At 50.3% G+C, this 67,877-nt stretch overlaps 6 protein-coding genes across 7 annotated transcripts; all 6 read left to right on the plus strand.

The window, feature by feature from the left end:
* Positions 1-48: 48 nt before the first annotated feature.
* Positions 49-2,334, plus strand: LOC120682959 (pirin-like protein At1g50590). Of its 2 annotated transcripts, XM_039964976.1 has the most exons (5): positions 49-376; positions 476-525; positions 619-686; positions 1,365-1,531; positions 1,636-2,334. In XM_039964976.1, the coding sequence occupies exons 1-5, from the start codon at positions 288-290 to the stop codon at positions 2,144-2,146; spliced, it is 885 nt and encodes a 294-aa protein (XP_039820910.1). In that variant the 5' UTR covers positions 49-287; the 3' UTR covers positions 2,147-2,334. The 2 variants fall into 2 exon arrangements, with proteins under 2 accessions (XP_039820910.1, XP_039820905.1); XM_039964971.1 differs by having other exon boundaries at positions 101-376; positions 476-686.
* Positions 2,335-18,721: 16,387 nt separating this feature from the next.
* Positions 18,722-21,805, plus strand: LOC120682976 (tonoplast dicarboxylate transporter-like). Its single transcript, XM_039964984.1, has 6 exons — positions 18,722-19,252; positions 19,372-19,861; positions 20,107-20,150; positions 20,274-20,369; positions 20,473-20,983; positions 21,076-21,805. The coding sequence occupies exons 1-6, from the start codon at positions 18,815-18,817 to the stop codon at positions 21,099-21,101; spliced, it is 1,605 nt and encodes a 534-aa protein (XP_039820918.1). The 5' UTR covers positions 18,722-18,814; the 3' UTR covers positions 21,102-21,805.
* A 9,434-nt stretch (positions 21,806-31,239) lies between these two features.
* Positions 31,240-35,500, plus strand: LOC120682983 (zinc finger protein WIP2-like). The gene is made up of 2 exons (XM_039964994.1): positions 31,240-32,169; positions 34,570-35,500. Exons 1-2 carry the CDS (start codon positions 31,381-31,383, stop codon positions 35,020-35,022), a joined length of 1,242 nt encoding a protein of 413 aa, XP_039820928.1. The 5' UTR covers positions 31,240-31,380; the 3' UTR covers positions 35,023-35,500.
* Positions 35,501-39,091: 3,591 nt separating this feature from the next.
* Positions 39,092-41,244, plus strand: LOC120682997. Its single transcript, XM_039965013.1, has 2 exons — positions 39,092-39,445; positions 39,635-41,244. Exons 1-2 carry the CDS (start codon positions 39,181-39,183, stop codon positions 39,862-39,864), a joined length of 495 nt encoding a protein of 164 aa, XP_039820947.1. The 5' UTR covers positions 39,092-39,180; the 3' UTR covers positions 39,865-41,244.
* LOC120682990 lies at positions 39,985-41,235 on the plus strand. The gene has a single exon (XM_039965003.1). It carries the CDS (start codon positions 40,009-40,011, stop codon positions 40,780-40,782), a length of 774 nt encoding a protein of 257 aa, XP_039820937.1. The 5' UTR covers positions 39,985-40,008; the 3' UTR covers positions 40,783-41,235.
* A 17,459-nt stretch (positions 41,245-58,703) lies between the features above and the next one.
* LOC120683006 (zinc finger A20 and AN1 domain-containing stress-associated protein 1-like) lies at positions 58,704-59,849 on the plus strand. Its single transcript, XM_039965023.1, has one exon. The coding sequence runs from the start codon at positions 59,015-59,017 to the stop codon at positions 59,504-59,506; it is 492 nt and encodes a 163-aa protein (XP_039820957.1). The 5' UTR covers positions 58,704-59,014; the 3' UTR covers positions 59,507-59,849.
* Positions 59,850-67,877: the final 8,028 nt, after the last annotated feature.

The following is a 67,877-nucleotide window of genomic DNA, read 5'->3' on the forward strand; positions in this document are numbered from 1 at the left end:
TGTTTTTGTATTATTCTCGCGCACAGACAGGAGGAGGAGAGCGCGGCCGAGAAAACCAGCGAGGCGAGCTGTCGCTTTTGACCTCGGGGCGTAACGGAATCGAGCCGGGTTCGCGCGCCGCTGCTGCTGGTCCCCTCTATAAGAAGAGGCGGCAAAGGCAACGGCGAAGCCATCGTCGTCCGTCGTACTCGCCCACAAGGTACTTAACACGGGTCGGCGGCCGGCGGTTGGAGGAGCCGAGGAGGTTGGAGGCCGGCTTGGAGCAGCAGCAGCAGCAGCAGCCGGCAATGGAGAAGCCCCGGCAGGTGGTGCGCAAGTTCCTGGCGCGGCCGCAGCACGAGGGCGTCGGCGCCGTCGTCCGCCGCAGCATCGGCAGGTGAGCCGCCGTCCCTGCCTGCCTGCCTGCCTTGTGGTGTTTCCTGGCTTCGTTTTTGCTGATTTTGGGGTCGGGCTCGATCGCTGCTTGTGCGTGCAGGTTTGAGCTGAGGTACTTCGACCCGTTCCTAGTCCTCGACGAGTTCTCCGGTGAGCTTTCGATCCGTTCCTTTTCTGAATGGGCATCGCTCGCATGCCCCATTCCGGTTCAACTAACCGATTGCCTGTCCGAATTCCGCGCAGTTTCTGCTCCGGCGGGGTTCCCCGACCACCCGCACAGAGGATTCGAGACCGTCACCTACATGCTCGAGGTACGCTCACAATTGCATTTCCAGTTTTCCACCGTCCGTTTCCGTTAGAGTAAACCTGACGAGCCGCCATGGGTTCCTGGCATCCTCCGCAGCTAGCTAGCATTCCTTTTCTGCTCGATTCCCATTGTGCTGTAGTTGTAAAGAGGAAAGGGGGCAGCGTCTATAGCTTGACGACCAAACACAAACAGGGCTGCTGCAGGCCGCGAACCGCGTGGCGCCAATTGTCAACGGCGCCAGCGGACACTAGCATAGCAGCGCGCGGCTCTGAAAGTTTCTTCCCCTGCACTCGAAGAATCCGTCCCCGACAGGCCCCGGTTCCGGTGGCCTGGCCACCCTGCGTCCGTCAACCACCCTCCCCCCCCCCCCCCCCCCCCCCCCCCCCCGCGTCGCTCTACTTTTCCGCGCTTAAGGGATCGACACCCCACCAGAAAATCATCATGGAAAATTGGAAACAGAACGATATCATTCCCCTGTTAGACACTTAAACCAATGGTGTAAAAAGAATCATAGGTCAGTTGGTAGCCGTAGCTCTGAGCGACTGAGCCTCTGACCAGAAAGGGAGGACTGGATGAATGAACTCGTGGATCATAACAGGGTCGGGAGAAAGAGAGTAGTGGTAGCTGTGAGTTTGTGAGTTCTGATCTGACTTTCTCCTTGGCCTTGGAACGCCGCTTCCAGGGCGCCGTGACGCACGAGGACTTCGAGGGCCACCGCGGCACGATCAAGGCCGGCGACGTGCAGTGGATGACGGCCGGCCGCGGCATCGTGCACTCCGAGATGCCCGCCGGCCCCGGCACGTCCAGGGGCCTGCAGCTCTGGGTCAACCTCTCCTCCGCCAACAAAATGTAAAAGCCCCCCCCCCCCCCCCCCCCCCTCCCTCGATGCCTGTTTAACACGTGGGTGCCTGGCAGCTGTGGCTGACACTCGAATGAAAACGACGCTCGTGCAGGGTCGAGCCCGGGTACCAGGAGATCCAGAGCAAGGACATCGCGTGCACGACCGCCGACGGCGTCACGGTGCGCGTGATCGCGGGGCACGCCATGGGGGCGCGGTCGCCGGTGCGCACGCGGACGCCGACCATGTACCTCGACTTCACCGTGCGCCCGCGCGCCGCGGCGCGGCAGCCCGTGCCCGCGTCGTGGAACGCCTTCGCGTACGTGCTCGAGGGCGAGGGCGTGTTCGGGTCCGAGCGGTGCGCGCCCGCGGGCGCGCACCACCTGCTCCTCCTCGGGCCGGGCGACGGCGTCGAGGTGTGGAACAAGTCGGACGGCAGGCCGCTCCGGTTCCTGCTCATCGCCGGCGTGCCCATCGGGGAGCCCGTGGCGCAGCTGGGCCCGTTCGTCATGAACACCGAGGAGGAGATCGACATGACCGTCGACGACTTCGAGCGCTACGCCAACGGGTTCGAGAAGGCCAGGCACTGGAAATCGCAGGCCATGGTAGCGCTTGGGGTAGAGTAGGGCGGAACAAAAAGAGCAGAGTACACAGCCAAGAGAAGGAAAAAATCAGCACATTATTTTCGTTTTTTTCCCTATTTCGTACTATAGTTGCTCAGATTTGTTTTTTTCCCTTTTCCCCAACATCGGGGTCTCTCTGTGTACATAACTGGTATAAATTAAGTTCATCAATATCGGAATTTTATATTTCATCAGCATCAACAAAATGAAGTGGATACTACTACAGTATTTCTTCTGAAATTCGACCCTTGTTACTTTGGGCCGAAACTTTTAGCTGTTGGGCTTAAAAGGAAAGGAAACCAGAGCAACTTCACGAGCTTACCAAAAATATTTCCCCCAAAACTATGTATTGTGGGCTCTTTCTAAAAAAGAGTTCCCAAAAACATATCAACCCACAACAGATTGCTAATATATAGTCTCTCAATATTTCAAAACAGACCACATTATTATAATTGGGCCCATTATATGGTCCAAACATACTGCTCTATTTTCAAAGCCCAAGTCATCAACAGAACTACTGCTACGCCAGATTGGGCCCCGTCGATATTCGACCCAACTGACACAAACCTACCAACGAATATGCAGCCATGGAATATCTACAGCAAACTTTTTTTTTAAGGGATTTCTATATCAAACTACTTAAGCGTTGACGGCGAACACGATGTCGCTGGATATAGTGTCATCGACTAGCGAAAGGGAAGGTGTAAATTTGACTTATAACCCGTAAAAGTAAAACGCCCTCTTCTCCTCCTAAGCGCAGGATCCAACTCCCAAGTGGTTTGACTATCCAGCTTATCATCTGCTTCTCCTGGCAAGCAAATTGAAATACTACTAGTACAAATTACATACGTCACTGCTTCCTGACATTCCGAAATATAGTTTATTTGATTTTTTAGGTTTACAACTTTTACTGCAATGCATAGTAAATATTATAAATAAAAAATCAAAACGATCTGCGTCTCGTAACTGGGAAGTATCGGAACTCAAGTGTACTCCGCCGAGGCCGGAAGCCTGGATCCTGGAACGCTGCCAGAACACGGCTTCACGGCCGCGCCGCCCCGCCGCCGCCAGCGTGGTGGGCTGGCGGGCAGCCGACTGACCCACGGCCTCCTCCAGCAGCCAGGAGATATTTCGAGTTGCTAGGTCTACGTGACATTCGCGGCTCGCACGGAAGTACGGATCACACGAATGGGATGTGGTGTGACACCGAATGGAACGTTCTCATCATATTTCCTTCAGGCCTTTTTCAACAAAAGAGGTTTTGTTTAGAAACATAAAGTTTTGGGTACAAAGCACTGTAGCACTTTCGTTTGTATTTAATAATTATTATTCCGTCATAGGTTAATTAGGCTCAAAAGATTCGTCTCGCAAATTATAGACAAAATGTATAATTAATTATTTTGTTTAGCTACATTTAATACTTCATACCTGTATTAAAATATTCGATGTGACAGAAAATCTTATAAAGTTTCAAAAAAAATTTATTTAAAAAACCGGCAGAAGCACTACCAAATCATTTAATGAGGAGAAGCAGAGTCTTACAAAAATCCAAAAAAATATTACATAAAACAGAAAACATACAGACTCATAAAAAATAAGAAAAACATAGGAACTATGTGACGCTCGGGGCTCTCAAGGCCGCTTGTCGCAGGCCCAACTCCTCTAGAATGCAGCCAAAAACCAATGGAGCTGTCATCGATCTCCCTTCAAAAACTCTTCTATTCTGTTCCTTCCAAATGTTCCATGCCGTGTACATGAGCAGGGCTGCTACATGTCTCCGCTGCTCTTGAGGTATCAGCTGCAAGAAAGACATCCACCATGCTTCGATATCAACTCCTCTTTCCGGTGTTTTCACTACACCATTAGACCAACCTTGTATTACAAACCAAACTTCTTATGCAAACACACAATAAAGACAAAGGTGAGCTGCGGTCTCTGGTTCCTGGTCACACAAAGGACAGTTTGGATCACACGGTCAAGCCCTCTTGATAAGTTTGTCTGCGGTGAGAATTTTAGACTGAACCAAAAGCCAGGCAAAGAACTTGTGCTTTTCCTCAGCATGAGCTTTCCAGATGTAGCTGGCCTTGAAACTACAATAGGAACCATTAAACTGTGCCAAATAGGCGGACTTGGAAGAATAGGAGCCATTAGCTGTCCACCGCTAAAAGAGTTGATCTTCTTGATCATTCAAAGAAACTTGCTGCACCAAATCCTAAAATATCACAAACTCGACCATCTCTTCGACCGAACTCATGCGCCAAGCCCCCTAGTTCAGGACTGGTCTTGTAACTCTTCGTTTACTTTTCTATTCTTCCTCCAAGTCAGCTTGTAGAGCCTTGGCGCGATGTCTATTGGCGCCCTGCCATTAAGCTAAGAAGACTTCTAGAAATATGCTTTGTTACCGGCACCAATAATAACTACCGTGCTTGTTCTGAAGAGTTGACGATCAACTGAGTCCCAAGGCACCTCAGTGCCCACCCAAGGTCGGTCTGGTTCGGCCCATTCTAACCAAAGCCATCTCAAACGCAAGGCCCTGCTGAACAACTCCAAGTGCAGAATACCAAGCCCACCAAATTTTTTTGGGCAGCTTGTTTTGGTCCACCATACCAAGCAATGTCACCATTTGCATCCGCAACCCTTTTCCATAAGAAACTTCGTCGAACTCTATCAATCTGTTTTAAGGCCTACTTTTTCAAAGCGAAAATCGATAGAAAATGCACCGGGATGGAGGTTAAAACTGCATTCACCAATCATAATCTACCGCCTTGTTCAAAAATCTAGCTTTCATTTTGAAGGAAACTATAAAAAAGGCCAGAGTCAGCTGGTAGCTCGTGGTTACAGTACATCCCGATGGCACTGTAGCACACAGTAGGAGATCGTGGACTAGCGTGTGAGAGGAAGGACATCGGAAAGCGTGCGAACTGATCGCTCCGCAGCGCGCTAGCGCGCCATATTTGGCACAATTTATTCATTAAGCCCCGTTTAGTTTGCAAAAAGCTGGCGAAAAATTAATGTAGCACGTTTTGTTGTTATTTGATAAATAATGTCCAATCATGAATTAATTAGGCTTAAAAGATTCATCTTGTGCTAATCAGTTAGACTGTGTAATTAGTTATTTTTTTAACTACATTTAATGCTTCATGCATGTGTCAAAAGATTTGATGTGACGAAAACTGTAAGAAAAATTTGAGAACTAAACGGGGCCTAAAAAACTTATGAGCCGGCGTAAGAGTCACTCGTCGGACACGGCCTACAAAATTTACGGAAATCTATTCCGAACCCCCTCGGCAGAGGGCTGGACAGACAGAATGCCCTGCACCTGCCTAGCGCCCGCAACGTCTCAGCAGCGGCGAATATAATGGGGGCTAGGGGGCTCTAGCGCACCCCCCCCCAAACCTCCCACCCCCACCGTCTACCATCTGGGACACCATGGAGCTCCTCTGGAGCCCCACTAAGATTTTTTTCTCCATCAATGGAGGAAGGGGTGCTCAGAACTTTAGGAGCTTCAACCTCCATATACTTTAAGGAAATTTGTCCACCGCACTCTGTGAAAATGTGATTTTGTATAACACACATCGTCAAATTCAATTTAGTATCCAGCATATTGTGAAAGAGTGTTTTGGTCTGCTGCACACCACACTGAATAAATTAAATATTTTGCAGCTCAAAGGACATAAAAAGACCACTTTACCCTTTGGATCCACCTGTCATCTGCATCTCCTTCCTTCCTCCCTCCCTCCCTCCCTCAGTCCCTCCCCTTCCACCGCGCCATGTCGTCCTCGCGCGGCCGCACCACCCTGTGCCCCGCCCGCGGCGGTCTTGCACCGGTCTGCGCCGCCACGGGCCACCTCTCCGAGCGTAACCTCGGGCCACCTCGGGGTGCAGGAACACCTCGCTTTCCCGGCCATGATCCGACCACTCACCCTCCTAGGCCACTAACCCATTTAAACCAAGCAAGCAGCCACTAGCTAGCTTCAAACCGCATCAACGACACACACAACAGCTCCAGGAATCAAGCGCGAACAAAGCTCCATGGATTCGTGGCCGCAGCAGCTAGCTCCGTGCAGATCCTGTCCATGGCCGTCGGCAGCGTGGGCGGTGGTCTCGGGGCGTCGGCCGCCGCCGCCGCAGGGACGGAGACGGCGACGGCCATCGAGGACCTCCCCGCGGACATCCTGGCGCTCGTGCTCCGCCGCCTCGACAGCGCGTCGCTGGCCGCCGTCGGGTGCGCGTGCTCCGGCCTGCGCTCTGCCTCGACATGTGGCCCTCCGTCCGCGGCGTTGCATCGTTCTGCGGCGGCGGGCACCGGGCGCTGTTCGCCGACGCCTTCCTGTTCCCGGCGGTGGCAGGGCACGGGGCGGGGCGGCCGTGGGAGGATGACATGGCGCGGTGGAAGGGGAGCGACCGAGGGAGGGAAGAAGGAGATACATATGACAGATGGGTTCAAGGGTAAAGTGGTTTTTTTTTCATCATTTGAGCTGCAAAATGTTTAGTTTATTCAGTGTGGTGTGCAGCAGACTAAAGCACTCTTTCACAGTGTGCTGGATACTAAATCGAATTTGACGATGTGTGCTGTACAAAATCATATTTTCACAGTGTGTTGTGGACAAATTTTCCTATACTTTATTTCTGGATCCGCCCCTGCATGTCACTGACATGGCGAGGCAGCTGGTGCGGCGCGTTTTGGCCCGGTGGGCTTGTGGCGTGGTCCGCGCCACTTGTATGTGTGAAGCGAGGGCGGGACAGCCGCGCCACTCATCCGGCGAGGATGGAACATTCACCGTACTCCGTACTCATGGAAATTGGAAACCGGCCGGCCGCCGGATGCCGCCGTCGCGCCGTCGGGAGCACGAAGCATCGCCCCGGCCTCCAGTCCAACTTGACGTCGTGCAGTAGGCGCAATGCAAGTATGCAACGAATCAACCACTGAGTCAGTGACACGACCAAGTCAGGACGATAATGATGTGTACGAGCTGTCGATACGGATCAGTGCTTGATACTTCCAACAAGTCGGTGCCCCTGAGCCGTCACTCAATAACAACGTTCTCGGCGGCGCCTGACACGCGCAACAACAATCCCCGAGCCACACAACTGGGCAGAACACGCTCGCAAAGCAACCGAGGATAACACGAGACTGCCTTGCTGCTGCGACGACCAGGAAAACGCAGTACACACGTCCGGGGCCGCGGCACGACGAGCTCGCCCCGTCAACTCGTCAAGGGCATTCCCCACGCAGCTGCGCCTCGCCACAACGGGCCGGCCGCGCACATGGACGGACCACGCCAAGTCCAAATCGCGCTCCGCACGCCCCCCCCCCCCCCCCCCCCCTCTGCCGCGCGCCGGCTGCATCTCGGGGAGACGGGGAGGCGCCGCCTGCTGCGTCCGGGGCTCCGGGCGCCGTCGGCCCGTCGCCGCCGCGCATTGATCTGATCACAGCGCCCGTCGGAGATTTTGAAAAGCCGTGCCGGGGCCCGGGTAACGTCGACCTCGACCAGTCCCGGATAAGGAATATAAGGCCGGACTCCTGTCGTCGTGACGCAGGGGGGCCGCGCGGGGGCAGGTCGCCTCGTGCACCAACGGCCACTCTTCGGCCCGCCAAGGGCTGCGCGAGCGAGGAGGCGAGAGGCCGCCGGACACGTCGGCGTCGGCTGCGGGCCTTATCCGCTTTTCTGGCCGGGGGACCGTGCTTATCTGGACGCCAAGTCGGCGGCGAGGAGCCAAGCCTCGCGGTGCTCCTCCTGGTGGCAACTGGCAATGCGTACTAGCCGGGAACGTGAAAAAAAAAAAGAAATCCGCTCACGGATCATGCAAATGGAGCCTGCAGTCGGGTGGATCCCGCCCGGCATGACTGCACGTCGACGTGACGCGCCACAGTTGAACGTTCCACTCAGACCCTTGGCCCTTCCAGTCTTTTTTTTAGAAACTTCTTTTTGTAGCCATTTTTCTTTTGCATACGTGTAATTGGCGGGGTAAGCTCACACCCAGCCCCGTAATGCTTTTCGATTACTTTTGTAACAGTCTTCAGCGAGCCGTCTTCAGCGAGTGATGCCGTCTGCCTCTTCAGCGGCCTCATCACCGAGTTCACCTCCGACGCCACCACCACCACGCTGGTGCTGCCGCTGCTCGCCGAGCTGAGCAAGTCCATCAGCGTGCACCCGCTGCTTCTCATGGTCCCCGGCACCGTCGGCTCGCAGCTGTCATACCTACTGCCCACCGCGACGCTGGGGAACGTCGTCAGGTTCGGCACCGGGTACATCACCATCAAGAACATGGTGCTCACCGGAATCCCGATCAAACTCGCCGGCATTGCAGCCCTCACGATACTGCTGCCAACGTTAGGTAAGTTAACCTGGTGACACCTGCATTGATCCATCGTGTAGCTGGAAGGTACAAACATTGTGTACTTAGAGCATCTCCAAGAGTGTCCTAAAAAATTATTCCCCAAAACTATATATTGGGGGCTCATCGCTCATAAAATTTCTCCAAAAACATATCAACCCACAACAGATTACTAATAACCAGTCCTCAATATCTCAAAACAGGCCACATTGTCCTCCACCTTGCTGTTGACCTTGCATGTCGCCGCCGGCCAGGCCATGGTCTTGACCTCGGAACCTCCAGAAAATTCCGTTGCCGCTAGGCCATTGGGGGATGTGGCTGCCGGAGGATAGGACCTGCCGCATCCTCTGGCCGCGGAGCCAAGCTTGCCCCCGCGCGACTGGAAACAGTGGACCGCATCGCCTGCATCTGAGGCTTCTCACGCCGCTGCCGTCTCCAACGCCGCCACGCCACCGCTGCAACCTCCAACGCGGACGCCGCCAAAAGCAGATAAAGCGCGAGAATGGATGTCTAGAGCGCGGGAACGAAGGATCCAGTGGCGATTGGGGGCAGCAGAACCTGCGAAAATTTGCGCGGCGAGACATCAGGAATTCGCGTCGCCGAAATATTGGGGAAGATTTGTGTCGTCTGTTGGACTCTGTTTTTTTTTCACTTTTCTTCCCAAAAAAGATTTTAGGGGTGAGATACACGTTCTTTTGGAGTTGCTCTTATACTCCTTTAATTGTGATCAGCTTCGGAGCTAAGATTCCTATAAGAATTGACTGTGTGCGGTTGAAGAGGCAGGAAATTTTCCCTTTTCTAAAAAAAAACTTATGCTCCTTTAATTTGTGTTGCAGGTTCTCTGGTTTTTGGCATGGATTCAGGGGTGTAGCCTTGCAGGAACGTGAACAGCATACAGTTGTCACAGTTAGGCCTATTTTGAAACGCAGGTCTTTTCTCCAAATTAATCCTGCGGGAGTCGGTCTGATTCCTACAAAATTCAATTCATCATATGTTCATTTTGGAACATTACTGTCGGCGGCCGTAGGCTGTCTAGAAGAGTAGAAGTGCATAGTCTCTGCAAGAAGCCTGTACAGTACCTCAGTGCCAGTGCCTCGTGAAGAGTATGGGGTCGTATGTATTCTTTGCTTCAGTTCCGAGGACTTTGAAAGTTAGAGGACACAGTTGTACGCATATGGTTTCATATGTATAGATGAAATTAATTTTTAGGTTATCTCTTCTGTAATTTGAAGCTGCTACAACCTTTGATCTTTCTACCGAGGGGGCGTCCCGTTTCCAAACAAAAAAAATTTGGGTGTCACGTCAATGTTTGACCAGATGTTAGGATGGCTTTTCGAACACTAATTAAAAAACTAATTTCAGAACTCACTTGGAAACCGCGAGATGAATCTTTTGAGGCCTTTGACCGCATCATTAGCACATGTGGGGTTACTGTAGCACTTATGGCTAATCATGTACTAATTAGGCTCAAAAGATTCGTCTCGTCGTGTACATCCAAACTGTGTAATTAGTTTTGTTATTTAATTACATTTAGTGCTTCATACATGTGTTCAAAGGGGAGGTGAAAATTTTTGATAACTAAACGGGCTTTGAGTACCTACTGCTCCCAATAAATAAAATATTAGCAAGATGGGGAGTAGCTTGCGGGACAATCCAGGGGCCGTTTAATTACCAAAAATTTTCACCTCCCCTTTAAACACATGTATGAAGCATTAAATGTAATTAAATAATAAAATTAATTACACAGTTTGGATGTACATGACGTGACGAATCTTTTAAGCCTAATTAGTGCATGATTAGCCATAAGTGCTACAGTAACCCACATGTGCTAATGATGCGGTCAAAGGCCTCAAAAGATTTGTCTCGTGGTTTCCAAGTGAGTTCTGAAATTAGTTTTTTAATTAGTGTCCGAAAAACTCTCCCGACATCTGGTCAAATTATTGACGTGATATCCAAAATTTTTTTGTTTGGAACTAAACGGCCCGCCAAGCAATGCCTTTTTATCAGTTCGAACTTTTCCGTCATGCAGTGTCAGCTTGCCCGTTGCAGAAATGGCATGAAGCTTATCCTGAATAACAGTGTCAGCTTCCTTTCCAGGTGTCAGCAAGTAAGGCACAAAAGTGTTGCAGCTAATATAGAGCATTGGGTCACAACTACAAGAAGTGTCCTCAAAATGCACTTCACGATGCTGCTGACGTCGGTCCTTCCGGAAATCCCAGAGATGGAGCACCTCCTACGTTCAGACGACCATCGGCGAGAATTGCTCGTGGAAGGCACTCGGTGTCATGATCCACCAGTGTGCAGTTTGTACCTATATACTAATCGTGCGTGGAGTTTGTATCGAACATATCTGTAATATATAGTAATTGTGCGTCCAGTCTGTATGGAACATATCTGTAATGTATAAATATCGTGCGTCCAGTTTGTATCGAACCAATCTGTAATATGTAGTAATCATGCGTCCAGTTTGTATGTAACATATCTGCAATTTATAAATATCGTGCGTCCAGTTTGTATCGAACATATATGTAATATGTAGTAATCGTGCGTACAGTTTGTATCGAACCTATCTGTAATGTATAAATATCGTGCGTCCAGTTTGTATGAAACATATATGTACCTATGTGTTCTCAAATATTTTTGAATATAGGTATGGAGATGGACTCCTTTCCAGACCCAGTTATCGAATCGAGCCACAGGTCTTTCTTTGCAGCAGTTGAGCACCGAGCCCTAGAGGTGGTACGTCCTCGTCCACCTGGGGAGGCGATCTCTATACACCACGATTGGGTTGACAGGTATGTAATGAAATATTATTATTTATCACTTATGTATTCGTCGGTATTCCTTTGTTTCGACAATTTTGTTTATTGCAGGTTATGTGAGTCCGGTCTACTGACTCTGGGCCGTCTTGTCGAGGGTGGGCTTGTTCAGCTCGACCGATCCCTCCTGACGGCGCTCGTTGACAGATGGAGGCTGGAGACACACGCGTTCCACCTCCCGTGTGGGGAGATGACTCCTACGCTGCAGGACGTGGCCTACCTCCTCGGCCTCCCTATCGTCGGGGAGGCTGTAGGTCAGCGTGTGGTGGTGGCCTCGTGGAAGGATGACCTGGAGGCTCGTTTTGCCCTGGTTGACCGCGTGGAAGAAGCAGGTCCGATCAACCCGCACCCGCGAGCAGCAGGTCCTTCGAAGACCTGGTTCTTACAGTTTACAGTATGTATTCATTGCATATTTAAGTTTAATTGTTACAATTCACATGTTGTATTGTCAGTTGAAACCATTAATCTTAATTGTTTATGCAGCCTACCCTGTTGGCTGCGGATGCCGACGAGTACAGTGTGACCAGATCGCTGGAGGCGTACCTACTTTGGTTGTTTGGTTACATCATGTTCAACAACACTCATGGCAACTCGGTCGATAGGATTCTCTTTCCGTATGCACGGGAGATTGCGGATGGGGACGAGGACGTACCGCCCTACAGCTGGGGTGAGGCGGTACTTGCAGCCCCTTACCGTGGACTCTGCGGCGGCTACAGGAAGACACATGGGAACGCTATCCTGGCGGGGTGCCCACTACTGCTGCAACTTTGGTCGTACGAGAGGCTAGCCGTTAGTCGGCCCATCGTCAGCCACGAGCCTTACCACGAGGCCATGTACGGCGACGAGGAGGACGACAGGCCCACTATGGGAACTCTCTGGATCTGGCGTCAGGTACGTTCGCAACAAATCTAATTTTGTGATTCATTGTTACACGATGCATTAGCGCACTTTTAATTTTACTTATTCATACTGCAGAGGTCCTGGGCGCATGCGCAGTTTAGACGCGCATATCCTGAGTTTGTTTCGGAGCTCGACATGCTGACGCCCGAGGACGTTGTCTGGGAGCATTACAGCCCAGAGGCTGTGGCTACCCGTGCACCAGCAGGCCTGTCTTTGCACTGCTCCGCGAATGCGAGCCTGTGGCTTATTACAGCCGTCCTGGTTTACGACATCGCGGTTGAGGCATATTACCCCTGGAGAGTCAGGAGACAGTTTGGGCAGCGCCAGGAGTTTCCGGTGCCCACTGCGTTGGAGCGTGTCAGTCGCCAGGACTACATATAATTATGAATGAATCTAACGATTCTGCGTGGTCCACTATTGTAGGTTGTAAAGGAGTGGCTTGTCGTGCTCTGCTGATTGGCTCACCAAGATGCAGCCGTGGGTGGACCAATGAGAACAGGCAGACGAGCACTTGGTCCATCCAATAGGACCACACACAGACAGCTCCTTTAGGGCTTACCTCACCTCGTACTTACCCCGGACTCGGGCTCGTCTGGTTTATGTTGACACTCACCCGCAGGCACACCAGGCGAGGCCTCAGGATGACTATGCCCGACACCACGTGGAGGCACTAGCTGGCGCGGTGAGTCTCTTGATCATATTTGTATATATATATTAATATTCATAAGATAATTCATGTGTTACTAACTGTTCCTTTACTCAATGGATACAGTTTCGCCTTTGCAACATGATGGAGACGGACTGCTCGACTTACCTGACGAGGGTACGTGCCGGATCCCCAATGACCCAGTTTGAGCAGACAGAGGCATGGTCGAGGCAGCGTGACCAGTTGCGTTCAGTACTGCACAATTTGGGAAGCCGTGTGCAGTATGAAGACAGCCACGGGTCGTCCCAGGCCTCGTCGTCATTCCCGTGTCCGGCGACATGCACCGGCCGACGTCTCAGTACTACACAATTGCAGGTAACGTAGATATCTATTTAAAATTAGATCAAGTGTTGCTATATATTTACTAATATAAAAAACAGGATACGATCCAACTACTGCGTTCGGCCATACTGGAATGTTTAGAGGGGCACCACCAGTTGGCGGACCGTATCCAGGGATGGTACCGGGGCCACAGATACCGGCCTACACAGGTTAGTTTATGTTTCGTATTTCGGTTTCTACATGTCATGACGAAAGACACGAGCGTACGCTAACATCCGTATTTTATGCATAGGATTCTACCCCGATGCGGGCGGCGGACCTTCTTGCTCCTTTCGACCTGGTACAAAACACTCTCTCAATACACTCACTAATTTACCACGTAACATATGTTGGTTTACGTTTATATGTTACGCAGGGTTTGTTTCGAGTACGTTCGTTCCAGATAACGAGGGCGTCACCTTAGAGGAACTCGACAGCTAGGAGGAGCACCACTTGGGATCTCTCGGCAGCAGACACCGCAGCCCTCTTTGCGTCCTGAGCGACAGGTGAGGTCTCCGGATCGTCACACCTACTCCGAGGGCCATGCTTGTGCCCAGCAGAGGGCTAAGAGGGTCCGACGCCCTAGGGGTAGTTAGATATATCCGATGTTTGTATCTCTGATGTTTATTTATAATGAGATATTTGTGGACCGCTTATTTGTACACTTCAACATTCGCCTCTGATCACTCTCGTATTTTCCATTACATACGATAGATGGTATGTTTATACTTCGATGTTCCATTACGACTAAGTACGATTCAAACTCGTCATTATGTACATGGCCAGTGAATGCAAATTAGGTACGAGACATACATACAAGTACAATACAACATTAACAATACTAAATGCGAATACATTTTAAACCGATGAACATCATATGTTATAGATCATGGCATGAAATCATCTAGGTCGTCATCCCAGTTGACAGATGGTGGTGCTGCAGGTGGTGTAGTATGGCTCGACGAACCTCTTGTCTTTTCCTTTCTCTCTTTTCTGGATCTACGTTCATGTACAAGGGGAAGAACATCATGTGTTGGAGGCCATGGTTTGGGGGCATGAAGTCATCCATATCGTCATCCCAGTTAACACAAGTTTGTGCTGCAGGTGGTGCAACATGACTTGATGAACCTTTTGCATTTCCCTTTGTCTCTTTTCTGGTTCTAGGTTCATGTAAAGGGGGAGGAACATCATGTATTGGAGGCCATGGTTTGGGGGGCATGAAGTCATTCATGTCGTCATCCCAGTTAACACAAGTTGGTGCTTGAGGTGCTGCAGCATGACTCGACGAACCTCCGGTCATTTGTTCTTGCGCAGGCCAAGTACTATCACCCGAAGATCTTATCCACCTCCTTCGTCTAGTTTGCGGCATAAGTCCACCGAAGATACATACTAATTTACGGAAATTTAGTATCGATTTGTTAATCAACTCCGTGTCCTCGGGATAATCCTAATATATAATTAAACAACAATGTTACTGTTTCATAAATATGGATTCCAAATGACGGACGGGATTAGTACTGAATGAGAGTTACCTTAATGTGCATCTCATACACCTCTGGCCGCATCCATATCTTACAAGAACTTTGTAAGAATCCAATGATATTATGATGATTCGCTAGTTCACATACTCTCATGTATATCGTCCGACGTTCTAGCAGGTGTCCATTTACATCTTGCGTTGTAATACCTCGAAATAATGTGAAATCTTTAAACTCTACTACTTTGGACAACACCATCTCTATTGTACCATCCGCTATCGGATCCAACTTCTTACTGATAACAAGATGGGTCATGATATCAAGTATTATACTAGATTTTTCTTCGGTCCATGAAAATCCTCCACAATTAGAGGCAGCCATTGCCTTATGCTGCAATATCAATAAGATACTGTCATAATTCTATTCTAATTCATAATTAATTTAAAAACAAGTCTGTAATAATACTGAAATTGTAATACTAACGAGTGTTCTAAAGTACCAAATCTAATTCAGCTAATCCGCTACTTAAATTAAATTGTTATACAATATCAATGGATTCATACGGAAGTTACCGGTAGATCACAAGTGCGCAATTCGGCAGAGCTTCGCCACTTTTCTTCTCCTCACCTCTCTCTTTTTTCTGAATTTTTAATGCAATTTTTGGGCTCAATTGAGAAGGGAATGGAGGCATGGAGGCCAGTGCTTATATAGGGTGGGAGACCCCCTGTCGCCCGTGGGGGGCGACAGGCCACTGTCGCTCGTTGGGGGGGCGACAGGACCCCCTCCCTCCACACACACCCCCGGTCAGGGACCTCTTTGCAAATTAAAAAAATTACATTAAGGTTTTGTCGCCCGTTGCTTAGGCGACAGGACCCCTGTTGCCCCTGAGGCGGGCGACCGGGGGCCATTTTCGAAATTTTTCAAAATGGTCATATATTTTTGAAATTTTTATTTATTTTTAATATAAAAAAGAAAAAGACGCTCGTCCCGGTGCCCGCCGTCTCGGCGTCCCTCGGTGGAGCCCCTGGGCAGGCCGTGTCGGGTCGCTCCGGGACCCAGTCGCGCGAGTGGGGACCCCTCCCTCTCGAGTCTCGCCGGTCAACGGGTGATCATCCACGGCCGCCCCGCGAGTAGCTGCCGTGCGCGGCACCGCCGATTCTTTGACTCCTAGCGGCCGCCAACCTCCTCACCCGTCTTCGCTGTCGCGGCGGAGCCCTGGGCAGGCCGCATCGGGGGCCTGGCCTCCCCTCCCGCCGCCGCCTGGGATGGTTGCACCGGCCGACGTCGACGGTAACCAACCGGGACGACGCCCCCGTCGCGTCGAGCTGTCACGTACGTCGCGCAACGTCCACCAGATTGTTTTTGTGTTTCTCGCTGTGCGGACATTCGTGCAGGGGGATGCAGCCCACCTGTCGTGTTTGCTCGCACGAAATTCCTGCAGAAAAATCTACGAGCACCACACAAGTGGCGACGCATGGAACGTTCGTGTCGATATCTTAATGAGATTCCTGTCTGAGCCTGTGGCGAGAGAGAGAGGTGATTCACCTCGTGCCGTCCTGTCCTAGGAAGCACGAAGGATCGATCCGTCGACCAGCTGGAGATTGAGTCCCGGAAGCGGACCGGCAGACGCTTTCGATTTGACGTCATGCGGTAGGCAAGCAATGAGGCGTGCAAGGCCGCCGCCTCTCGGCTCCACTCGGCAACTTGTTGCTGCCGTGTGTGGAATGGATGGCCGAACAGAGTCGGGCTTAGGTCGTGTTTAGATGTTTTGAAAAAAAATTACGATGGAATCTTACTAATTTAAAATATTAAATGAAGTCTATTTACAAAATTTTTTTATAGATGGGTTGTAAATCGCGAGACGAATCTAATGATGCTAATTAATCTATAATTAATTAATAATTAGCAGATGGTTGCTGTAGCATTACTGTTGCAAATCATGGATTAAGTAGACTCATTAGATTCGTCTCGCGATTTACAGCCCATCTATAAAAAAAATTATAAATAGATTTCATTTAGTACTCCATGTATGTGTCGAAACATTAGATGTGATGTTTTTTCGAGTTTACGGAATTTATGGGGTGAGAAAGTAACGTCTGCCGTCGGGGCAATGCAATCATACGACGCCCACGACACTGGTATGCGGATTAGACTTGGCATTTGATATTTCCGCTTCAGCGCGCGCGAGCCACCACGCAACACACACACGTACGCTTCTCGCCGCCCTGCCGACACGTGCACAAATTGAAAGTGTTACCATCTCAGGCGCACGAGCTAGCACAGAAACATAATCGAAGAGACCCAGGATTTGGGCACTGCTTCCTCCCAACGACCGAGCATCATAGCGTCCAGGGACACGGCAGAGCGCCGGTTGCATCTCCGCAGGGGCGCACCGGCGGCCGGGCGCGCGCGCGACCGCGACGCCCCACCAGACGCCGGCGCTGCGCCGCATCGACGAGCCTCAACCGGGGTTTTATTTCCCAACCGGAAACCGGTTACCGCCGCCCTCCGGTACCGGTTTACCGGACCGGTTAGGCCGGTAACCGGTGGAAACCGGTTAAATTCAAATCCAAATTCAAATAAATTCAAATTTTCCCGTGCAACCGGTTCCGACAGGTTTACCGACCGGTTTGACCGGTTTACCGGCCGGTTTTACCGGTTTACCGGTCGGTTTGACCGGTTTGAAATTCAAAAGCTCCCGTGCAAACGGTTTACCGGCCGGTTTTACCGGTTTACCGACCGGTTTGACCGGTTTACCGGCCGGTTTGACCGGTTTGATCGGTGGGCTTTCATGGGCCGGCCCATTTTTTTTCTTTTTCTTTTTTGATTTAACTTTAAATTCCCACAAACTATGCTAAATGAATGAATTTTTGAGAAAATTTGACACCATTAGATTCATCACACCTTGAAGTATTTTTAGGAATTTTTTAGGAATTTTTCATTTTTTGAATTTAAATTTAAAATTTGAATTTTGGCCGGTTGGGTACCGGCCGGAACCGGAACCAGACCGGTAACACTTTCAAAGGCGTCCGCCCGTCTGTCACCTCCTCCCGCCGGTCGCCCGCCCGCCGCCGGAACCAGAATGGCATTGGCCTGGCCGCGCCCGTCGCCGTCCCAGGCGGACCCTTGAAAGCTCGCCGTCCCGAATAAGTATCCGGCGTGCGTGGAGATACCCGCACAGGATGCGGGCAAAAGTCCAGGGAATGTCGACATGACCGCTTCCCGTTGGTGGCCCCGGCGGCGGGCCGCGCGCCGGCAACCCAGCTCTTCGGCCCGTCAAGGGCTGGGATTCGCTCGCGCGGCGGGGGCGAGTGGCCGGCGGACACGTCGGCGTTGACGGCACGAGTCTTATCTCGTGTGGGGCCGCGCTTATCTGGACGCCAAATCGGCGCCAAAATTGTTGTAGTCACCAGGTTGGACGCGGCGTGGGAGCCCGAGGAAAGCGCCTGCCACCAGCTATCGGATCGGTTCTATGCGCCAGTGAGTGTTAGAAAATTTTGACAGCTAATTACGGTGTTAAATAAAGTCAGTTTACAAAACTAATTTCAAAACCCTGTGCTAAGAATTATGAAAAATCTAATGAGGCATCTGACGTGTGATGAGAATGGTTACTGTAGCATCACTGTAGCCAATAATTGATTAATTACTATCATTAGATGCGTCGCGGAAAGTTATATCCATCACTAAAAAGGTTTTGCAAATAAACTTTATTTAGCACTTCATGCATGTAAAATTCTTTTCTCGACTTGTGTGCGCTAACGAGAACCCAACAAGTCCCGAATGAGCCTCCCCCAGCTGAGCATTATCTGACGTGGCACGTCGCGGAGCACGGTTCTCTCAGAACCTTCTGTCTCGATCAACGACTCGAATCATTGTTCCTTTTCTTTTGGAGAAAAAAAAAATTGTAGCCGTTTCTCCTCCTACGTGTAAAAGGCCAGATGAACTCACGGCCGTAACACCTTTTCTGCTGTTTTCTTTGTGTTCCGCCTAGCCTATAAAACCAGGGGACAAACATTCCGGGTGCCACACCTCAAGGCTCAAGCACAGGCCGACACGCTCGATTTCGTCCGTTGTGAATTGTGATTGTGATTCCTTGGACAGTTAGACCATGGATCCGCGACGCGCCTGCTGGGAGAGCTCGTCGGAGGACGTCACGAGGGCGCTGCTGCCGGTGCACGACGACAGGCCGACGAGGGCCCGGTGCTGCTCGGGGCTCGGGGCGGTGCTCGCCGGCAGGTACCTGGCCGTCGCGTCGGGGCCGGCGGCGTGCGCGCTGATCTGCGGGCTGGTGGACCTTGGCGGGCACCCCGCGGCGCGCAACATGCTCGGCGTCCTGGCGTGGGTGTTCCTGTGGTGGATCACGGACGCCGTGCCGCTCGCCGTCGCGTCCATGGCGCCGCTGTTCCTCTTCCCGGCGTTCGGCATCTCCTCCTCCGACGCCGTCGCCAAGGCCTACATGGACGACGTCATCTCCCTCGTCCTCGGCAGCTTCATCCTCGCGCTCGCCATCGAGCACTACAGCATCCACCGCCGCCTCGCCCTCAACGTACGTACGCCGCCTCCGCCGATCACCACCACCAATCGTTTGACACCATGCCTGCAACTCTGCATCCGGACCAGCAAGAAAAGACGCTAACGCTGTTTCGATTTCGATCCGACAAGCAGATCACGGCGCTGTTCTGCGGGGACCCGGTGAAGCCGCACCTGCTGCTGCTGGGCATCTGCGGCACGACCATGTTCATCAGCATGTGGATCCACAACACGCCGTGCACGGTGATGATGATGCCGGTGACGACGGGGATCCTGCAGCGGCTCCCGCGCGGCGAGCTGGAGGGCGGCTCGGATGCCCGCGAGGCCCAGCGGTTCTCCAAGGCGGTGGTGCTCGGCGTCGTGTACGCGTCGGCGATCGGCGGGATGGCCACGCTGACGGGCACGGGTGTGAACATCATCCTGGTGGGGATGTGGTCGAGCTACTTCCCCGAGCAGCGCCCAATCACCTTCAGCTCGTGGATGTCCTTCGGGCTCCCCATGTCACTGGTCCTGTTCGTGGCGCTCTGGGCCACGCTCTGCCTCATGTACTGCTCCAAGAACACCGGGAGGGCGCTCTCCGCTTACCTCGACAGGAGCCACCTCCGAAGGGAGCTCAGCTTGCTGGGTAGGTTTTTTTTGGCTTCCTCAATGGCTAGCATGTTCTTATCGATCTGGTCAACGCCCAATGGTCAGCGCTCCTTTTGGTACTCCGTATTTGCCAGCCAATTTCCAAGTGAAGGCTGGAATATTCTGAAATTAGACACGTTCTACTTTTGAGTATTTCGTTGACAGTTACAGAAGCATTATTGTAGCCTGATGATTGCCTTCCGATTTTCTGACGGGGTCTGCATCTTGATTGATTTATGACAGGTCCGATGGCATTTGCAGAGAAGATGGTTTTGGCCGTGTTTGGGGTAAGCTGTGTTTAACTTTCTCTGTCCCAATTCTGTTCTGGCCAATTTCTTTCTGAACCTGTAAAATCTAATATTGGTTTCTGCAAGAGAACTCAAAGGATTAATAATGGCTGATTCTTGCAGGGTCTCATTGTTCTATGGATTACCAGGAGTCTGACAAACGACATCCCTGGGTGGGCAGTCCTATTCGACGGCAAAGTTGGGGATGGAACGGTCACTGTAAGTAGCACAAAAGACCCACTCCCTTCGATTATTTTTTTCAGAGGCAGTTTGCAGGATGAGCTCACCAGGCAGCAACTTGCAAAACAATGCATGTGAGCAGATCATGATGGCGACGCTGCTGTTCATCATCCCGAGCGGCAAGAACGACGGCGAGAAGCTCATGGACTGGGGCAAGTGCCGGAAGCTGCAGTGGCACATCATCCTGCTCCTCGGCGCGGGCTTCGCCATCGCCGACGGGTTCAAGGCGAGCGGCCTCACGGACATCCTCTCGTCTGGGCTGGGCTTCCTGAAGGGCGCGCCGGCGCTGGCTGTCGCGCCTGCGGTCTGCCTCTTCAGCGGCCTCATCACCGAGTTCACCTCCGACGACGCCACCACCACGCTGGTGCTGCCGCTGCTGGCCGAGCTGGGCAAGTCCATCGGCGTGCACCCGCTGCTGCTCATGGTCCCCGGCGCGATCGGCGCGCAGTTGTCATTCCTGCTGCCCACCGGGTCGCCCGGGAACGTCGTCGGCTTCGGCACCGGGTACATCACCATCAAGGACATGGTGCTCACCGGAATGCCGCTGAAAGTCGTCGGCGTCGCGTCTCTGACGATCCTTCTGCCGACACTGGGTAATCATCTGAACTCTCTCGCACTGCACGACGACGGTTTCAGACGGTATAACTTACCAACTCACTCCTTCATGTCTCTTGGTGTGGTGCAGGTTCTCTGGTTTTTGGCATGGCTTAGAAGTTTTGGAACATTCAGTTTTCAGAACCAGGTCCTAGTAGCCTTCCCAAGCTGTACAGTGCATCAGTTGCGGCATGCGTTGCCCCATGAAGACGGGCTCGTTACGTTGTTCATTATCCATGAGTTAGGATAGATCTTTATCTTTTCAAATTGAAAAGAGTTAGGATAGATATTTGTAGTGAATGAATAGATATGCATTAATGCACCTATGGGATTTGTATCATATAGCATCTTTTTGTGATTTTCAATTAAATGGAATTTTCCTGAACCTTGGTCTTGGAAGATTGCATTTTGTCTCTTCGTCACCTGTTATCGCAGCAGCAGCAGCAGCTTTTGGTCCTTCATCGGCCTTGATCTCGCGTCTCTGCCCGCAGCCTTGGGTGTGGACCAGCTCTAGATGAAAAACCCTTTCCAGGAAAGCAATTCCAGAGTCAATATGGTTCTAATGCAAAGATCATTCGGCAGGAAGATGAAACAAATCTGATGATCTTCAGAAGATGTAGTGAAGATCTTTCCCTCTGGGGAAATAGGTGCTCATCCTCAGCAGATAGGATGAAGCTTGTAGCTTGGAGTAACTTTAGTCCTGTGTAAATTAGTTGTAAACCTTCCCTCGATCCCACTTGTTCTCGTAAGCCTCTTGTGCTCCTTCTAATTTATACTCTGTAAATTTGTCACCATAATGCAATAAAGTTTAGGCAACCCTACAACCAGGTTGGCGTAGGTTGGCGTAGTTTTCATAAAAAAAGATTGCATTTTGTTTTGTACACCCCATGTCAAAAAAGGAATAATAGAGGTGTGGTGCTTGGCGAACCTAATGATTGCTCGCGCGCGCGCTCTCTCTCTCATTATTTTCAAATAAAAAATTAAAGATCAGCAGGACATCGCAGGATGATCCGAGCATACCTTTTCAATTGAATTGGAACCTTTCCGCGTCAGCCTACTGATGCCAGAAATGGCATGAAGCTTATCCTGCATAGCATTAAGCAAGTGAGCGTCATCGACCACACTAATCTTATCCGATACTACAACAACAACATAGCCTTTTTTCCCAAACAAGTTGGGGTAGGCTGACTAATCTTTTCAACTAATCTTATCCGATCCGTGCGTCAAACATACTAGCTGACTAAGGTTGGATATAAAACCCCGAATGCTCTGTCCTCCATCTCGAGTGTGGTGTGGAAAGAGCTGAGCTGGCATATTCGGCCAGAAAGAAAAGGGAAGGAACCAGTCACAAAAAAAAAAGGAACCTGAAGAGAGGCCGATCTGGACGGCTCGGTGCTCCGGAGGGAGTCCAGCCCATGAACCGCTTGGCAGTGGCCATTAGGCCCATCCAGTCTGTGAGACCATATTGGGCCTCTGGGCCGTTGCGCGAAGCTGCACACATTTGTGTCTTCCGTTAATTTCCAGTGTCGGAGTTTCCCATTCCGTTATGTTGCTGGGACGGGAATGGGCGTCGTGTGCTGGAGTATGCCGTCTCCTGGACCGGTTGCCGCGCATGGGCGCATGGGACAGACTGACTTTCCCTGTACCGAACCGAACAGGACGGAAGGGAAGAACCGGCCGACGGGCCGAGAGATTTTTGTTCACCCGACCAGCTCGATCGATCGAGCGCTCACCATCATGCAGACGACACGCCCACACCCGCTCGCCGCCGCCAGAGGCGGCCCATGCCGTTCGATCGACGCTCCCGTTCTGTGTCATCCCCCCCCCCCCTGCTCAGTAGTCCCCGCCCCGCCGCCGGAACAGTGCGCAGTGCGGGCGGGCCATGTGCACATCCATGCATTCATGCGGCGCGATGGAAGCAGCAGATGTTTATTACGGAGTATAATGCGAAAAATTTATTCTTACTCTCTGTTCGCTGCAACCAGCCAACAGTATTTTTCTCTCACACCAAATCAGCGCCAATCACCAGCCACCAGTCAGCCAACAATATTTTTCTCTCATAACAAATTAGTACCAGTCACCAGCTGCAGCTAGCCTGCGCGAGCTATCACAGAAGAAGAGGGTGGCGGCCGGGGCTGTAGTGTCCGCTAGAGGGGGAGGGGGTGGGCGGCGGCTTGACAGCCGGTGGGCTAGCTAGGAACCGAGCAGGGAGCTCGGATCGAATCGGAGGTGATTAGCGGCGGCGGAGACGTCGGAGGCGGGGAAGACGCCGCGCCGGAGCTTGAGCGATCGGAAGCGTTCCCGTACGTTGCATATGCTAGGAAACATTCGCGCGATATCTATCCTTGCCGTCGGTGGCGACGCGGCCGGCGTGCTCGCTCGGGCGCTCGATCGATGATGGAGACTCGTATATAATGGTGGCGCGTCGTCGTCACGCAAGCACCTGCTCCTAATACGTCGAGGGCACGGTACTGTAGCAGAGGCCGATGACGATCGATCGAGCGAGGGAGCCAGCCCGGCACAAAGATAGAGCATGCGTGCCGTGCTACCGCGGGTACCGTTGCGGCCTCAACCCGGATGGGAACGCAGCGTAGCACGGTATACCTCTTCTTTCCCTGCGGGCTGCTGACTGGACTGCCCCCCAGTTTTTTTTTTCTCTTCTCTTCTGTATCCTGTTGAAGAGAAGAACCTGATTCATTGCATACTTCTTCTACTTAACCCGTCAGGGACCTCCGGGCGGCGTTGAATATGTGGCTGGTGATGGTGTCTGCACGGAGTATCTGCAGTGTACCAGTACCAGAAGGGCCCGTGATGGAGTTTGCTTTGCTGCAAACGGAATGTTTGTGGAAGAAAGGGCGCGCGGCTTAGCTAGCACGACTGTGATGGGCCGCGCCGGGCGGCTACACCTAGCTTCTGGGTGTCCAGTGCCTGCAAATATGCAACGAACACATGTGACTATGCGAATATGTGGCAGAGAGCGAGTCCATGTCCCAATCCCATGACGTGGTGTTTTAGCCCCAAAACCTTAAGGTTTGCAACTAGCTAGCTGCTCTAATAATAATTTGTAGGACAGCTACCAAATGGTCACCTGCCAATTCATAGGCAAAAACCTTGATCCTTGATGGAACAGTGTCGATTTTGGACCGCAGCAATGCTGCAGTAGTAGCAATAATTTGGCTCTTGTAATTTTATGTCTCGGCACTAATTTACACTAGTAGCACCCTCGCCATGCTTTTTGCCCTTTTTAATACTCTGATGACTCGCATCTTAACTCGGAGAGAGGTCATGTCCTGGCCACTCGAGAAACCCAATAGCTAATCAAACAAAGCAGCCACATCCAAATTGATTCAATTCACATGAGCAACCGCTTGTATTACCTCGCGGCTGCCTGCTGGTAGCTGAGCCCCAGAGAGAGATAGTGAGAGGGGCGCCCTGTCCTGTACAGTAGGTTGGAGGTGGGGGATGTGATGGGACCGATCGACGACGGGACAGCGTGTCCGCAATTAAATGCATGCATGCATCCGGTCTGCTCCCAAGTAAATTCCCCATATGTCACTGAGAAATATAACTCATCCCTTATGTGTCATTGAAAAATAGAATAACTCATCACTTATGTGTCATTGAAAAATAGAATATCCCTTCAATACTATTGTTTTAAATTTTTCATCTCCTCTATGCCATTGCCGTCAAAAAACACTAACGGATGGATATTTTTTCATCCCTTATGTGCCATCGTTTTTAATTTTTTCATCTCCTATATGCCATTACCGTCACTGAGTTTTTGACGGCAATGGCATAGAGGAGATGAAAATTTTAAAACAATGGCATTGAAGAGATGTTCTAATTTTCAATGATACATAGAAGATAAGTTACATCTCTCAGTGGCATAGTCAATTTACTCCCCCGAGCCGTCGCTCCTTCCGTGGCAATGCCAAGGCAGCCACAGCCAGGGCAGGCCGAGGCCAACCACATCGCTGTTGCACGCATCACACCGCCACGCCTTGTTCTCTCTGGCCACTATTTCCCATTCAATGCCCGCACTGCTGGAGAGTAATTGCTTATACCTTGAACCCACTCTGTCGGCCTCGGATCCTCTACCCCCAACCTGCTTGCCACCACACATGCTCTCAAATTTTCATGAAGACAATACTACTGCTACATGTTTAGTCCATGCATATGCACGCATGGTCCCGGGCGGCGACATTAATACCGGAGAAGAAATCAGCAGCACTGCATTAGGATAAGTGCTCGCCGGCGGCGAGGCTGGACGGCTGCGCGGAACCAGCTCTGCTGGCTGCCGCCGGCTGCACGCTGCCGTGTAAAACACGTGGCTATCTAGACGGTCGATGAGCTTTTGAACCATAATAGACGCCGCCGGAAGGATCGGAGAAGCAAGAGAGCGCACGCACATCGCCATCGCAGGGTTAAGCTGGCCGGCGACGTGAGCTATAGCTAGAACCGAGCCATGAATGCTCGATTGATCACGCGACCTCCTTTTGGTTGGGGGCGGCGGGCCCGCGCTCGACCCCGGACACGTCGGCTAGGGTTAGGACCGCGCTGGGTCGATCCTTGTCGCCGATCTGCTGCCGCCTCTGACCTCCACCCCGGCTCAATTACCCCTTAAATCCCCGCCGGATAGGTACAGTGATCATCGCGCCAACTGCTCTGATTCATTGGAGCCGCGGACGATTGGATGCTGTCCGCCTGGGCCACCTACTTGCTCTACTCGCTCCACGCCGTAGAAGAGTAGGTCGACCAACAAGCTCCCTCACTCTGCATTCATCCATCAAAATCTACTGTTCCATAACCCGCATCCCCGCAAAGAACTAGGTTAGCCGAGTTGCTTTAGCCGAAACCTTTCTATAACTGGTTCTTTATTAACATTGAGACGGATCGGAGCTTGTCATTGGACGATTGAATTCGACGCACAAGTTTGTCTCAAAATTGACGTTTGAGTTAGGACAAATTTAAAACAACTTTTGAATCCAATTCAGACATGGAGTATTTGAAACCAACAAAAACGCTTTACTAAAATCAATTCATAAATCACCAACTCCTATGTTTTGCTTAATTGCATAGTCAACAACTTCTAATGAAAAAAATATTGAAACACTACACTACTGCTTCCTTAGAAACACAATTAAGGTTTAAAAGCATACTAAATGTTCGACACTTAATTGCATATAGTCAGCAAATGGCATGCAGGCATGAATGAATAACCAACTCCTCCGTTGTCCCTGGAACTCTCTGAAGATAACTAACTCAGCCTATGTACTCCAAGATTAAGATGTACACTACTTCTAATTGGGAACTAATGAGTGCAGAATTATTTAAAGAACAGAACTGTACTACCAAGTGCCCTTCCTACTTGCAGACCAAATAAATGGATGATGGCTTGTTCAAAGATTCCCCAGGCCTAATCACCATCAGCCTACAGGAATTGCATGGACCATCTAATTAATAAATCAAAACAGTGGCTTGCAGCTGGTAAAGGCCGCCTCTGCAGGTACTGTGCACGCTTTGAATGCCGATTTTGAATTAATACATACAATTATTGGCCCCATTGTTTTCTCTCAGGTATTAATTATGTACTCCTATATGTTCTTTTTTGCTCAAGGCAAATGTAGAGTATGCATAGTATTTGTACATGGATGCAGCAAAAAGATAAGTACTATTCCATTCACGTTACAATATAGCTACTTCACTCTAGGTTTTTATGTAAACTTTTTTCAACTTTACAAAAATTAATAAATACTGATAGTGTTAAAATGATGGTCATAGAATCATCCAACTATTGTAACATTCTCTATTTGCAATAAATTATTTTAGAGATATTTTTAGTTAGTCAAGATTAGAAAAGGTTGACTTAGGACAAACCTCCTAATAGCTATATTCTGAACATGGCTCTCAGAATTCAGTAATAGCTAGTTAGCTGGATAAAGTTGTGATTACAGGGAGTAACTATCCATGGCGACTAGAAGTATAGAAGCACGGAGCGAGCCAGACTACGTCTGTCTGGTTGAATCTATATCTATACATATTTCTAAAGCAGGTAAGATTTCCATCTAAATTTTTGGTTTGGTCCGTCGTCTTTGTGTCATTGATAGGTCGACCTTAGTCCATCCCGTACGCAAGTCGGGCCAGCCCTCCATCCACGACTCGATCATGCATCCTTACAAATTAACGCACGCGCAATTATACATATTCGATATTTATATTAATTTTATCCGTAGCAACACTCAGATATAATGGCCTAGTTATTATATATTCCTCTACGTGAAACGAAATGCCACTGCGTTTAACACACGCGCACACACACAAGGCCCGGCCATCCTTTTTGACACACAGGCTCAAGCTAGCTAGCTACCTGGCTCCCAACTTAATTCACCACGGCGGGAGCGCTAATTAAGATTGTGCCCGTCTAGGTATAGCCTAGAAAATTAACAGTTCCTTAATTTATGTACCGGCACATTTGTTTCTTCCAGGCCGATCGCGCTTAATTATTTCAGCATGTGTGGCCACCGAACCACCTTCTATATATACACTGTCATGTGAGTACGTGACCACATCCGTCATTTACTACGACTAGGATGCATGGTCCAAGTTTATTTGCTGTGATGAATTACTTCTCCGCTGCTTTTCCTAGCTCATAATCCGGCCGGTTTCCGTCGGTCTCTATACGTCGTTCATCGAAGCTCCCGGTTCGGTCGGGTGTCCTTCTCCTCCTTCCACCCGCATAGCCGCCGGCGCCGGGGTCGATGGGGACTGGGGCAGGCACCATGGCCTGGGTGGAACCTGATGACGGTCCAACCAGAGTACCGGATCCGACCTGACCATGACAATGAACGAGCATAGCCGGTGCCAGGTGCATGCCGTTCAAAACATGCACCAAGCCTCTGCGACCTGTACGTGCCTCCCCAGGCAAGCTAAGGTTAGTCTAAATGAGGAGTGTCATCGTACAATTATCAAGACTGTAAATTAGATAACCGAGTCGGAAAAATATCAGGATGATGACATTCCACTCATATCTCATAACACTTCTTCTTCTCTCTCTTCTGCTTTATCAGTAAATTTAATGCTCATAATACTCCGATGACACTCTCACTGAATCGAGATGGGTTGCGCTGGCATAGTCTGCATGAGCCGCGTCCTTCTCTGCGGCCAGGGAGATGCGGCAGCCCGTATTCCGCCGCAACTTTCCTGCAGGCTTTGCGGCAAGCCCGCATTGTCCCGCCAGCACTGCACCTCACCTCTAAACTTGGTGTGGAGCTGACACCAAGGGCCTGTTTGCTTCGTGCCCTGCCAGGCAACACCGTCGCCAGGCATGCATCGCAATCCCAGGCGACTGAAATCGGACGCCTGGGAGCGCGGCCTGCGCCAGGCGTCTTTTCCAGTGTGGAAAGCAAACAGGCCTCAAGTGCCTGAGATTTGCCTGAGCAAATGGATCACAACGCGGCGAGCGCTTGAAACGTAGCCACTAGATCAGGACTGAACACGAACTGCGCGACATACATGCTCCCATCATGTTTCAGCGTATCATCAGCGATTGGGAGGCCGATTGCCCTGCTGAAGGATGACGGTCTTCTCCTAACCCAAGAAGTTTTTTTTTGAGTTATAAACCCAAGAAGTTTCACTGCCGCCGCAAAGGAGAGCATGCCTGCGTTGCGGGCTCGCGGCGCCGCTGGTTAGGGCGGGCAGAACAGAACCGCGTGGGCCGCTCAGATATGAGGATCTGCGGCGCGGGTTGTGCGGGTTGGCGGCACTGCCTCCCATCCCATTCCAAGCGATCTCATCTGCCGGAGCAAAACATCACGTACTCCTAGGCTTCCTAGCTAGCTTTTGCATGGATCAGATGATGGATTATTGCTCTAGCTAGCTTGGAACAAATTAAACAACAACTAGGGCCGCACGCTGCTAGATCTCTTTGTCCTGCTTTTCTTTTTACAGTCCGTTTTTCCAGTCACACCGCACGTTTTTTTGGAGGCCAGAGGCTGGGTTAGACTTCAGATTCAGATTCATTAGAACCTGGCACCTCATGGTCTGAGATTTGGCATTGAAACCAGTCGGGCTATCCACCCGCCCCCACTCACAGCACGTGTTGCTAATTAGACTTATTAATTCTTACCCGTTGTCTGTTGTCTCCGTGTGGCCTGGCTAGGCCCCTTGCCCGACTCGCAAAGACAGGTGTTGCTGTAGCATTGCTCCTTTTTTGAACTCCTAAAATTATGTACTATACCTCCTACAATTAAGAGCCCGTGTAAGGGCGTGCTGTGATGGTCTAGTGAACCAAAAGGAGATCCACCGGTGACATCTAAAATTTGGTTCAGGATTTCACGAGGATGGGAATTTATCCTTTTGGAAACTATTATAGTAATAATAACTAGTACTCACTCTGTTACAAGTTATAGCTCATTTGACTTTTTGACGTCAAGTTTAACCGGTCATTTTATCAATACAAGTTCTTCAAAAATAATTTAAATTTAACTACGTTTGCATAATTTTTTTGAATAAGACGAGTGGTCAAACTCAAGCTTAAAAAGTCAAATGACCTATAATTTGGAGTAGAGCGAGTATTGTGATGCACGGCACGACTATTCCCAGTAAACTCATGCTGCCAAAAATAAAACAGCAGCCTACGCACGACAAATATCTAGAGAGCTGCTTACACACAAAGCTAAATAAAATAGGATAATCAGGACGGAATTTCGACTCATACGAACATTTTGTCCATAAAAACAAAGAAACTAGTGCCGCAGGGACATACCAAAAGTCCAGCTAGTTGTAGTACAAGTTGTTGTATTAGGCCCCATGTACGTGGACTTGTAATGTGTATCATGTGAATGACACTACACTTCGCTTGGCCGCTCCTAGCAGCTTATTTTGTGATATTTTCGTCCTTATTGGTCACTGGATACACAGTGCACACTTTAGTTGTCGGTGTCCTGATTACAACACGGCAAATAGCACCCTAGCTCCTTAATCCGTGACTGGTGGACCCTCTCGCCTGAGAAAACGAGATGGCAAGTGGCACTACACGCTGATGTGTACATGGATCAGCTGCGCCGTGACCTGCCGCGCAGACAACGAAGAAATTGAGTAAACAGAACCCCAGCTTCACCATCAATCTTTTTAACAACTGGACCAAATATTGACAGTACATATAGATGTACCATATATTGTACCTGGATATAGAGATGTTTTTTTCATCTCAAAACAGGTACTGCATTTAATTTCCTGAAAAATGGACTCCACGGTACCACATACGTACTCCCTCTATTTTTATTTACATGTCATATATTAAGTTTATTTTAAATCAAACTTGGCAAATTTTAATCAAACTTATAGAAAAAATAGCATTTACAATACAAATTTATTTCATTGAATCCACCATGAAGTATATATTGATAGTGCATATGTTGGATAGTATAGTTGTTGTTTTATTTTTCTATATACTTGATAAAATCTAATTAAAATTGACTTAACCCTAATACGACATGTAGATAGAAATGGAGGGAGTATATCCTCCATCAATTACCCTTGTTTCACAAGTCTGCATGAGAGGAAATTTCTTGAAACTATAATAATGTTTAGAAAGGTCGCTTCCTTTTCGGAAACGACCATGTGAGACAATAATAATGTTCAAATAATTGGTTGTTATCTATGGAAAACTAAGAAAACTTCATGGACGAATCATGATTTCCAGAATGCTCAACAAATGTTGTCATCAAGATTATAACAAGCGCAACATCAAAAGGTATATATCAATTTTTTTATGAAACAAAAGTGCATCACTTTTACATACCTATTTGGAGTACATGGATTTGAGTACAGATATATCTGTAGCAATTTAACGCGGAACAGCTGAATTCTTGAACGGATTCCCTGCAAGAGCCGGGAAACTTCCTGCTGTAAATGAAGCTTCTGTGTCTGAAAAGGAATTTGATCTCCTTTGAGATTCGACTAGATCGGCCGCCAGAAACAGCCCCAGCAGCTAGCCCAAATCCACCTAAGATTCCCACAGGCATGATGAGTGAATGTGCATACTGCACACAGATCGCGCCATGTCTGAATGGAACACACACACAGTCCTTTCCCAGAAGAAGCAAATCGGCAATGCAAGAACATTCAGAGTCACACTTTTCCCTCTTCCAGCCCAGGCATGCGCTCGACATGGAGGGAGAGGTTGCACGGTGAATCCTCCACGCGCACGCGCGCGCGCGCGCCCCCACCCACCCTATAATAACCCCTTGCCAACCACCTCGCCGCGCGCACCACCACACAAGCGTGTCTACTACTGTGGCCGGAGCTAGTAGCTAGCCACCGATCGAGGAGCTAGGCGCAAGCTACCCCCAACCTCGAGCTACTACCAGAAGGCAGCTGCTGTGCGGCTGGCGCCATGGAGAACCCCTACACGAGCTTCTTCAAGAGCCACCCGCACCACCACCGCCACTACTACCACCCCGCCGCGCCGCCGCCGGCGCCCGCGGCGACGCCCGCCGCCTACTCCTCGTCCCTGCCCTTCTTCGCCGCGCATCTGCACCAGCCACCAACCCACACGCCGCCCGCCCCGCCCTCGCCCCCGCTCCGGGAAGCCCTGCCGCTCCTCTCGCTGGCCCCGGCCGCCGCCTCATCGCGCGGTATCACGCGAGAGCAGCAGGGGCAGCGCGGCCGGGCAGCGGCGGATTCTGACGAGGACGGGGACGAGGAGGAAGAGGAGGAGGAGGGCGGCGGCCCGGCCGCGAGCAGTAACGTCCGCCACGGACAGCAGCGCGTGGGAGGCGGCGGGCTCTTCGCCGACCTGAACGCCAAGGCCGCGGGCGACCGGATGGGCGTGGAGTCCGGCGCTGGTTCCGGCTCCGCGGCGGGCGACGTGACCGTGGCGCTGCGCATCGGCTTGCCGACGACCAGCGCCGGCTCGGCCGACCTCATCGGCGCCCGCAGGCGGCATCAGGACGGCGGCGCCGAGGAGGAGGACGACGACGAAGGGAGGAATGACAGGGAGAACGGCGGCGGGGAGGAGGAAGGGGAGGCCGTGGCGGCCCCGCTAGGGTTCACGTCGACGCCGATCGGGCGGCTGAACAAGGGGCAGTACTGGATCCCGACGCCGTCGCAGATCCTGATCGGGCCGACGCAGTTCTCCTGCCCCGTCTGCTTCAAGACCTTCAACCGATACAACAACATGCAGGTGAGCCGATCGAGACACGCGCTCGCCGATTCAGTGCTCACTTTATCAGTTCTCTCTTGCCTGCACCATTCATCCAACACACCTGCACCAGCATGCATTTCTCCTCTATTTTTTTTGTTGGATTTTAAATTGAGCTACCAACAAATCCAGCGGTTTTTCCCAAAGGCAATCACGATTCATAAGCTGAAATTTTTCCTTTTGGCCCATTAATTCATCTCGTTGGTGATCATAAATCACGCTTGATTGCACTTTTCATACACTCAGACTTTTTCTTTTGTCTGTTTAGGACGAAAAATAGTTTGGGGTTGCTAGTTTCCTCGGCAACCTGAACATGCATATAGATGTCGTCGATCCCAATAATTGGAATTACCTAACATTAAATGATGTGGCAGTAGGTTAAATAAAGTTTCTACAGTTGGGAAGCCGGTCGCAAAATGAGCACGATCGAACAAACCCACAAACCGCTTGGTGCTTTTAAATAGCCGCGGTTCTTTTGTCGGGACAAAGTGGAGCAAGGGTCTGATCTTACCTTAAGCGTTCTAGCTGTTGTGCCAAGGAATCTCTGAAACTATTATATTGCGACGATCATATCAGTGAGTTCAAGGATGCTGCTATCACTATCAGTCCGTAGATTATAGCTATGATCTGATCTTGGAATACTCTGATGCAAATTATAGGTGGCTACACAAATCTTCTCTTTCTTTCTTTCTTTGTTCGAAGTAGCATGGATGCACACATCCTGTTTTTGTTTTCCTTTGGACACATCAAAGCAAATAATACTGCTGAAGCAGCAAACAGTTCTTCCATGGAGTAGCTAGCTAGCTGCTCATGTGAAAGAGCAGAAGGTGGGAGAGTTCAAGTGTAGTGGCTCGCCAGATTTCATGCACGTGCTCATGTCTGGTCTGGCCGGCCGGCCTGCCCCTGACCGGCGATGAAGCTCAGAAGGCGAGGCGAGGCCGGCCGCAGCGGCCGCCTTTTCGTGTGATTGAACAAGACAGGCATGGCCAGGAGAAGCCATGAAGCATGCATGCGACTTTTGTGCTTTTCCGGGAGTTCGCCTTTCCTTTGGGAATGCATGCGGGCAGCCACTCAGCAGGCAATGCAAGCGGCGCTGCGTGGAGGTCATCTCTCTCTCTCTCTCTCTCTCTCTCTCTCTCTCTCTCTCTCTCTGGGTTTGTGGCACACGTCGGATGGAGCTTGGTCATCAGATAGCGTGTGTCTGATCTGCGAAAGTCGCTGCTGGAGCGTGCACGCCGTGGCCGCTGCCTGATCTTCCAGACCACTACCATTTCCAGTTTTCCACCACTCATCTATCTTCGATCATGTAGCCCATATGAGCTTTTTTTTTATCTTCAGAGACAGGATGATCGATCGATCAAGGATATATAGCACTGGAGGGACACACACATTTCTTGGTATTTTTCTCGGTTGCATTATTCCTTTTCACTGGAATCTACGTAATTAGCATTGACTTGGGATAGATTCGCTGGCTGCCTCCTTCACGCCTCCCGAGAACTGCAAGAGATGTGCAGTGCTCGTTGCTGTAGCTTAGCTATGCCGTCCCTGCCACGCTCACTGTGTGCAGACGCAATCAGCCTCGTACACGGTACGCCCACTCTCTCTAGGCCCGTTGAAACGCAAATTTTTTTTCAAAAGAATCTTGCTAATTTGGAGTATTAAATGAAGTCTATTTATAAAATTTTTTACATGAATGAGCTGTAAATCGCGAGACGAATCTAATGATGCTAATTAATCCATGATTAATCCATAATTAGTGGATGGTTACTGTAGCATTACTGTTGCAAATCATAGATTAAGTAGGCTCATTAGATTCATCTCGCGATTTACAGCCCATCCATGTAAAAATTTTTATAAATAGACTTTATTTAGTACTTCATGTATGTGTCGAAATATTCGATGTGATGTTTTTTTTTGCGTTTACGAGTTTATGGGGTAGGAACTGGCACAACACACACAAGCAATGCAATGGTCTCTAGCTATAGCTAGTCTCTGGAAGCTAGCTACTAGTACACTGCAGGCCTCGCTTTCAAAAGCTTGGTGTGCCAGGCCTCTGCGCTCATGCGGCTTCTCCGGTTTCACCACTGACCGGCATGCTGACCGCTGCAAGGAAAAAAAAAGGTATTGGAGCTACTAGGAGAGAATACTGTTTGAAGTTTGAGAGTGAGCCTGCAGTCTTCTCTGATTATATATATATATATATATATATATATGCTCCGTATCTTGAATTATACTATATATGTAAGACGTATAGTAACAGTTGTAGTTGATTTCACCTCATGAATGATGCATGATCACATGAACACTATATGTATAGATTCAATGCTAGATATACTACCTGATAAAACTGATGATCAAGCTAGCTATACATCGTGCGTGCAGATGCACATGTGGGGCCATGGGTCGCAGTACCGCAAGGGCCCCGAGTCGCTGCGCGGCATCCAGCCGACGGCGATGCTGCGGCTGCCGTGCTACTGCTGCGCGGTGGGGTGCCGCAACAACATCGACCACCCGCGCGCCAAGCCGCTCAAGGACTTCCGCACGCTGCAGACCCACTACAAGCGCAAGCACGGCCTCAAGCCCTTCCTCTGCCGCCGCTGCGGCAAGGCCTTCGCCGTCAAGGGCGACTGGCGCACGCACGAGAAGAACTGCGGCAGGCTCTGGTACTGCCTCTGCGGCTCCGAGTTCAAGCACAAGCGCTCGCTCAAGGACCACGCCCGCGCCTTCGGCCACGGCCACGGCTTCGTCGCCGGCGCCGGCTGCGGTGGCGGCGATGACGACGACGGCGCCATCTCCGACGTCGACCATGACGGCGCAGCCGCGGCGTCCAGATGATCCATCGATCGGTCGAGCTCCGATAGATCCTAGCCGGCCGGCAGATCGATCTTATACATACAACAGTACTGTATGATCGATGAGCCCACCGGTGCGTGTACTTGCCAAAAAAAACAATGTGCTGTACTGTAAGAGATGATCGAGCTGTTCTTTTATATTTTCGTTGCCGCCGCCGCCGCTGCTGCTATTATATATGTCCTCTTTATCATCTTTTAATTGTTAGGACTTGCTTGCATTGCTAGGGCATAAGTACGGTACGGCCCATGTGTGGTCATATTGTAGTCTTCTTGTTCTCTATCCTAGTGATAGTTGGAGGCTCGACTAGGGAACTAGCTAGCTAGTACATTTCGATCGATCACGGGCATGTGTCAAGAACTAGCTAGCAGCCTGTGCTGCCAAATCTTGTGTGCATTTCATCCAGTTGCAAGAACATCAGCTGACGCACAACACCCTTATACACAATTTTCCTTCATAGTTATTATTTTTGTATATGCTACATTTTAGAAGTTCATTTTACTACCCAAGTAGCCAACTATTCTAGTTGTCCACTAGAACTAGATTTGAACAAATCTTGAAATGTCTGTTAGTTTTTTTTATCTCAGACCCACCCAACGGTTGGGTCAACCCCAAATCTCGCGCCCTGACAGGGGCGCTCAGTCAACTCGTGATACCCCCGGTCGCACAGCGCCAAATAAATGCAACAGTGGGGGCCGGAGGCACGCATACCAAAGTTTACCTTGCCCTCTAAACCCACCAACATTTCGCGATCCGATCTGCGAGGGCGCTGAAGTGACAGAAAGCGCCGTCAACCTCGCCGTCCCGCCGCCTCTGCATCACCACTCTGGCGTCCCTCATCCACGACTCCGGCCGACCACCACGACGCCTCCCCTGCGCAATGATCTCGACGCCCCTCATCACGCCTTCCACCGCTACACCTAGTTTGCCGTCGACTTCGTCCACCGCACCGACTCCATGGCCAACAACGCCGAAGCCTCTGGTCTGTGCATCTCCCCCCCCTCTAGTTCTTGTACACTAGGACCAAAGCACTCTCTTTGTACTCGATTCATGCAAGTTAATAGAGTCGTACCCACTGATCTATGCCTAGACGATCCGTTAGATGTAACAATGTCACCCCCCCCCCCAAAAAAAGACTTATAAAAATGAAGATATGGAACTGCATGGAGATAGTTATAAAAATTGCAAATTTTTATTTATAAATTAGATTAGTACTATTCATTTATCACCCTCATAATGCAAAAGTCAAATCCCAAAGGAACAAAAAGAACATTTTCACTAACCCAATTTAAGTATTTATTAACTGGAGTAAACTGAAAATTTGTAAGGGAGTCAAAGGGGACAAAGTACAACGCCATGGGTAGTAAAATGGATTTTTCACATTTTATGATATCATTTCCTATCAATTTTTCTCTCCTAGGAATGTACCAGAGGACGTACTCATTGGTTATGCAAATGGATAAATTCACTATGCTTGCATAGTATCCTAAAGAAACTAGCATGGTTTCCACTGCGTCTGACAATTGATATGGCGCAAATACACCTCACTGTTACGTCTTCACCAAGGCGTGAAACAGTTGCTGCATGCGTGCTCTTGCTTGTGCAAGCATCCCTTGCCTGCCCGCGCGCACAGAAAGGCTGCGACACATGTCCCCTGCTGCGTTTCTTGGCATGCCCCAGAAAAAGGAAAAGGCACAGGGGGCCTGTAGGCTGTAGCTCCGCCCCTGCCGGCGGAGATAGATACTTCCAAGAACTGAAGAACACGGAGGCTTCCGCCAGGCCATGGCCGCCAAGGTTATCACACGCACAACTTTGCTTTCGAGAGAAACAAAAGCTAGGCCGCGTTTAGTTTGCGAAAAAGTAGGGTGAAAAGTTACTGTAGCGCGTTTCGTTGTTATTTGATAAATAATGTCCAATTATGAACTAATTAGGCTTAAAAGATTCATCTCGTGCTAATCAGTTAGACTGTGTAATTAGTTATTTTTTTCAACTACATTTAATACTTCATGCACGTGTCGAAAGATTTGATGTGACGGATACTGTACCAAAATTTTTTGGAACTAAACGAAGCGACCCCCAACGCTGGATCGGATCGGATCGACCCTCTTTTTTTCACGAGATCGAGGTCGAGGAGGAGAAAGAAGATGGATCGAGCGGCGGAGAGGATCAACTTTTTGGGCGCATCTGAATGGCCGACAGAAATATGTGTAGGCAAGCCTGATGGACGGGACTAGACCTGGGCATGGGCCGCCCGACCCGAAGAACCCGGACCGACCCGCCCGAAAAAAACCCGACCCGACCCGGCCCGAGGAACACGGCGGGCGGGTCCGGGCCATGATTTCAGCCCGGTGAAAAATTCGGGTCGGGTGCGGGCTGAAAATTAAACCCGCGGGCCGGCCCGACGGCCCGGTCAAAAAGACACCCTGCAGCCTATTTCTTGAAAACTGAGAAGGATGATGATGGATCAATAGCACTTAAAAACTATAAGGTTGATTTGGATGCTGTTAGAACAGGAGTAACCATGTTTTTGCTTGGAGGTGCACATCCCTTCACAGTAGTAGAAGAATATGGATTTAAAAATATGCTTAGCTTAGCTTGTCCTCAGTATAAGCATGTTGGTCGTTACACTATAAAAAGGGATGTCATGGCTATGTTTGAAAAGGAAAAACAGGAAGTCATTAATACCCTCATTTTAGGGTGACCGTCGGGTCAGCGGGTCGCCCCGCGGGCCGTCGGGTCGGGCTGCGGGCGGGTTCGGGCCAACATTTTAGTGTTTTCGCCGGGCCACGGGCGGGTTCGGGCCATGAGTTTTTCTATCGGGTTTTTTTCGGCCCGATCCGAACCCGACCCGACCCGAGAAATGACCAGGTATAGACGGGACGTCAGATTCGGATGCGCGCGCGCATACCATGAGACGTTGGCGTCAAATGATGAGCTTCGCTTGCGCCTCCTGGGCCGAAAGGGAAAGCTGCCCCCCTGCCTGTGCCGGAGGGAATCAAACAAACGGGGGTGCAGCCGCGCTGCTGCTGCTAGGCGCCGTGGATCACTGTTGGTTTCCCAGCGAGAAGGAGAAGACGTCTTGCCTTCTTGCGTGCACACCAGACCGACCAGGAGGTGCAGACTTGAGTACCTGCTGAGTGTGCCCGAACTGAAGCGAGTTCCGTCGTCTGCGAACGCCGGGCGGAAAAACACGAGAGAGGGTCAGGCCGGCAGCTTCCCGGAGGCTGCGCTCTTTCCTCCACCCAGCTCCTGCTGTGTGGCCCGTCTCGCGGCCACGCCGGTCGTCCGCTCCGCTGCGCCGGCCGTAGTGCCGCGCGCAGCCTTGAATCCTATTTACCTGAATGCAACTTACTTTGCCCGGCCTGCAGCTATGTAACGTCCCGTCGCTGGCCAAGCAACTTCAGATCTTTCCTGAGCTTTTGCCGTGGAAAGTTGGATACGCCGGTGCGCCCAAAGTACGCTCTAGCTGCAGGCCAGGGCCAGCAAACCCCAAATCTCCTTTCTTTTTTATTTCCTGTGGAAGAAAAATCTCAGCAGCAGACTGCACATTAAGGCTTTGTTGAAAGAAATTTTCCTCCACAAAAGTAACCAAACAAAGTAGCAGGTCAATTGACTGATAATAATCCAGTAGGTGTGTAGCAGTTAGTTTGGCGCAGTAGTAGTACGCTGCCCATACAAATGGAGGTCCCTTGGATGCATGTATGGCCGTAAATGTTGAGACCAGGTGACTGTAGAACAACAGGCCAAAGGGAGACGAGAAGAAGAGAAAAGCTCACGTGAACACCCCTGGGAAAGGAAGGCTTTTGCTGCCGCAGCAAAGCCTTCCGATTTCGGAATGCTATTTTAGCCCTCCTGGGCGCAGCAAAGCCTTCCGATTTCGGAATGCTATTTCAGCCCTCCTGGGCTGATAACGCACATCCACCGACCTGCTGGGCTAGCATTCAGGCCTTCATTTTATTTTTATTTTTTTTGCCTGCTAGAGGCTACTAACAGGCCCAGAAGCCCATACGGCCATACCACGCTTCCTTTCTAATAATCTTCGAGATGCGGCCTCGACACCCACTCCACTCTCTGGAAGATGCAGCGGCGGGCGCCTGAGGTCGGGCCACTCATTCGTCGTCCACATCATCCTCCCACGACGCCATGGCTTCCTCTCCGCTCGCACCGCCCCGGACCTACTCGCCCCTATTGCCCAACCTGCCGCCGCCGCCGCCTTGTGGCTGCCGCCCTCCTCGTCGCACGGCTGCGGCCGCCCGCCGGCCCGTGCGCGCGCGCGTCAGAGTGACGGCTTCAGGCGCCGGCTCGCCCCCCGCGGCGACGCCGACGAAGCGGTGCCTGAGGTGCGGCGGCCTGTACCGGGACGAGGAGAACCACCCGACCGCCTGCGCCTTCCACGGCCACGTCACAGGTACACCCCCTCCTCCGCCGCGCTGCAGCCACACTTCGCGGGGGGCTTGCAAAACATCTTCCCTCGTGGGGGCCCAGTGCTGTTTTGTTTTGGGCTAGCATGATGGAGGCCCACACATTGTCGGGGCCCTATTGATTTTGTCTGAGCGTGCCATGCGCGTGTGGGTGTGGCCTCGCATCGCCATCGCAGGGGAGAAGGGGTTGTTCTCGCTGTCGCCGCCGCACCAGGGGATCGACGGCGAGTGGAGCGACAGGAGCGGGGTCATCGTCTACCGCTGGAACGACGAGGGGAGCCGGCCCAGCACCGGCCGCGCCAACTGGAAGAGGCGCTGGAGCTGCTGCCAGGAGCGCGACGAGGACGCCCCGCCGTGCCAGCGCGGGCGCCACGTCTCCTACGACGACGGCCACACGCTCTTCTAGCCCTCGCTCTCGCTCTTCTTGGATGCCAAGTCACTGCTCTGTCGAGACGGCAACAAAATCTTGGCAAGTCACTGCTCTGTCGAGACGGCAACAAAATCTTGCTTGTAGCCTTGTACTATATGAATAAGATCACAAACTTCTTTGATGTCAGTTATCTTTTGTTTAGATCACTTTGGCCGTTTGGCGCCAATTAATTGTATGGTAGCCTGCTTGTCGCCATGGCCGCAAGCATGTCCTAGGCCCAAGGCTGCCCAGGCTCGACAGCAAAGCACATCTTTTTTTTTAATAAAAAAACAGAACTACAAGCTCATCGAGTCGGGTTTAATTCCCCGCGCGACGCGAATATTCCCGTCCGCTTCCGGACACAACCCCACGCTGACGCTAGCCGACTCCAAGGTCCTCGCTTCCATTTATCGCACTCCCTCCTCCACGGCTCTGCGCCACCGCCCACCGCTCTCGCTGGCTCACCGAGAACCGCACGCCCGCGCCTCCCCCCCCCCCCCCTCCGCTCTCGCCACCATGGTGGTCTCCTACAAGCAGGAGCACGTGTACCGCCACCCCTGGCACCGCGTCACCGCGGCGGCGTGGCGCAAGTTCACGGACCCGGCGGCGCGCGCCGCCTCCGGGGCGCTCGCCCACATCCTCGACGTCCACACGCTCTCCCGCGACGTGGACCGCCGCTCCGGCCGCCTCCGCGCCGTGCGCGCCATCGCGGGCCGGACCCCGCCGCCCCCGCTCCTCCTCCGCGGCCTCCTCGCGCCGGCGCCGCCTGACTGCGGCAGCGACGTGGTCGTGCTCTGCGTCGAGCGCACGGACGTGGACGCGCCCGCGCGGGACATGCGGGTGGCCTCCCGCAACGCCACGCTCCGGGGCCTCGTGGACGTCGAGGAGCGCTGCAGCTACGCGCCCCACCAGTAGCGGCCCGACGAGTGGACGCTGTTCCGGCAGGAGACCACCATCCGCTGCGCACCGCTGGCCGCCGTGGCGGCCCGGGTGGCCGAGCTCGTGGAACGGCGCTGCGCGGAGAGGTTCACCAAGAATGCGGACAAGGGGAGGGAGGTCGTGGAGAGGATATGCGCGGACCTCGCGGCGGAGCAGGACGCGATTCACGAGCCAAGGTGAAAAGGCAACAATGGCAGGGATCTACTGTAGCCCGGTTCTTGCCAGCGTATGCAGCCTTCGTGATTTGTACAGTACGGTAAAAGAAATGAGAATGGTCAGATTCACTGTTCAAAAATTTTGTGTCACGAACCAAGATTGAAAGGGCGGGGTTTTGGGGGAAATCGGCAATGAATTTGGGAATTGGGGGTACAACACGTAGGGAACCCGTGAGGAAGGCAGAGCTGTATATATTACGACAGGATTAAAGGAGTTTTCTGATGTTTATCTCCGAGAATTTTTTTTAAAAAAGAGAAACTTCATTGATTTCAAGAAGTTACATCAATGTAATAATACAACGACTTCAAATTTTTCCGACCTAGGCCAATCGGCACACAACTTAAAAGAGTCTAAAAAACAAATGGACAAACTAATGACTATCAATTCTAAAACTAGATCGCCATCCATGTGTCCGGATAAAAGAAAAATTCTTGACCACTCTCTCCAAGATCCGAGATGCCACCACAAACATCTCCTGAGAAGTAGGCTGCAGGCTGCTGAAAGATAGTCCATGTACGCAGCCAGTATGTAGCTGAGTATATTAAAAAAAGAAGAGTGTTCTCCACGACCATTCCGGGATGATTCGTTTTTAAAAAAACATTCCGGAATGATTTATACTCCACCGACCTGACAACAATTATATCAGCCCACTAGATCATTCTCAGTGGGAGAATTTATGGGCTGATTTCCAAAACTGCCACATCATCAAAGTTGATTTTAGTTGATGAATGAAACTTTATCTCCAATGCTGAAACAATACCTGGAAACTTTTTTACTTCCAGCTAGTACAGATGCGTCTTGCTTCAAAAGCCAAACTGCATGATGTCTTTGTGTTGTGATTCATGATATTGCCCCTCTTTCAGAACCAGCTTGCCCCCAAGCTGGTGCTGGCGGGTACCGGCGATCAAGATTATGTTCATCTTCCCCATTAAAGTTGGTGCCGCACTAGAACTGGATCAATCAATCAAAGCTTTTGCTGCCGTAGAACCGTCCTACAATACCCGTCATATCGAAACTTCGGACATATGCATGAAGTATTAAATGCAGTTGAAAAAATAAATAATTACAAACTGATTGGCACGAGATGAATCTTTTAAGTCTAATTAGTCCATGATTGAATATTATTTGTCTAGTAACAACAAAATGTCATACAGTACTAAAATCCAAACTTTTTCACCAACTAAACACACCCAGGCTACCCGCGCTGCGGTACTGCAAATCTTCCGCCAGTAGCTTTTAGTGGACCAAACCCCTACAGCGGGGACGCTATGGCTTCCTCTACGGAAGAAAATGGTCGCCAGGTCCGGTGTAACACCCGGATACTCCGGCTTTTGGCTCGGATACTCCGGGTGTGGAGTTTCTATTTCCATAATTTGGACATCTGGACCCCACAATCAATTAAATGGAAACTATCACTCTCTCTCTCCCTCACTCTCACTCTCTCCCGTTACCTCTCTCCCCCTCACCTCCCTCACTAGCTCTCCCTCTCCCCTAAGCTCTAGATTCCGAAATCTTCAATTTCAACTTAGTTCCAAGGCCAAGGGAGCTTCACTCGGCGTGAGGGATCATCTTCTACAAGTATTCCACCTTGGGGCGACATCGTTTTCGAGTTTCTTGCAAGAGGAACTAGTTCAAGGTACTAAAAGTTAGGGCTCGCCGATTTGGTTGTTTTAGGATGTTCTAGGTAATTTCCTTGGGTCAATCATCTCTATATGCATCCTTCAACTAGGATTCAAGAGGGTTTCAAATTTGGTGGGGTGGTTTTGCCACAAATCAAGATTTCAGTTTTTGGGGCGAAAATGCTGTCAAGCCCGGAGACTCCGGGTATAAGCCCGGAAACTCCGGGTTTTGAAAACTCCGGGCGAAACTTCGGGTATAGGCCCGGATACTCCGGGTTTGGGACACTCCGGGCGAAACTCCGGGTATAGGCCCGAAAACTCCGGATTTCAGAATCCGGATACTCCGGGTATGAATCCGGATATTCCGGGTTTTAATAGAACTGTTGGGTGTAGAATTGGGTAAATTTGTAGTGTTTCTACTTGGGCATTTCAAGGATTGTTGTTGCATATCGTATTTGCATACATTCTCATGTCATTGCATACGTGTAGACGCTGCCGCCGAGGGAGCCGTATACGCAGTGGTTGCGGAGCCACAGGAGCCGCAGGGGCCAGCCCCGCAGGAGGAGGTTCGCGGGGAGTCGGCCCAAGGCCCCACTCACCCCAGTGTTGAGCAGCAGGCGCAAGGCAAGCCCCGGTGCACATCCTTTTATTTCAAATTATGACACCTATAATTATGTTTCTATTACTTGTGCATTAGGTTCAGGAATTGTTTGGAACCCTAGTTGCATGATCCCTAGATTTCCTCGAGTTATACTAGTATATAGAAGACGATAGAAATGCTATGCTTAAGAGAACTCGATAGAAGTCGAGTGATTTTCGGGTCACTCGCGAGATATAGGGCATTTAGTCAATCAAAAATTACGGAATGTTAAATTAGATAAAGAAGGAAAGGAAGTTGGAGACCGGGCGGGGAGAGGTTAGCCCCGCCTGTGTCGGTTAAGGACCGTTCGTTGCCTGGCCCTGTGATCGAGTTTGAATTATACTAACCGCATGCCGGGAGTAGGAGGTAGTCGAAACCGGTAAGCCTAGTACTGCTTTGCTTCGAAAGTACAGGACTTCAACTCACCTCCTGGGGTAGTCGAGTAGTCGCGGAGAAATGGGGATGCATGTTTATTTTGGTGGTCTCACGTTGAGCTCGGCTGACCATATGATGGTGGGGCGGTCCTGTAGTTCGAGGTGGGGAGGGGAATGGTTGGTGCGTGGGGTCCGACGGGGCCTATACGCGCCGTGTTGGTTAGGTCCACCTTGCAAGGTTAAATCGGATCGATCCGCCGTACGTCGCATCTCGGATATGAGCACCTTGACCACAGCACCACATCGTAGTGATACTATATGGATTTTAAGTGATGAGTAGTAAGGTCTACCAGGAATTATTACTCCATGTTGTTATGATTGCTTAGCAGGTGCAAATAATAGTTAGTGATTTATGAACATAGAATTTGGAGCTAAAAGAGGGAAAATAAGGACTCACTTCTAGAGCCTTTTTCTGCAAAAATAACCAGCAGCCAAAAGCCTTGCATGTCTAGTTATGTGGGCTAAGTTATACCCACTGGTCGGGTAAGCCTTGCTGAGTATTAGAATACTCAGGGTTTGTTGCCACCACTTTTCATTACAGGACACCCGGACGTTGACTTCTGCCCCTGTTGTGTCAAGTTCATCCGCCGGGATGCAGAGGGGTGGCAGGTCGAGGAGCGAGACCCCTAGGTTAGGGATTGTTCGGGTTGTACGCTGAAGGGTTGAGTGTGCAGTCTGTTTGTTTTGTGCAGACCGGTCTGACCGGTCAGTGTGACCGGTTTGACCGGTGGCGTCGGCGGGTAGTGCCGACCGGTCCGACCGGTTGGGAGCACCGGTCTGACCGGTCTTGTTAGATCAGAACTGGTGAATTATAGAGTAGTTGTAGGATCTTTTATATTGGAACTTCAGTCGTGTCTATTGTAAAGTTATGTTTGTAAATTATTCATGTATTTGAACTCGGTTTGTAAAACTTAATGTTTCATATCGTGTCCGCTCTTGTATTTTTAAGTAATGGGTCGTGCTTGTACCATCTGCGCCCACCTTCGCGTGGGACTACCGGTGTTGTTTCGATCGGGCCGTGGGTTGAGAAAGGATCGCCAAATTAAGCCGTTAAACTAATGCGCCCGATGTGTTCAAATGACGGCCATTACGCTTAATTAGAGTTTTAATTTGGCGGTTCCGTCACAGCTGGTATCAGAGCCGAAACGCATCGGGGGTGGTACGAGCATGACTAATTTTAAGATATTACAAACTAAAAATGGAATTCTGACTTAGGATGAATGTAGTTTACTATTATGGGTGGGAGTAGTCGTAGTAAGCCCTATATAGCTATGTTAGAGGAGTAGCTAGATGTTTAGTTTGTGTTGAGAGGGTACCGTAGGACTATCGTGCATTATGCCTCATGTCATTCATTGTTTTAAAAATTTCTGCATCTCAAGTTTTGGGGGTGTTGTAAACACGACATGAAAATCCGGATATTCCGGATATAGTTCCGGATATTCCGGGTAGGGGGTGTCCGGATATTCCGGATATTATTCCGGATACTCCGGATTTGGTTGCAAAAGTTTTCCGGCTTTTTGATTTAATTTATGCTTTCTGCATTCTTCCATGGTTGATTAATTTGGGTAAACCAGATATTGTGACTAAATCAAACATGGTTGAATGCAGAATGGCAGCACCTCCAAACCCTCCTGAGTTGGCTCAGGCCATTGCGGCCATGCTCTCTGGGCGCGATGAGCAGACGGCACTCCTCCGTGAGCTTGTGGCGCAGGGCAGAGCGCCGCAGCCTGAGCATCACCACCTGCCACCTATTCCGGGATATGAGCAATTTCTGAGCACCCAACCGCCGTTATTTCACAAAGCCGATGAGCCGCTGGAAGCGGACAGTTGGCTCCGGACCATCGAGTCCAAGTTCACCCTGCACCCGTACTAGGATGGGGACAAGGCGGGATTTGCAGCCCAGCAGCTCAGGGGTCCCGCACGCACGTGGTGGGACAATCACGTAGCCATGTTTCCTGAGGGCACTCGTTTCACTTGGGCACAATTTAAGGAGGCTTTTAGAGCGCACCATATTCCAGCAGGGGTGATCAGAAGGAAGCTCACAGAGTTTTTGGCCCTGAAACAGGGCAATAACAGTGTACTACAGTACTCCCAGGCCTTCAACACTTTGTCACAGTATGCGGGATACCATGTAGACACTGATGAGAAGAAGCAGGCATGTTTCCGGCAGGGGCTTAGTAGCAAGCTCCAGGATCGCCTGGCCATGATCAAGTTTGACACTTTCAGTGAGCTAGTTAATGGGGCTATCATTCAGGAGGACGCCCATTTAGCTCATAAGGCAGAAAAGAAGAGAAAGGCGCCGGCAGCGGGATCTTCTAGCAGTGCTCCTCAGAGATTTCGCTTGGTGCAGTCGGGCCCACAGCGAGCCCCTTTTCAGCACCAGCCACAGCAGCAGTGGGGATACAGGCCCCCACAGTACACTCAGCCACTGGGGACAGTCAGGCCTCCTGCTCCTCAGCAAAATGAGCAGAAGTTCTGGGTGCAGCAGCCGGGGGTACGCCCCAATTTGTTTCCGTGCTACAACTGCGGGCAGCCGGGACACTTTGCACGGAGTTGTCCAATGCCACCCAATCAAGGCCAGCAATCGAGCCAGCAGAGTCAGAAGCAGCAAGTGGCTCACTTCAAGCCAGGACAAGTGTACTACACCACCCTCGAGGGTATTCCTGAGGGAGCTCCAGTGATGACGGGTACGTTTTCAGTAAATGATCACCCCGTTAAAGTACTATTTGATTCGGGCGCATCTCACACATTCATTAGTAAGGAGTGTGCTCTTAAACTCGGGCTGGAGATGGGAGGCCTGAAAAGTCCTTATCATATTCATTCACCTGGGGGTCAAATAATTACAAATCTGATAGTCAGGCAAGTACCCCTACTAGTGCAAGGGAAAATTTATCCCACTTGTTTCATTGTTTTGCCCACCCAGAAGGTAGATATTATATTGGGCATGAACTGGATGGAAGAACAAGGGGTTCTCTTGGACACTCTGTCACAGACGGTGCACATCAATTCTGCCCTTCATGGCTCTGTGACCGTGTATCTTAGGAATTGTACTTCTTTAGCCCAAACATTGAATCAGGTCGAGGGCAAAAATGTGGTTGATATACCAGTGGTACGTGAATACCCGGATGTTTTTCCAGATGATTTGCCTGGAATGCCGCCGGATCGTGACGTGGAGTTTACCATTGAATTGCAACCGGGTACGGCACCGATTTCTAGGAGGCCTTACCGGATGCCACCTAATGAGCTGGCGGAGTTAAAGAAACAATTGCAGGAATTGCTTGATAAGGGCTATATCCGTCCTAGCAAGTCACCTTGGGGCTGTCCTGCACTCTTTGTGAAAAAGAAAGATGAAAGCCTCAGGTTGTGCGTGGACTATAGACTTCTGAATGCCGTCACAATCAAAAATAAATATTCCCTTCCCCGGATTGATATTCTGTTTGATCAGCTATTCGGGGCCAAAGTATTTTCCAAGATTGATCTCCGCTCTGGCTATTATCAGATAAAGATTAGAGCTGAGGATATTCCCGACACCGCCTTCTCCACTAGATATGGACTTTTTGAATATCTGGTGATGTCTTTCGGGCTAACCAATGCCCCCGCGCATTTCATGTATCTCATGAACTCGGTGTTCATGCCTGAGCTGGATAAGTTCGTTGTGATTTTCATCGACGACATCCTGATATTTTCTAAGAATGAGGAAGAGCATGCAGAGCATCTTCGCATTGTGCTTCAGCGCCTGCGGGAGCACAAGCTGTATGCCAAATTCAGTAAATGTGATTTTTGGCTCAAAGAAGTCCAGTTCTTGGGCCACATCATCTCGGACAAGGGGATTTCTGTTGACCCTAGCAAAATTCAGGATGTCCTGAATTGGAAGACTCCAGAGACTGTTTCAGAGATCCGGAGTTTCCTTGGGCTAGCAGGCTATTATCACCAGTTTGTACCGGAGTTCTCTAAAATTGCTAGGCCCATGACCGAGTTACTCAAGAAAGGGGTGAGATTTAGTTGGGATGACAAATGTGAGCAGGCCTTCCAGACTTTGAGAAAGGTTCTGACGTCTGCCCCTGTCCTCGCTCAGCCAGATATTATCCGGCCTTTTGATGTGTACTGTGATGCATCAGGTACGGGCCTAGGCTGCGTCCTTATGTAGGATCAGCAGGTGATCGCTTATGCCTCCAGAGCCCTCAGACGGCACGAAGAAAATTATGCTACTCATGATCTGGAGCTGACAACAGTCGTGCATGCATTAAAGATCTGGCGCCATTACCTTCTGGGCAATCCTGTTCATATATACTCAGACCACAAGAGTCTTAAGTATATTTTCACCCAGAATGAGTTGAATTTGCGCCAGAGACGGTGGTTGGAGCTGATAAAAGATTATGATATGGAGATTCATTATCACCCAGGCAAGGCCAATGTTGTAGCCGATGCGTTGAGTCGTAAAGCCTGTTGCAGTTGCATCTCGGCCACAGCGGTGCATGACACTTTGTGCCAAGAAATGGAGAAGATGAACTTGACTATGGTGTCTGAGGGTACTATTGCCAATATCACCATTGCACCTACGCTTCGAGATCGGATTGTGGCTGCACAGAAAAATAATGTAGGTATGGAGAAGATCAGGCAGAGGCTCATGGAAAATGATCCTAAGGCTGCATGTTTTCACCAGGATGGTGAGGGTGTACTATGGTTTAACGATCGTCTAGTGGTGCCTAAAGATTTGGAGCTACGAAAGCAGATTCTTTATGAAGCTCATCTCTCGAGGTATTCGATCCATCCAGGCAGTAACAAAATGTACCAAGATTTAAAACATCGATTTTGGTGGACGAGGATGAAGCGGGAAATTGCCAGATATGTATCTGAGTGTGATATTTGCAGAAGGGTGAAGGTGAGTCATTTGAGACCAGCTGGTCCCTTGCAGCCCCTGAGTATACCATCGTGGAAGTAGGAAGATATTAGTATGGATTTCATTGTTGGGCTTCCCAAGACCTCAAAGGGGTATGACTCTATTTGGGTGATTGTGGACCGTCTCACGAAGTCAGCCCATTTCTTACCGGTGAAGACCATTTATAGGGCACAACACTATGCAGAGTTATATATCAGTCCGATTCTTAGCTTGCATGGGGTACCCTGGACTATTATTTCTGATCGTGGTGCCCAGTTTGTTGCACGCTTCTGGGAGCAGTTCCACTTGGCTCTGGGTACTCAGCTCATTCGTAGTTCAGTTTATCACCCTCAGACGGACGGCCAGACAGAGAGGATCAATCAAATTCTGGAGGATATGCTGCGAGCCTGTGTACTCTCTTACAGTAAAAAGTGGGATGAATGTCTGCCGCTTGCAGAATTTTCTTACAACAACAGCTATCAAGAGAGTATCCAAATGGCTCCTTTCGAGGCATTATATAGGCGGAGGTGTAGAACGCCATTAAATTGGTCGGAAGCTGGGGAGAGAAATTTCTTTGGGCCGGATATAGTTAATGAAGCTGAAGATCAAGTCCAGCTCATCCAGAAAAATTTGAAAGCGGCTCAATCCCGCCAAAAGAGTTACGCGGACAAAAAGCGGCAAGCTATCTCATTTCAAGTGGGGGATCATGTCTATTTGCAGGTATCTCCAATGAGGGGGGTCCAGCGGTTCGGGGTCAAAGGAAAACTTGCACCTCGCTATGTTGGGCCTTTTCCTATTGTTGAGCAATGTGGGCCGGTAGCGTATCGCCTGGAACTTTCCGCCCACTTATCCACGGTCCATAATATATTCCATGTCTCGCAGCTCAGAAAATGCCTCCGTGTTCCCGCCAAGATTGTGGATATAGATGAGTTACAATTGGAGCCCGATCTTGTGTACCCCGAGCACCCGGTGAAAATTGTTGATTTCAAAACCCGAGTTACTCGAAATCAAACCAGCAAATTCTATAAGGTGCAGTGGAGTAATCACTCCGAGCGGGAAGCAACTTGGGAGACGGAGGAATTTGTTCAGACTAAATGTCCAGAATTGCTACAAGTTTATCAAGGTACTCGTCAATTCCTAACTTTCCATTTAGCGCATTGATTAAATCTCGGGACGAGATTTCTTTTAGGGGGAAGGATTGTAACACCCGGATACTCCGGCCATTGGCCCGGATACTCCGGGTGTGGAGTTTCTATTTCCATAATTTGGACATCTGGACCCCACAATCAATTAAATGGAAACTATCACTCTCTCTCTCCCTCACTCTCACTCTCTCCCGTTACCTCTCTCCCCCTCACCTCCCTCACTAGCTCTCCCTCTCCCCTAAGCTCTAGATTCCAAAATCTTCCATTTCAACTTAGTTCCAAGGCCAAGGGAGCTTCACTCGGCGTGGGGGATCATCTTCTACAAGTATTCCACCTTGGGGCGACATCGTTTTCGAGTTTCTTGCAAGAGGAACTAGTTCAAGGTTCTAAAAGTTAGGGCTCGCCGATTTGGTTGTTTTAGGATGTTCTAGGTAATTTCCTTGGGTCAATCATCTCTATATGCATCCTTCAACTAGGATTCAAGAGGGTTTCAAATTTGGTGGGGTGGTTTTGCCATAAATCAAGATTTCAGTTTTTGGGGCGAAAATGCTGTCAAGCCCGGAGACTCCGGGTATAAGCCCGGAAACTCCGGGTTTTGAAAACTCCGGGCGAAACTCCGGGTATAGGCCCGGATACTCCGGGTTTGGGACACTCCGGGCGAAACTCCGGGTATAGGCCCGGAAACTCCGGATTTCGGAATCCGGATACTCCGGATATGAATCAGGATATTCCGGGTTTTAATAGAACTGTTGGGTGTAGAATTGGGTAAATTTGTAGTGTTTCTACTTGGGCATTTCAAGGATTGTTGTTGCATATCGTATTTGCATACATTCTCATGTCATTGCATACGTGTAGACGCTGCCGCCGAGGGAGCCATATACGCAGTGGTTGCGGAGCCACAGGGGCCAGCCCCGCAGGAGGAGGTTCGCGGGGAGTCGGCCCAAGGCCCCACTCACCCCAGTGTTGAGCAGCAGGCGCAAGGCAAGCCCCGGTGCACATCCTTTTATTTCAAATTATGACACCTATAATTATGTTTCTATTACTTGTGCATTAGGTTCAGAAATTGTTTGGCACCCTAGTTGCATGATCCCTAGATTTCCTCTAGTTATACTAGTATATAGAAGACGATAGAAATGCTATGCTTAAGAGAACTCGATAGAAGTCGAGTGATTTTCGGGTCACTCGCGAGATATAGGGCATTTAGTCAATCAAAAATTACAGAATGTTAAATTAGATAAAGAAGGAAAGGAAGTTGGAGACCGGGCGGGGAGAGGTTAGCCCCGCCTGTGTCGGTTAAGGACCGTTCGTTGCCTGGCCCTGTGATCGAGTTTGAATTGTACTAACCGCATGCCGGGAGTAGGATGTAGTCGAAACCGGTAAGCCTAGTACTGCTTTGCTTCGAAAGTACAGGACTTCAACTCACCTCCTGGGGTAGTCGAGTAGTCGCGGAGAAATGGGGATGCATGTTTATTTTGGTGGTCTCACGTTGAGCTCGGCTGACCATATGATGGTGGGGCGGTCCTGTAGTTCGAGGTGGGGAGGGGAATGGTTGGTGCGTGGGGTCCGACGGGGCCTATACGCGCCGTGTTGGTTAGGTCCACCTTGCAAGGTTAAATCGGATCGATCCGTCGTACGTCGCATCTCGGATATGAGCACCTTGATCACAGCACCACATCGTAGTGATACTATATGGATTTTAAGTGATGAGTAGTAAGGTCTACCAGGAATTATTACTCCATATTGTTATGATTGCTTAGCAGGTGCAAATAATAGTTAATGATTTATGAATATAGAATTTGGAGCTAAAAGAGGGAAAATAAGGACTCACTTCTAGAGCCTTTTTCTGCAAAAATAACCAGCAGCCAAAAGCCTTGCATGTCTAGTTATGTGGGCTAAATTATACCCACTGGTCGGGTAAGCCTTGCTGAGTATTAGAATACTCAGGGTTTGTTGCCACCACTTTTCATTACAGGACACCCGGACGTTGACTTCTGCCCCTGTTGTGTCAAGTTCATCCGCCGGGATGCAGAGGGGTGGCAGGTCGAGGAGCGAGACCCCTAGGTTAGGGATTGTTCGGGTTGTACGCTGAAGGGTTGAGTGTGCAGTCTGTTTGTTTTGTGCAGACCGGTCTGACCGGTCAGTGTGACCGGTTTGACCGGTGGCGTCGGCGGGTAGTGCCGACCGGTCCGACCGGTTGGGAGCACCGGTCTGACCGGTCTTGTTAGATCAGAACTGGTGAATTATAGAGTAGTTGTAGGATCTTTTATATTGGAACTTCAGTCTTGTCTATTGTAAAGTTATGTTTGTAAATTATTCATGTATTTGAACTCGGTTTGTAAAACTTAATGTTTCATATCATGTCCGCTCTTGTATTTTTAAGTAATGGGTCGTGCTTGTACCATCTGCGCCCACCTTCGCGTGGGACTACCGGTGTTGTTTCGATCGGGCCGTGGGTTGAGAAAGGATCGCCAAATTAAGCCGTTAAACTAATGCGCCCGATGTGTTCAAATGACGGCCATTACGCTTAATTAGAGTTTTAATTTGGCGGTTCCGTCACATCCGGTATTATGAGGGGAGGTAGGGGACCTTCGCTATCCGCTAATGTGGCTTGGGCCCGCCTCCTGATGCATGCTCCGCGCCTCCTAGCGCCCGCCCGCGGCCGCAAGCAGAGCCGCCGCCACCGCCCGCCATGGTCGCTGCCTGGCCCTGCACGCAGCACCTGATGGAGCTGCCGCTCGCCGCCGTGCTCGGCTCGTTGGTCGCACAAGGGAGGAGGGGAGGGAGACCCGTCCGCCGTGGCCGCTCCGCCTCGCCTCGCCATGGCCTGCCCGTCGCTCGCCTCTGCTGGCCCCGCCGCGCGCCTCCACTGGCGTGGCCGCCGCGCGCTGCCGTCCACGCCCTCGGCCTGCCCTGCCCGCGCGCGTCACTGCCCGAGCACCCCGCCATGCGAGCCTCGTCCCGTGGGGGCGGCGAGCTCCGGCAGCAGCAGGGGCCCCAACGCCCCGTCCCGCCGTGCAGCTGCCGGCCTCCGCTACCCCGCGCGGACCTCTGCCACTGCCCTGTGTCCGCCTCGTATGGCCTCGCCGCGCACCGCCCTCGAGCTCCACGGGCACCAGCCGCGGAGGCCGCAAGCTTCGGGGGCGGCGCCTGTGAGCTCCATGGGAGTCGGCCGCAGTGGCGACAAGCTCCACGGGTGGCCGCCAGGAGGAATAGACGGCGGTGGGCAGGAGTAGAGGGTGGCGGGGGAGAGAGAATGGGAGGGAGGGGTGGGGATAAGAAAAAAGATTAAAAAAAATCTGACGCGTGGACCCTGCAGCTGGTAGTTGGTATTGAGGAGAAATATAGGGGATGGATGGTTGCAGGAGAAAATAGTATAGATACGAAAATCTCGATGACCAGGACGAAAATATTGTTTTAGAGTATGATTTTGGAGGACGACGACTGCGGATAGGCTTATACACACAAGTGGTATAGGCCGATCAAATCTACTCAATCAGAACCCAACACAACTACCGTTATATTTTGCCTACGTGAAGCAGGCGACAGCACAAGTTTCAGCACTAGAAAAACAGAACTGCGGCCATGGTTGGAAAGCAAAACTACGTGTGGCCAATGGCGATGATCAAGCCATTTCCTGTGCCACGGGCTCTGGGGCTGATTGATCTACACCCCGTACCCAAAAGTAACTCGTGCCAATCAAGCATCTGTGTGAAAAGCAATCGGCACTAGCTGTCGCCGTCGGCACTGCAGTTCGTGGTTCCAGGTATCCAAAGATAGCTCTCCTCTATCCGTCCGCCGGCCCAAAACCATCTTGCCTGATGCGCTTCTTTTTAGTGGATCCGCCTGATCTTCTGTTGTTGGCATGCGCAACTCGCCGATCCAGTTAATATCTCGCCGGATATGGCCTTCTTGGCTCTCCTCATCCTCCTCCCGAGCTGTGAGGATTGTTCGCCGATAGGGTCGGCCCTCGGAAAAGGCACCCTATCCAGCAAGCTCTCTAGCTGCCGCTCTCGGCCTGGCAGGCAGGCCACCGGAGCTGCCGTGCCCGGGCGGCCCCCCGCCCTTTCGAGCCGTGTCCGCCGTCCATGCGTTTTCGCTGCTGAGCTCAGAAGCTGGAAGCTCGCTGCCGTCGGTCTACGGATCCGGAGTCGGCTGCTCGCGCGGCCAGCCGCCGTGAGATCGTGACCGGGCGCCCTCCAATCTCCGCTGGTTAGCAGCTGGGCTGCCTCACGCGTGCTCCGATTACGGCCATTCTTTTGCCTCACGCGTGCTCCGATTACCTCCATTCTTTCCTCGCGTAATAAACAAGTTCAGGCCTTCAGGGATAGAAAAAAATTGGGTGCGGACCGTCCGCACGCAGCCTCCCGTGAGGACCCGCTCCCGACGATCAACACGTGGCCGCAGATTTGATCCGACGCTCTCGTGACCTTGAGGCTCGTTCGTGACCTTGAGGCTCGTTTCGCAGACGCTCGCCTACTGACTCGGCTCGCGGCTCAGTTGTCGGTTCCCAGCCAAGGCTTGCGTCTCAATCAGATCAAGAACGCCCACTACGCCGGGAGCCCTAACGTTTGGCAGCCTCCACAAGCAAGGGCGTCTCCGTCTTTGATCGCAGCGAGCAAGGGCAGCCGCCAAGCACCATGGTAGGAGAAGCTGATCTAGACATCCCAACCACTGCAGTCGCCATGCCAGTAGTAGGACAGGTGAAACAAAGCGGTTTCCAATTGTCGCCAATGTTGTCGTTTGTGCCTGCCCTAGCAAACGACAGGGAGCAGACAACACAGGTAGGATGCATCTATCTTTTATCATCATATATAGTTTTTCACATGCATCACTCGTTGAATATGCGTTATGTACCCTTCACTGATTTGTGGCCATATGCTAGAGTCCACAAAATTCCAGTGAGGACAACACAGTTGTGCATGAAGCAATATCAGAGAAAGCACAAGATGAGGTAACTAAATTTAAAAAGTAGCACATTATGAATTCAGAGTTACGTAACTTTAATTTACATCGCATTGTACAATAGGTGGTTCATGAAATTGGCCAAGCTTTGATCGTTCCTGAAGTTGGTATGGCTTTTGATTCGGAGGATAAAGCTTGGGAGATGTACAACACCTATGCCGGTAAGGTTGGGTTCAGTGTTAGAAAGAGTCATTCAAAGCTCCGAGAAGACAAAACTATATATCAGAAATATATAGTTTGCAGTAATGAAGGATATCGACGAAACAAGTCATCACAGAAAGACATTACAAGGACAGGTTGTGAAGCTCGTGTTCAGTTCAGTGTTAGCAAAGAGGGAATTTGGACAGTGCAGAAGGTTGTACTTGATCACAATCATTATCTTGCTAGTCCAAATAAGTTGCACAAGCTGAAGAGCCAGCGGCGTGTTACAGAAGCAGACAGGATGCTAATTATTCAAATAAGGGAAGCCGGGACGAAGCCAGCCCAGGTGTATGAGTTCATGAAGAAGTTTTATGGAGGAGTTGACAAAGTCCCATTATCAAGGATGGACTGCAATAATGCAATTGTCCGCGAGCGAAAAAAGTACTTAGAATCCAATGATGCGTAAACATTGTTGGAATACTTGAAGAACAATCAAATAGAGGATCCTACATTTTTTTATGCAATTGAAATAGATGAAGAAGATGGTCGGATAGCTAATTTCTTTTGGGCAGATGGTCAATCTATCATGAATTATGCATGTTTCGGTGATGCCGTGTCATTTGACACCATGTTTCAGACTAATAAGTTTGAAATGACTTTTGCTCCAATCCTTGGAACTAACCATCACAAGCAAACAATAATTTTTGGGGTTGCACTGATATTTAATGAGACTATTGAATCATTTGTCTAGCTCTTTGAAACCTTCCTAACAGCAATGTCGAGTAAGCATCCAAGCACAATTTTTACTGATCAAGATGCAGCCATGGCAGGAGCAGTTGCTTATGTATTTCCAAATACAAGCCATCGTCTTTGTTTGTTCACATATATGTTAATGCCGCTACGCATTTGGGGCATGTAATTCATAAGCATCCTGATAAGTTTCTACCAGCTTTTAAGAGATGTGTCTATGAAGACAGATCAGAAGCTATTTTTATCCAGAAATGGAATGAATTATTATCTGAGTATAAGCTTGAGGACAATAAATGGATGAAAAATTTATATGATTTGAGGAAAAAGTGAGCTGCTGTCTATCGTGACTCTTTCACAGCTGACATGAACTCAACTCAAAGGAGCGAAGGTATGAATAATGTATTCAAGAAAAAAATGATAGCTAGGTGCTTGTTTAATTCATCACGTTCATGCTAGTCATATCTCCAGATTCTAGATAGCGCAGATGAAGATATATATGCCTCGTTAATTCCACTGAGAATCCAGCAAATAAAGCTTATCAAATAACAAACACCGGGGTCTGGTTTAACTCAAGAATGAGCACTAAGTTCAGACAATCATGGTCTGCTCAGATTAATCCAGAAGATGTAGTATACTGCAGATACCACCTAGAAACAGTTGCAGGAAATTGTTGCCCACAAAGGCAAAAGCAAAATGCAACACCTGGTAGTAGCATTCCAGCAGATTTGGAACTTGTAATTAGTGAAACTTCTTGTAGACCATTAAGCGAGATCAGTAAGAGTTATAATACATTGATGAATATATTTCAAACATGACAGTAGTGCACAACTTCAAGGGAACTTCCAATTTTCCAATAATGTAAACAAGAAAAGTTGAAAATTCATAAAACTTACATTTCTGGATATAATAGTGCGCATAAACCTAACAGCTGCTACACCCAAAAACTTCTTCCGTCGAGTCAGTGCAAGGATTTTCTCAATAGCATTGTTCACGAGAGGTTGGAGCATTGCCTTCGTTCTCCTCTCTGGTCTCTGCTCGCGTCTCGCGGAGGGGCGGCGGTCAGGCTCCATCGGTGGCGGCGGCGGCGGACGAGCTCCATCGGCGGCGGCGGTGGCGAACGGTGAGGAGGCTGGTGGCGGACGACCTCAGGGCGGCGGCGGCGGGCGGCCTCGAGGCCGGCGGAGGCGGCGGGAGAGCTCGGGGCGACGGCGGGCGAATTCGCGGCCCTAAGAGCGAGCACGGGCGGCGGACGGGTGCCGTGCGAGATGCGGTGGGGAAGAATTGAATCCTGAGAGTGTGCGTGCCGGCGTAGGGTGCGTGAAGATGGAAACGCGAGCCGAGCACCGCGAGGGAGCAGCGCTGCGCGAGCCGAGCCAGCAACACGAGCGGGCGAGCCGGTTCAAGACCTGTACACGCGTCATAATCTGATTGGGCGTCCGCACAATGCCGGGTGAGGACCATCCGCACCCAATTTTTTTTCTTCAGGGATGGGGGGTTGGCACTTGTGTGACGCTGCCACTGGAGCAGCGACGCGAGCTGGGATACTCCTCCTAATGGGGCGGGGCTTGATGGGTTTTTTGGGTGGGTTTTAATACGGGTACTATTGGATGGGTGGAAACGGGTGACACTATGAAATGGGTTGGGGCGGGTTGGGTTGACGACATAGATGGGTTGGGACGGGTTGGGGCGCTATGGTAGTAGATCGGCACGTAAGTCGCATATCATCTTCCATCGTGACTTCGGGTTGGGGCGGGTTGGGGCATTGGCCCGACGGGGTGGGTCGGGGCGGGTGGTAGTTAGGGCTCTTGAAATATGGGTAGGGACGGATTTAGGGTGGGTTCAACCCCATTAGCAGGCGTAAGCTGGGAAAAGGCGGAGACGCAAGCTGGGGAAAGCTGCGCGCTACCACCCTTCGCGTCGAGGCGTCGCGATCTCCGGCGCGGCGAGAGCGCGCATCTCTGGCCGTCCCAGATCGGCGGTCGTTCTCTCGCGCGCGCGTGCCCGTCCCCGATTGGCCATCCTCGTTCACTCCGATGGGACCCGGCGCCTTGGCCTTGCTCGCGCTGATGCAACCGTGATTTTTTCCCCCCGGTCGAATCGGCGCCCACGCTGCAGCTGGGAGGGAGCGGCACATCGTGGCGTCATGCACGGGCACAGGAAAGAAGACGGCGCGGGCCGGGGGCGCCACGAGTTCTCCATGTCGACATGCAAATCTGCTCATCAGAGGAAGAGGCCCTCGCTCACCCATCCCTCAGCAACTTGGCCTTGGCGCTAGTGTCAGTCCGTCAGAGGGGCGGCAGGGCATGTAGACGCGCGATGTGGACGGGCGAGAGATCGAGGAAGGGGGAAAAAAAGAGAGAAAGAGAGGACTGGCCATGCTAATCCAGACAGCTCAGCGCCCGAAAGCGACGCCACGCGCGGCGAGTTTGGGCTGGATTAGTTTTTTTATCGATTCGTCGGGGAGGATTGAGCCGCCGAATGTGCGGTCCGGTGGACGCGAGACGCCGACGCCGACGACGGCTTCCAAGCTCCTGCGTCGGCCGTCCGCCGTACGCCAATCCGGCGAGAGCCGGCGGCGCGGGCGCCGATGGTTGGCTCTGGCCGGTTTTCGCTTCGTTCCCCTCGGTTGCGCGTCCGCGTCGGCGTCTCCCTCGATTGGTGCAGTGTGGTCAGCCCGGGCGGCTACTTGCCCCGCGGCCCGGTCCCAGCCCACCCGTGCGCACACGGCCGGCCGGGTCGGGACTCGGGGCGGACCAAACCAACCAGCCCACCACGCCCCGTCCGCGTCCGTTCGACCGCGACCTAAAAATACTCGCGCGCCAACGGGACCATCCTACCCCTCCCCGGGCTCCCAGCCGTGCGCCGGCCGCCCGGCTCCAGCCTCCAGCGAGCCTACCGCCCCCGAACCCAGCCGTGGCCCGCGGCGCGCCACGCCCGCGCGCGGCCATGCCGTTCACGTTCCCTTGCCGTTCCCGGGCGGGCCGCGAGCCCAGCGGCCTGGGGGCCGCCAGGTGGCCGAGGCGGGTGGCAGGGGCAGCGCCGGTAATTCGCCGCCGCGCCAGCTCGGCCGCGGCCGGAAATAACACGGGCGGGCGGGCGGGCGCGAGGGGTCGCTGTTGCCTTTGCCCGCTGCGCTTGCGCGTCCGCGGAAGGGGACGACGACGCGTCCCCGTGTCCTCCCCTTCCCCGATAAAAAGGCCGGGCGCCTCTCGTTCATTCCTCGCTCCTCGCCGATCACAACCGCGCCCTCCCCCCAATCCCCGATTCGCGAGCTCGTCCGCGCCTCCCGGCCTCTCCTCCCCACCCCCACCCGCCGCCCCTCCGAGAAGCGAAGCGAAGCTCCGGGCCGCGCCACCGCGCAGGCAGGCACCCAAGGCAGCAGGCGCGGGTTCCTTCCGCCAGGTGCGCGGGTAGGCGGCGGCATGGCGCAGCGCGACAAGAAGGAGGAGCCCACGGAGCTCCGGGCGCCGGAGATCACGCTCTGCTCCAACAACTGCGGCTTCCCGGGGAACCCGGCCACGCAGAACCTCTGCCAGAGCTGCTTCTCGGCGGCCACGGCGTCGATGTCGTCGTCGCCGACGTCCTCCTCGTCGTCCTCCTCGGCCCCGGCGCCGGCCGCGCCGCCCCAGCCGAGACCGGCGCCGGCGGAGCTGGCCTCCCCCGCCGACGCGGCCGTGGCGGCCCCGGCTCCGGAGGCCGCGAAGGCGCCGGCGAGGACGTCGGCGAACCGGTGCTCGAGCTGCCGGAAGCGGGTGGGGCTGACGGGGTTCCGGTGCCGGTGCGGCGAGCTGTTCTGCGGCGCGCACCGGTACTCGGACCGGCACGGCTGCAGCTACGACTACAAGGGCGCCGCCAGGGACGCCATCGCCCGGGAGAACCCGGTGGTGCGCGCCGCCAAGATCGTTAGGTTCTGATCGACGACGGAGTCAAAATTCCTCCATCCATCCACAGGATCAAGCAAGCGAGGAAGACAAAGAGGAAGCACACATCCACGGAAATGGAAGGCCTTTTCCCTTGGTGTTACTATGCTGTTCTTCGAAGCGTTTGATTTTCAATCTCCTTTTTCTTTTTACGATTTCTCAAATGGAAGAAAAAATGGGAGGAAAAGAGGTGGACAAGGAATAGTGTAATAATAATGGGGGCAATGAGGCCGCGGCGGTGGTTGAGAGCAAAAGGATCAACGCAATGGATTGGGTGTATGTACCTGTCACACGCAAGCTTTGTGCAAAAACTATTATACATTTCTATCTCCGTCGATTTTCCTACAGAAAAACAAAACGCCAGCCGCCATGATTGCCTCAATCATTCAAGCTCATAATTTCCGATCCCGTATTTCTTCCTCGCTAAACTTCCTCCCCCGGAGGAGGACGAGAAGCAATCAGAGGGCCCTCTTTCCGCCGCAGCATCGTGCGCCCGGCAGGCCCCACCCGCTCGATAATGGAGTGGCATCACCGCCTTCCTTCCTCCACCTCTCCTCCCTGGCTCCCCACCGCTCCGCTCGTGACCCGCGGCGTCGGCCGGCCGGGCCGCTCGTCCTTTTCCGCGCGGTTGCCATCGCGGGGCCCCTGACCGGCTCCGGCGCGGCGCTGACCTGTTCTCCGGCGACCGATCGCCCGTCGCTAATCGACCCTGGTTGATGGATGGATTACTTTAATTGGAGATGGTTGGCGAGTTGCGCTCCTTGTCGATGGCGCCGAGAGGTTTGCTAATTCCGGCTGCTCGATGAGCGGCCTCGGTCAGCGCGCGCGGCGCGTTCGTTGAACCGGTTGCCTAGTCGGAAGCTCTTGTTTATTGGACCGGCGCGTGGCAGTGCCTAGCGACTCAAGTTCACTGTAATGATTCGGCAAAAAACGGCTAAGATCTAATCTACACGTTTGATTAAATCATACATGTTAAATAACTCTTTTGCATTTTCATCCTCGCTAATCTGCACGTTTGAGTAAATCATACATGTTAAATAACTTTTTTGCATTTTCATCCTCGCTTCGCGCTGTTTCTAGTTTGGGACTAAAGGTTCTGTGCCGCGTCGCTACGCGCGGCCCATCAGTCCGTGGGCTGTGACAATCTCCCCCTTAGGATTCGACCAGCTTACACATACGGGATAAAGGAGCATGATCTCCTCTCTTGACCACGTCCCATACGTCTAGTGCTAACGATCTCATGTGGATCTCCTCTTTTGGCCACATCCTATACGTCTAGTGCTAACGATCCCATGTGCCACATCCGTGGGTTCACTGCCAGCAGCCCATGTGTATTCGTCCACATGCCGGTGGCATCTGTGTCCCCACGCGCGCACGTGCTCATGTATGTGGTGTGAAACCGCGAGAGTTTGGCTCTGATACCCCTATAACAACCCGGCCCGGGATAACGGCTAAGATCTACTCTACACGTTGAGTAAATCACACCTGCTAAATAACTCTCTTGCGCTTTCGTCCTCGCTTCGCGTAAAAAATTCGAACCAGAGTTACTAGCTTCCCAGAGACCGGCTATTTAAGTTGATTTAATTCTCTCACCGTTTCCAGTTTGGGACTAAAGGTTGTGTGCCGTGTCGCTTCAGTAGCATTGCTAGAGTACCCCCGCGCGGCCCATCAGCCCGTGGGCTGTGACATTTACATTTACTTGAGCTGTCTTATTTGTAAGGCCCTGTTTGGTTACTAGTACTAGTTGTACTAGAGAACTTTGACTACTAATTATTGATATTAAATGAAGGCAGTTTGTAAAATTAACTTCACAACCTTTGTGCTACTTCACGAGAGAATCTAATGAGGTCTTTTTGCGTAATTAGAGAACGGTTACTGTAGTATTATTGTAGCCAATTATAGATTAATTATCGTCATTACATTTGTCGTGAAAAATTACCCTCATCCCTAAAATTTTTTTATAAATAGATTTTATTTAGTACTTCGTGAAATTTTTTTCTCGACTTACGTGAACTAGAAAACCATCCAGGGCCTAAGTATCGGGTAATTAGCCAAAAAGTTATTCGAGGGCGCCTTTGCTAAGAAGCATCAGATTTCAGGTGGGGCCACGTGAATCGTTCTACTCCTTGGTTCCGGATTTGACATGGGCAGCCTCGCCACTCGCCGTATGGTGAAGTGTGCGCCTTCCCGAAGAGCAGAGCCGAGCATGGGTCGACACGTAGCCTTCGGATGGAAGAAGAACAAGGACACGCGGTCATGCTTCTAGAAGATTCCGGGCCCCGCAGCACGAGCGAGCGAACCTGCTCGTTCGTGTCGTGTCGTTGACACTCCTCCAGCTGGCAGACCCTGGGAAAAGAAGTCAAAGTGCGAGCTTCGGTCAGCGGCACAGGAATACTTTGGAGCCCATGAATTTGAGGGAACCCACGAATTTCGTCCGCGGAGAATGAAGCCCATGACTGCGCCAGATTCTCCTACCTTTAGGCTTTAGCCCACGAGGCCACGGTCTCTGCAGCATGTCGGTGGGAGCGGCCCATCGAGCCGGATTTGAGCCACTAGCATCGCCCGGAAAACCTATACATTTTCCGCAAAGATATTGTTAAATATCTTCTACTGTTTAAGATTCGTGCTGATCAAAATAAATGGACAGGATCAAACTAGGTGGGAGGAGGTGCTTGCGCACCCAACTTGATGTGAGATGGAGGTGGACAGGTGTCCAAATATGACTGGCTAACGTGGAAGCAGAAGTTGGATGGATTACTTTGGATCTTAAACTTTTCTTTCAATTTTCTTTCAAACCTTGAAAAAATTTTGGAATCCGTTTGCACCATAATATTATTTAGAATTTATACAGCAAAATAAGATCCAATGTGAATATATTTTGTCGTTTAAATATTATTTTGAAAAATCAATATTTGTAATGAACCGTTTCAATAATTTGAATATATATGTTCAACAATATTTATATATTGATTCAACATTTCCATATAAAATGTTGAATTAGTTTAGTCGAATTGTTGAACTAAGTTTTCAAAATGCTGATGGTAGTAGTTTCAAATGTTGATCGGTTTACATTTTGATTACACTATGTTGGAGTATCTTTAGCAAAAGAAATAATTTGACGCGTCATATTAAAAGAAAAGGTAGAAACTCACCAACCACCTCCCTTGTCTATATCCACATGCACTTTGTGCTGGTGCCGCCGGTTGCTCGTGCGTTGGGCCATTGGTAGAGTGTGATGTATAGCTATTCACCTTCCAAAATATAAATAGGAGCTCTGTAGCTCATCAGGGTCAGAATTGTCACGGTTGGTCTTTCAAAGGAAAAAAAAATTGCCACGGTTGGTGAGGTTCAGTTTGCGGCGCTCTGAAGCCTGAACAGCACCAGCTTTGACTGCCTTTTGTGCTTGCTTTACTGAACAGCAACCTACGTGACATGACTTCTCCTTGGTAATCGACATGACTGCACCTCAGATTAGCTCAGTCTCAGCGAGAGTTTTATGGACACAGTTACCTAGACTGAGAACTAGTAACTGTGCCACATGAGTTTTATGGTGATAAAACTCTCCTCGCATTCCATGAAAATCTAGCTCTCATTGTCATGTCAGTAAAAGTGATGGTATTTAATGTTATGAAATTCTTTATGAAACTCTCATTGAGGCTGCCCTTACTCAGCAGCAACTCGGAACTAACCAAAGGAGCCTAAAAAAGAAAACAATGGTGCAAAAACGATCTGTTCCCCCGATGAGATGGAAGCAATCCCAATTCAGTTGCCTGTAACCGCTCCTTTTTTCTCGCGGAGCCTAAAGGTCAGAGGACCTAGCAGATCCTTTGGTGCTACTGATTGTTATGCCTCCTCCTGATCAATCATCAGCTCATCACTGATTAGGCAAAGAGAAAGACGAAGGCGCGCACCAACTGATGAAGGAGGTTCAAAAGCCTTCTCGTCCTGCACCCAACGCCAATCCTACTACTACCACCCCTGTGGCTGTGGCTGTCCCTCCTTCGCACGGCCGCCAGGAACCACCTCACTGTTAGTCTGAATTCTGAAACCATGCTCATCAGAGCGCTAGTGGTGGCATCGTCATGCGCTAGCTCCTCCGGTCTACAGCCGCAACGCTTGCGGCTGCTGCAGATCGCGGCGTAATGGCCGACCAGGCCGGCAATAGAAAAAAGGACGACGAGTTCCTCGTCGATTATTCCTCCTCTCTCTAGCTAGCTGCCTGCACTGCATTGGTGCGGTGGGCTAAAGCACGTTGGCAACTCGCCATCTCCCTTTACGACCTCAGGGTCGATCGTCTTCCACTTGCGAGTTGTTAATGACCGGGGGTTAAGCTGCCTACCTCCTCGATCTCCATTGATCAGTGCTCGCTAACAAGCAAGCTACATACCCAAACACAAAAGGAAAGAACAGGCCGGATTAAGAGCCAAGGAAGAGCAACAGCGTGACCTTGGAGCCCTGCAGGCTGCGTGACACGCACAGACACGCCGCGCTTAACCACGGCCGCCGACCATGTTTGTTCGCGCAATCATAGCCGTTTCAGCAACGGAACAATGCAAACAGAGGTTTCGGCTCATCATCGGGGGATAATGGCGCGCGACCACCGTACCTAACTAACGAGGTCTTAAGCCTTGACCAAACAGGACGGGGCCTCGCCCTGCACCTGCTAATGGTCCCTCTTACTTGGACAGGCGAAAGGATAAGGAACCGGAGTATCTGATACAAATCCAAATCGACTTGAAGTTCAATTGCTAACGATATGTAATTAACTGATTTTTTTTAGAAAAAACATGTGATCTTGTCGTCCTAAATAGTCTTGTCGTGACTTGTAAATTGAAACTATTAATACTCGAATAGCGACGAAGCATGGTTGTAGGTTGAAATGTCAGGATGCAGCTCAGGAACTTAGTACAGTTTTCTTGGTTGGTAATGGGTATTATTATATGCATGTGTAGCTAGCTAAGGGTGCTCCAGTGCCCTTGAATTCAGGATGGGAGGGCTCCACCAACAATTATAAGTCTCTGCAAGAGACAGAAATGGGATAATATTCTCTCCATCAAACTCAGCACTCATTAGCAATCAAACGTCCCCTCTCAAGAGAATGAAAAGCAGCCGAGTCGAGTAGATGACCCTTAACTTCAAGATAACTCCACGTTCGGCTTTTTAAAAAACAAGTAGCTTGCATTGTCTGAAAATTGGCGTACGATCTTCCAACTTTGGCCATGTTACTACAAAAACTGACCCGGGATTCAGGACATTTTAGGATCGCTCCTAGTTCCTGATGAGTAGATAGGAGTCATTCATTTTTTTTTTGAAAAGGGAAATTTTATTGATTTCAAGCACAATACATCAAGGTGATACATCGTCTTGAAATTTTCCCGACCTCTGCATAAACGACATACATCCTAAAAAGAGTTTGATAAAGATTCTTCCACACTAATGACTGTCAATCCGAAGACTAGACCACCACCCATGTGCCCGGGCAAAAAAATCATTGGCCACCTGTGCCAAGAAATGAGAGGCCGCTACAAGCTTGTCCTGCAAAGTATACTTCTGAAGGATAGCCCATGTACGGAGCCAGTGCGTAGTTGAGTAGATAACCTGCAAAAAGGAAGATTTTTTGTTATCGAACACCACCGCATTTCTGCATAGCCAAACAGACCAACACAAGGCTGTCGCGCCCAGAAGTACTAGTGGCTTATATTCTTTAGAAATTCCATTGAGCCAACTCCCACACATACTAGGCATATTATGAGGTTTTGGTATGCCCCAGGCCGCATAGACCGAAGCCCATACCATTCTCGCGAATCGGCAGTCAAAAAAACAGATGTTGTATCGTTTCATTCTCATGACAGAAACAGCACTGTTGGTTCCCCTGCCAATTCCGTTTTGCAAGATTATCCTTTGTAAGAATGACGCCTCGTCTAAGATACCAGAGGAATATCTTTATCTTGAGTGGGGCTTTTAATTTCCATATTCTCTTATTTAGATTAGGAGTGTTCTGATTGATTAAACCCAAATAATGTGACTTTACCGAAAAAACACCTGTCTGGTCTAGGTTCCATTTAAATTCATCCCTTTTTTGGCTGAGAACTATAGTTGATAGACGTGAGACAAGATTATTCCACATCACCAACTTATTGCCAATTAGATCTCTACGCCAGGAGAGGTTCGGGATCTGTGTACTTAGTACATCAGCCACCGTATCCTGTTTCTTCCTGACTATATTATAAAGTTGTGGGTATTGATAGGAGTCATTCATGCTGGGGTTCTTCTGAATGATTAAAAGGAGTGCGACTTGTCACATGATTGATTCACGGCTTAATACATGTATGCACACTGTTGCTGGTAGACCGTGGCACTACTGTGGTGGACCTAGTTATGCACAGGCACCCTGGCCTGGCATGGCAGCCAAGAGTAGTTAGTCAGTAGTCACAACACACAGCACAGACCTGAATCATTGATCTAGGGCCCATCAATCTGCAACGAGTGATCAGACTGAATGGTGTCATATATATACTGATGATAAAAGAAAGGAGGGAAAAGGTTCGTGCACAACGCTGGGGTCGCGCGCAAACTAAATGTGTGAGAGAAGTATCAAGGAAAAACCAACAAGCTCTGACTGTCGGTGCATGTTGCAACAGTTGATGGAGCATCCTGGTCATCCTTTAAAAAACGCTTCCATAAATCGTGAACTAACACCTGATGAAATGAAAATTGACATTATATAGCACATAATAGATATTTGATGTCACTGTATTTCTTAAGGCAACCTGATTATTCTTAGTTCCATTAGGCATTAGGCGCTTGTGTATACTAGCAGGTCCATATATAGCCACACAAAAAAAAAGAAAGAGTGTCCAAAGAGTATATGCAAATAAGGTCATGTAAGAAGAAACTTATACAATTATACTGTTGTATCTTGATCAGACAAGTTTATACAAGTACTATCATGTAGCACATCCAATAGGTTTTGATTTTTTTTTTCTGAGACAAGGTTAACATCCACATGATTCTATACGATATGATTCAAAAGCCAAATGCGCACAATATGATGCCATATAATGCAAAATGATGACTACCAATGAAGGATACTTAAATTTCTTTGCTACTATTAGGGGTCTGGTTTACACTTAAATGTAAGTGTGTCAGAGGATTTTCTACGCACGATTACTCATGTAGTTTCCTAGCCTTAGCTTAGCATGGGGTTGCTGAAACCTTGCATGTAATCTTCATATTCAAATCTAAATATTTGTACATGATGAATTTATAATTGAATATTATTTTTTATTGGAGATGCATTGCAATGTACAGAGACACAACTAGTAGCATAAAAAGAATAAAGCACTAAAACACGCATACACAAACATGCTGTCGCACTAAACACACGCTACGAGAGAAGTAGCAACTTTAGTGGGAATTCCACTTCACATATTTGAAGCAAAAGGCCAACACGGGCAGCATAAGATATGCACCAGAAACATTTCCTAATTAAATCGTGCAAGAACAACAAGCAGTGATATAATAGGAGCCCATCAACACTGTAATTAGGTGGCACTAAGCATGATGTCAACTTAAGCTCTGATATTTTGGCCACATGTCCTTGCTACATGCTCAAATCTCATCTGAAAAAGATGCCTAGTCAGAGAAAAGCAAACCAGCCACGCAGAATAAGTCCACAACTTTTCTTCCTCGGTCTCTGAATAAGATGTTATGCATCAATCCCGGCCAGAGAGGCTTTTATGCATGGTGGAGCTGCCGTTGCAACTTGCAAAATCGAGAAATAGCTCATACTTTTTTACTTGCATGAAAAGCTTCGTGCTTGTTCCTGTACAAAAGATTTTGACTCAAGTCATCCTATTTTCAAAAGGATGTAGGTTATTGTTGCACATAATCTTACTATTACTAATTGGAGACTCCTTTTGAAGACTCCACATGAAGCCATCTAGGATACTAGGTGGACACTTTGAAAAAAAATAGATAAATTCTAGAAATTCTCACAAAAATTAGAAACATCCGGCCATCAACCCGACAACTCTAATCATAATAGTCACTGGATCTGTTATATGTCCTAATAAATTACCCACCTCTACCATTATAAAAATAGACTAAAGTAACCCCATAAATATTTATCTAAATTATGCACATCTGCCATTATGAAAAACTAAAACAACCCTCTAATCTTCATATAAATTACTAGCCTATGCTATTATAAAAATAATGCAAAACAACCTCTTAAATTTGCATATGAATTATCCAATTATATTATTATTAAAAAATTAAAAGAACCTCTAAATTTAAATCTAAATTACTTTTTTTATATTTATTAATATATTATTTATGTTATTTTTATGCCAAAATACTACTC

This window comes from Panicum virgatum, chromosome 2K (assembly GCF_016808335.1).
Source record: "Panicum virgatum strain AP13 chromosome 2K, P.virgatum_v5, whole genome shotgun sequence".
Classification (NCBI taxonomy): Eukaryota; Viridiplantae; Streptophyta; class Magnoliopsida; order Poales; family Poaceae; genus Panicum; species Panicum virgatum.

Coding starts and splice junctions, on each gene's coding strand:
- LOC120682990 (XM_039965003.1), top strand. CDS start 40,009: ATGTCAGTTATCTTTTGTTTAGATCACTTTGGCCGTTTGGCGCCAATT.
- LOC120682959 (XM_039964971.1), top strand. CDS start 288: ATGGAGAAGCCCCGGCAGGTGGTGCGCAAGTTCCTGGCGCGGCCGCAG. Junction 377..475: donor GTCCGCCGCAGCATCGGCAG/GTGAGCCGCCGT, acceptor TTGTGCGTGCAG/GTTTGAGCTGAGGTACTTCG. Junction 687..1,364: donor CCGTCACCTACATGCTCGAG/GTACGCTCACAA, acceptor CGCCGCTTCCAG/GGCGCCGTGACGCACGAGGA.
- LOC120682976 (XM_039964984.1), top strand. CDS start 18,815: ATGGATCCGCGACGCGCCTGCTGGGAGAGCTCGTCGGAGGACGTCACG. Junction 20,151..20,273: donor TGGTTTTGGCCGTGTTTGGG/GTAAGCTGTGTT, acceptor TGATTCTTGCAG/GGTCTCATTGTTCTATGGAT. Junction 20,984..21,075: donor GATCCTTCTGCCGACACTGG/GTAATCATCTGA, acceptor GGTGTGGTGCAG/GTTCTCTGGTTTTTGGCATG.
- LOC120682983 (XM_039964994.1), top strand. CDS start 31,381: ATGGAGAACCCCTACACGAGCTTCTTCAAGAGCCACCCGCACCACCAC. Junction 32,170..34,569: donor ACCGATACAACAACATGCAG/GTGAGCCGATCG, acceptor TCGTGCGTGCAG/ATGCACATGTGGGGCCATGG.
- LOC120683006 (XM_039965023.1), top strand. CDS start 59,015: ATGGCGCAGCGCGACAAGAAGGAGGAGCCCACGGAGCTCCGGGCGCCG.
- LOC120682997 (XM_039965013.1), top strand. CDS start 39,181: ATGGCTTCCTCTCCGCTCGCACCGCCCCGGACCTACTCGCCCCTATTG. Junction 39,446..39,634: donor CTTCCACGGCCACGTCACAG/GTACACCCCCTC, acceptor TCGCCATCGCAG/GGGAGAAGGGGTTGTTCTCG.